This window comes from Musca autumnalis, unplaced genomic scaffold (assembly GCF_047663935.1).
Source record: "Musca autumnalis isolate F117 unplaced genomic scaffold, ASM4766393v1 scaffold_2, whole genome shotgun sequence".
Lineage (NCBI taxonomy): Eukaryota > Metazoa > Arthropoda > Insecta > Diptera > Muscidae > Musca > Musca autumnalis.
In genome coordinates this window covers 227887398-227959486 of record NW_027411755.1, presented here as the reverse complement: position 1 = coordinate 227959486, position 72089 = coordinate 227887398, and the positions used below count along the sequence as shown (strand labels likewise).

The window sequence follows — 72089 nt, the reverse complement described above, 5'->3', positions numbered from 1 at the left end:
GGTGTCGACGCGCAATGCGTCCATTGAGATCGGACCAAACTGTTGAAGTTGGTTCCTATAAGTTTGAGGTAGTAAAAGCCTTCGTATACCTCAGCACCGCCGTAAGCACAACAAACGACATCAGTTGTGAAATAAAAAGAAGAATTGTATTGACCAACAGATGCTACTTTGGCTTAAGTAATCACTTCAAAAACAAAGTCACAATTCGTCAAATAAAAATAACGCTTTACAAAACACTGATACTACCCGTGCTGATGTATGGTTCCGAAGCCTGGGTACTTGCGCAAGCAGATAAGGCAGTGCTTGGCGTGTTTGAGAGAAAAATTCTTCGAAAGATCTACAGACCAATCTCCTCGGTTGACAGTGAATATCGACGTCGTATAAACCACGAGCTGTATCTGCTATACAACGACATCAATATAGTTAAACGTATCGAGATGCAGCGATTGTGTTGGCTAGGCCATATAATAAGAATGAGCGATGATGAACCCGCTAAAAAGGCGTATAAATTCGGGCCACATGGTGCACGCATAATTGGCAGGCCAAAGAATAGATGGCGCAAACAAGTGGATGAAGAAATGACAAGGCGCGGTATTCCAGAAAGTGAAGCACTAAACGGAGAGAGATGGAGATCTTTTCTTAGTTCGGTCTATGGAACAAATGTTCTGTAATGGGCCAGCTAAGTAAGTAAGTATGTAACTTCTCTGATCGTGTTAAAATGTTAATAGCGGATAGACATTAGGGAACCTCACTGTTATCGTATAGTATCCATCCAGATACAATTTTTGGCTGCTAAAATACTCGGAAAATTGAAGCTAATATTACCCAGAGGAGTTCGATAGTCTTTAACCAATTATAAAGTTGCACGTATTAACAACGACTCTCTGCGTGCTGAATCGGATTTGCAACTTATTCATCTTAATAAAATATCCACTCTCACCTGTATAGAGCAGCGGTTCAATGCCGCGATAAAGATAACACTGGCGGAATGCCCGAGAACATCGTGTTACAGCCAAGACGGGACATCTTGGATGATATTTTGCCACCAGTTGAGCCGAACGTCCCGAAGTGGTTAAAACAATAATTGCCGAAGCCTTGGTTTTATTAGCTGCATTCACGGCGGATATTGCCACTGTGTTAACAGGATCCAGTGTTAAAGGTATATCTTTCAATTGATTTCCATGATCCAAAGCCAATTCAAATTCACGAACTACGGCATCCATTATGGCCAACGATTCGAGGGGATATTTTCCAATTGCAGTTTCAGCGGAAAGCATAATACAATCGGCACCATCTAATACGGCATTTCCCAAATCAGCCACCTCAGCTGGAGTGGGAGTGGATCTTTTGCACATAGAAGTCAGTAGCTGGGAAGCAATAATAATGGGTTTACCCAAACGATTACAACGTTCGGCAATGGCTTTTTGGGCTAGAAATATTTTCGCCGTTGGAATTTCAATTGACAAATCGGCACGATCAAAGAGCACACCATCCGCCGCCGGTAATATTTCATCAATATTTTGTAGCCCCAGATGGCTATCGATTTTGGCTATGACTTTGATTTCCTTGCCCTTTGGTCCGAGTGCGGTACGTATTTCCATGATGGCATCAGCACTACGTATTGCCGAGGCGAAAATCATATCAAAATTATGTTTCACCGCAAATTTCAAATCATTACGATCTTTTTCCGATACAGCTGGCAGGTCCACAGCAATGCCGGGCAAATTGACTTTTTTGCGTGAACCCAACATGCCACCACGACGTATCTGACACATGACACAATCCACGCCCAATTCTTTTACCACCAATTCTAAGGCTCCATCATTTATATACACCAAATTGCCCGGCAAGAGGACATCAATAATCCGCTCATAGTCGACATAAATAAAGTCGCGGTTCCCTTTATCCATTAAATCGCGATTTATCGATAAGCGGAAACTGTCGTTGGGCTTCAATTCTATTTCAGCATTTGGACCAGCTTCCAAAAATCCCGTTCTTATCTCTGGACCTTTGGTATCCAAAGCCAATGCAACTTGTACATTGCGCCCAAGTTCCTCGGAACATTTCGCACAGGCTTCGTGAATTAATTGTATGGATCGCTCGTGGAATTTTTGTGTATCATGAGAGAAATTTAATCGGACAATATTCATACCAGCCCCAATCATTTGTTTCAATAGCTGTGGGTCTTGAGATGCTTTGGATATTGAGGCAATTATACTAGTGCGACGATATTGAGATGCTGGTTCATTGAATATTAAGCAACAATTGTGTTCCAGTGGGCTATTTGAGGTCATTTTTTTGTATTTTTTTTTTTTTTTTTTTTTTCTTAAAACAGAGAATTTAGAAATTTTTTTTTTGTTTTTATTTTGATATGAAGTTGAAGTTTATTGAGACTTGTATAACAATTAAAGAATTCGAAACGTTACAATGAAGAACTTAAAACTATTAAGTATTATTTTAATAACAATAAATGGTTATCCCAGCCAGCATTTTTTTTAAATTTTAATCAAATTCGAGTCTTTTTTGATCCGACTGCACGATTAAAAAGCTGGAATATGAGCTCATTTTCTGATCATAAATGACTCCTTTGTCGGTGGGAAAACATAACCTCAGGCGACTCGTCTAAGCAAATCACAAATGAGTCTTCCACTGCATTAGTTTCGAGTCATTTTTGCCCATTTTCTGATAGTATATAAAGTCTTTTTCGAGTCATATTTCAATCATTTATTGGTGATTTGTTGATTGCTTTGGGACTCTTTTTCGAGTCTTTTTTGGTTCATGTTTATAATCGTTTATGAGTCTTTACATGGTATAAGTAAAGAGGTAGATTTAAATGAAAAAAATCTATAGAACCCTTGTTTTTCCTGAATTCCTAAAACTTCAAAATTAAGCAACAAGTGGGTTTGTTTACAACACCAATTTTGAGCATTTTATAAAAATCGCGAAAAATGAATGAAGGACCAATGTTTCTCCGCATAATCAAGTTGTGGATATGATAAAATGTTTGTTTCAATGATAACCTGACGAATTATTTCCCTAAAAATGTTCCAAAAATAATTTTAAAAATCATTGAATTCGATTGTTTTTAAAATTGTTTGGCATTTTATTCAAACACCACACACACATACACAGTTTGTGTATATTGTTTTGAAGTTTTAAGAATACTCGAATGAAAAAAATTAAATTGACATAAAGCTTTGGCTAACCTTTCTTATTAAACCATGAGTCTTTAGGAAGTCATTTATTAGACGAAATAAATTAAAAGAAATTTCTTTTTATTCTTTTTTGTTCCTTTCCTTTGTTTTGTTGTCTTTTCTGCTTTGTTATGTCTTTTAATTATTCTTTATGTTGCGCGGTGAGTATACTGCTTCTTCATTTCACTTGGCAAAACCTGAACATGTGTTGTGTTTCTCTACGCACTTAATATTATACATTACATTTATATCAAAGTTTTTTAGAAAGTGTATATGAGAATTATTTACAACCAAACAAAAATGAAACAAAACAATCAGTTTTTAATCACCTAACTGTTCAAAATATGATCAGAATATACATAATTATAATCACTTTTCAAACACCTGCATGACCCTTTTTTGATTAAGCATTTTTCAATCTTCCAGATGATCAAAATGTGACAATAAATAACAAAAAATTGTCACATTTTAAACACCTCAATGATTTATTTGTGATTGCTACACATTTGTTGTTGTATTTTAAATTGAACTCTTTTTAATCATTACAGGGAGTCACTTTCGAGTCCCTTTCTGATCACACAAGCGACTTAATCAATTGTTGATCACCAAAAGGACTCTAAAAAGACTCCTCAATGTGATTTTTGACAAAACAGTCTTCTAAATGCTATCTGGGTATCAACTCGTGTTTTTCACATAAAATGTATACGAAAGTATGTATGTGTTAGGTTAAAGAAGACACGCTTGCTCCCGGCGTTAACATATCATGGAGAGTTATTCTCCAAAAAATTTTATCTTAAAAACTAAAACTTACAAACTAAAACTTATATCTACATTAAAAAAAAAAAATAAATAAATAAAAAACACACAGGGGTGCCCGCCAGAGTCTTAGTGTAAAAATGTGGAATAAATGAAAGGGAATTTGCATCTAATTCATTTTCGTTGAAACCGAGTGGTGAGATATAGTACGTGTTTGACCAATTAAAGGAGGATTGACTTAATAGAGCCTCTGTAACTAGGGGATTAGGCGATAGAGATAAACGCGAAACGAATGCAGCTACTCTTTTCATAGCATAAGAGGCCAGAGGAACAATGTTCGCTTTGTCGTAAATGTAACGATTGGAATACCGCTTGTTAACAGATTGAAAATTACGATCGATACACAAACGAAGTATTTTCCTCTCAAACACTGAAAACTCGTTCATAACTGTAGGAGAAATGCCAAACCAAATCGGAAAAGCATACTATAACAAAGGACGAATGCTTACTTAACTTAGAAACTTATTATTAAATAGACATGCAAAAGCAGCTTTAACTCCACAGGCTTTCCCGAGAACAAGTCGAGCGTGTTGGTTAAACTTCATCAATTTTGAAAAGTTAATACCCAAATACTAAAAACTATCTGTGAATGGAATATCCTGACCATTCAAGGATAAATGAAGGTTCTTACTTTGAGGAACTACATAGTACTTGCACTTTCCGGATGCATTCCTTAGACAAATTGCCTGACATTTCGAAACATTTATAGTGATACCCCAATTGGACAAAAAATTGTGAACTTTTTCTAAATATAGAGAAATAGCAGTCAAGGCTTTGTTAGGTGACTCATCATGTGTATAAAGTAAGGCATCATCTGCATATAGAATGCCCTGACATTCGCGGAATTGATGAGGAAAATCGCTCATATAAATATTGTAGAAGTGCGGCGCCAAAATTGAACCCTGAGGAACACCACAATTTACTTCTGCCATATGAGATTCACTGCCATCTAAATACACAAAGAATTTTCTATGATTAAAAAAACTAGCACAAAGTTTTATGATATTAGGTTTGAACCCGATATCTGCCATTTTGTGAATAATGCCAATGTGATTAGCTTTATCAAAAGCTTTCTCAACATCTAATGCAACAGCAATAGTACACTTTTTTTCTCTTAAATTGCAAACGACGTCATTTTGAAACTTAAGAAGGGCATGTTCCGTTGAGTGGCCTCTCTTAAAACCAAACTGATAATGTGGAATATAATCAGGAGGGACTCCATTATCTAATTTTAACCTTATCACATTCTCAAACAACTTCCCCACATTTGACAACAAAGAAATAGGTCGTAAGTTATTTACATCCGTTGCATTTGCTTTTTTGGGGATTGGAACAATTTTTGCCACTTTCCAAATGTCCGGGAAATAATTATTATTAAGGCAATTGTTATAAGTTATGACCAAAAATTCAATTGCTTTACTTGGAAGCCTCTTAATCAAAAAGTTGGAAATCCCATCTGCGCCAAAAGAAGTTTTACCATTAAGATACTTTATAATTTTCTTCAAATCGCTTGTAGAAATGAAGTCTGGGGAATTATTTTCATTTAATGCCGTGTTATTATTATCAAAAGCCGTAATATATGGCGGAATACTGCTAATGACTGATTCTACGGTAGATTCTATTTCAGTTATGGAACTTAAGGGCGATGACCCGCTATAAACATTTGCAAAATGCTGCCTCAAAACTTCTAATTTCTCCGACTTGTCATTGACCACTGATCCATTGACCGTTATTTCTTTGCAGGAGGACCGTTTTTTCCCCATAGCATTATAAATATCTTTATAAGCCCTAGAACCTGGTCTGATATTCTGCATTTTTGTGTTAAATATCTGGGCTTGTTCTATAGCCACCTTTTCTTTTATCAACACCTTGATCAACTGAATCTGTTTCGACAATAAAGCATACTCGGGACGAGATCTATCTGTTTTCGCCCTATATAATCTTTTTAGTTGTTTCTGCCATTCATACTTAATTTTAAAGAGTCTTTTGATGTCATCGGAAACAGTGAACTTCCAATTTGTTAATACCACTTTTTCAGCGTGAATACTCGATAAAAATTTAATAGATGTGGTGAATTCTTCCACATAGTAATCTATTTCTTGGTTACTCAAGTTGCGATTGATTGGAGGATAAAAATTTAGAATGTCACAACTAACATCGTAGCGGAAACTATTCCAATTTGTATTTTTATACGACGTGAATGAATTTTGTTGATTCAAGATGACATTAAAATTAGGATTTTGAATTGTGAGCTTAAGGGGAAAATGATCCGAGAACGATGCCAGACTAGAAATATTGTAGTTTGGTGTTGAAGTATCTACTAAATTACTTGAAACAAGAAAGTGGTCAAGAAAAGAAGAACCATTTGAGTAGGAAGGATATGAATTACAAATCCGAGTAAATGAGAGAGAATTAAGCTGCAACCAATTATAAAGATTGACACCATTAAAATTATTATATGCATCACCCCATGAGACGTGTTTCGCGTTTAGATCGCCGCCAATGAATGAACCATCAAACCTTGCACAAAATTGCTCGATTTTCAACATACTCGAATGAAAATCCTGAGTATTGCAGTTAGTAGGAATATAGATAAATCCAAATAAAAATTTTTTCTCCACATTATCCACCAATACATTGATTTGTATAAAAACGTTCGGAATTGTTACACCCGATATATTTACTCTATTGAAATTGTAAGTAGATCTTAAAACAATAGCAACTCCCAGGTCACTATCATCACTCACAATACAATAATTTTGAAACGAGACTTTCTGACTTTTCTTTAATCTTGTTTCCTGAACGAAAGCAATATCTATTTTATTAAATTCTAAGGTATTTAAAAGGTCAAGGCGCCTACTAGCATCAACTAATGACCTTACATTAAAAGTTAGGAGGTTAAATAACCTACGGACCATAACACTGAACAACATCATTTAACAAGCTAAGACATTCACGTTTAGCCTGTTCCTTAGTCAAACTTTTGAAGTTTCTGATGAATCGCTCAACTTTATTTTCCAGTGTTTCCTGCCCACATAATTCTTTTGCAATTGTCAAAAATTCTTGTATCAAGGGTGGTTTTTCTGTTTTTCCTAAACTTGGATGAGTTTTCAGCGTATCAGCAAATGATGATTCCTGGCGAACAAAATTAGAACGTGTGGCCATAACAACACTAGCAGAAGCAATATTTTTTATTTTCCTATCGGAGTTCATTTTAATTTCTTTATAACTCTTAAAAGCAGAGCAACCTCTCCAGTTTGCAGTATGACCGTCCTCATTACAGTTCGCACAGTGCGGTTTACAACCAGCTTCAAGCGGGCAATCTTTGGGTTGATGTTCATTACCGCATTTCAAACACACTAATGACCGATTACAGTTATTCGACATATGGCCCCATTTCTGACAACGCCAACATTGTACCTCTTTTTGTTTTTTATTTGGTTTTTCCCAGAATACATCCTGATATTCTATGCGTTTAATACCTCGCACTTCATTAACATTTGCACCTGTGCTGAGAGTAGCTAAATAAAGGCTTGTATTTTTGCCATTCTTCCTTGAAAACACAGTTTCAAACTTAGTTACTGATTCGACAGAATCGGGAACGAAATAATTAATTTCTGACTTAATAAGGTCTATATCCATATTAGGATGTAGTCCTCGAATAACAAGAGTTTTCCTCCTTAGATCTCTAGGAGTGTATGAATATGAGTCAATTTTTTTGTTTCTAAGAAGAGTCATCATCTCCGAATGTACCCTCGAATCCTCTAAATACAGTTTACTCTTGTATTTAGACATATTAATGATTTTGAAAACAACATTCTTTGCTTTTAATTGACCAATTAAAGCACCCATATCCTTTATATTAAACAGAAAAATCGGAGGACAATAAGAGGGCTCCTTAGATGCAAGTTTCCTTTTTTCATTCCTTACAGAATGTTCATCAAATTGGTTGTGTTCAGCTGTGTTACATGAGCCTCTCTCAATATCAATATCTCCTAAGATAGCAAACCTATTCTGACTTAGGCACCATAGTAAAAGAGTTGGAACTTACTTGATCCTTGCTATTTGGCAAACTAGTTAGGGACCCAACATTTCTTTGAATACGAGAATTATCACCAGTGATTTCAAAATTCGAGTTCGTCTTTGCAGTTTCGCTTTTATGCGGATTAAAATCGACGTCATGACAGTCCATTGATCTGTTCAGAATTCCATTAGTATCATCATTACATGCTTCATTTTGAAAATTTGTCGAAACTTCATTTCCATGCGACAATGTTTCCTTGTTCCAGTCTTCCAAGGACTTATCAGGCGGTTTTTTCGGATTCATAGATACGTAAGGGCTGGTCATCAGTTCCTAGACCGATACAATCCACCAGAACATAAGCTTAGAAGCAGATTTAAAAAAATTCAAGGAAAATAATTTTTTCCACAGAAAAAAGTTTGTTGAAAAATATTTTTTTATTTTCTTGACAAGAAAAACACGTCCGTAACGTTTCAACTCTAAAAGTCGAATGAAGATAAACACAATTACAATACAACAATTTTCAATTGAAATGTCACATTTTCCGGCCTGTAAACGTAGATTTTTAAATATACAAATTTCAAGACAATATTCAAGCCCAAATTGTACTCCATAATCGTGGATTTTTAAAGAAATTTTCAAGCCCAAACTGTGCTCCATAAACGTGGATTTTTAAAGACAATTTTCAAGGCCAAACTGTGCTCCATAAACGTGAATTTTTAAAGACAATTTTCAGACACAAACTGTGCTCCATCAACGTGGATTTTTAAAGACAATTTTCAGGCCCAAACTGTGCTCCATAAACGTGGATTTTTAAAGACAATTTTCAAGGCCAAACTGTGCTCCATAAACGTGAATTTTTAAAGACAATTTTCAGACACAAACTGTGCTCCATCAACGTGGATTTTTAAAGACAATTTTCAAGCCCAAAATGTGCTCCACAAACGTGGATTTTTAAAGACAATTTTCAGGCCCATACTGTGCTCCATAAACGTGGATTTTTAAAGACAATTTTCAGGCCCATACTGTGCTCCATAAACGTGGATTTTTAAAGACAATTTTCAGGCCCAAACTGTGCTCCATAAACGTGGATTTTTAAAGACAATTTTCAGGCCCAAACTGTGCTTCATAAACGTGGATTTTTAAAGACAATTTTCAAACCAAACTGTGCTTCATAAAAGTGGATTTTTAAAGACAATTTTCAAGCCCAAACGGTGCTCCTTAAACGTGGATTTTTAAAGACAATTTTCAAGCCCAAACTGTGCTTCATAAACGTGGATTTTTAAAGACAATTTTCAAGCCCAAACTGTGCTCCATAAACGTGGATTTTTAAAGCCAATTTTCAAGCCCTAACTGTGCTTCATAAACGTGGATTTTTAAAGACAATTTTCAAGCCCAAACTGTGCTTCATAAACGTGGATTTTTAAAGACAATTTTCAGGCCCAAACTGTGCTTCATAAACGTGGATTTTTAAAGACAATTTTCAGGCCCAAACTGTGCTCCATAAACGTGGATTTTTAAAGACAATTTTCAGGCCCAAACTGTGCTCCATAAACGTGGATTTTTAAAGACAATTTTCAGGCCCAAACTGTGCTCCATAAACGTGGATTTTTAAAGACAATTTTCAGGCCCAAACTGTGCTCCATAGACAACTTTCAAAGCCATACTCTGATTTTTTTATAACTTTTATTGAATTATTTTTTTGTTAATAGGATACATTTATATGAAATGCAGTGTGAACCAGGTATAAGAACATGTACACAAAAATGGTTATAACTATTCAGGAACTATATATTACTTAGTTATATCCATTAAAATTATATTGTGTGTTTTTTTTAATTGCAAAATATGTTCATTATAACACTTTTTGTTTTTTTGTTTTGTTTTGTTTTTATATCCTTTTTTCTTCTAAAGTAAATCTGCATTCCTTATGTCATTATTTAAATTTGAAATCATTTGTTTTAAATAAGTCTTGATGATCCCGTATTCCGGTTATAAGCAACTTTGTGTCCATATTCATTTCGATAGTTGCCTGCACGTTTAACTCTGACAACAGCATACATTTTCGGCGATGTGCTCGGATATAACATATCCCAAGCTGAGAGAGGACAATCTAAAATGTGGACATTTGGTTGACGACGATGTGTTGGTTTTTTATTGGTATTAATTCGGCCGTTGCTGTTGCTGCCTCCACTACGCATATCAATTTGATAGGGACCATTAACCGTGTATCGTACAGTCTTGGAAACCCCCGCTGATTGTATACGATTATATCCCGAACATCCTGGCATATAATGTTTCAATTTAGAGGATAAACGTTCCACTTCGTTGGTCATCCAGTTTTGTATTGTTTTATTAACCATGTTGTGGGTATAGATGGTATAGAAATATCTGTTTCTAGTTTTTATTTTATTTTTTTAATTATCTTTTGCCAACACCGCAAAACGACGTTTAAATGCAAACTGAAATATTTAAAATATTCAATAGTGGAAGTTTAGTGCATTCCGTTGCATTACATTTCACATAGAGGTGTTATCATAAAGGGAAAAACATAATCACTTGTTCAACATGGAAGGTTGCCTCAAAGTGCCTTCAATTGTGAAGAATAAAAGCTGTATAAGATGCTTATGTTGTTATCATGTTATTATTGTTTTCGACCCTAAAACTTACATATGTATGTACGCATGTCGCCAAAGCGATTATTATTATTATTAACGCTATTCAAATTCACCGGTCATTTGTTAAATACAAAATGGCAACGGGATACTACTGCTAAAATGAAAGACAATTTTCAAGCCCATACTCTGCTCTAAAAACGTGGATTTTTAAAGACAATATTCAAGCCCATACTCTGGTCTATAAACGTCGATATGGGCTAGCCAACGCAATCGCTGCATCTCGATACGTTTAACAATATTGATGTCGTTGTATAGCAGATACAGCTCGTGGTTCATGCGACGTCGATATTCACCGTCAACGCAGATTGGTCCGTAGATCTTTCGAAGAATTTTTCTCTCAAACACACCAAGCACTGCCATGTCTGCTTGCGCAAGTACCCAGGCTTCGGAGCCATACATCAGCACGGGTAGTATCAGTGTTTTGTAGAGCGTTATTTTTGTTTGACGAGATGTGGTTTTGTTTTTAAACTACTTACTTAAACCAAAGTAGCATCTGTTGGCCAATACAATTCTTCTTTTTATTTCACAACTGATGCCGTTTGTTGTGTTTACGGCGGTGCCGAGGTGTGCGAAGTCTTTTACTACCTCAAAATTATAGGAACCAACTTCAACAGTTGGTCCGAGCTCAATGGACGCATTGCGCGTCGACACCATCAACTTGGTCTTCCCATCGTTTACCGCCAGACCCACTTTAGCAGATTCTCCTTCGACCTTTATAAAGGTATCAGTTACTTCTTTTACTGATCGGCCCATGATGTCTATATCATCAGCATAAGAAAGTAACAGGTGGCTATTGGTGTAGATTGTGCCACTTCTTTTGACTTTTGCCTCTCGTATAACCTTTTCTAGTAGGATGTTGACCTCTTCACACGAAAGGCTGTCTCCTTGTCTGAAACCTCTTTTAGTACCAAACTCTTAGGAGAGGTTCTTTCCTATTTTAACTGAGGACCTCGTGTCAGTTAAAGTCATTTTACAAAGCCGGATGAGCTTTGCGGGGATACCAAATGCAGACATGGCTTGGAATACCTTTGAACGCAGCGGGCTGTCGAAGGCTGCTTTATAATCGACAAAAAGGTGGTAGGTGTCGATCTGCATCTCTTGGGTCTTCTCCAGGATTTGCCGCAGGGTAAATATCTGGTCAATGGTGGACTTGCCAGGTCTAAAGCCGCATTGGTATGGTCCACAATATCCCTGACACGATCTTGTAGGCGATAGGGAGAAGACTTATGCCCCTATAGTTGAAGCATAAAGTCTTATCTTATTTCTTATCGACGGGGCACAGGATACTCAGGTTCCAATCGTCGGGTACTCGTTCTTCCTGCCAGATGGTGCTAACTAGCTGATGAATACACCTTATCAGCGTGTCGCCTCCGGTTTTGAACAGCTCGGCTGGTAAGCCATCGGCCCCTGCTGCCTTATTATTCTTCAGCCGATTTATTGCTGTCTTTACCTCATCTTGGCTGGGCGGTATACATTCAATACCATCTTCTGGGATTGGGACTGTAATATCTTCGTTGTCTTCGCTGCTATTGGATACCAACAGATTTGAAAAATGTTCTTTCCATATCCTGAGTACACTATCTGTATCAGTTACCAAATTACCTTGCTGGTCTCTACAGGAGGATGTGCCTGTACCAAAGCCATCAGTTTGATGCTTGACTCTTTGGTAGAATTTTCGGACTTCATTCTGGCTCCTGTACATCTTGATTTTTTCACACTCCCGCTTTTCCATCTCTCTCTTTTTCCTGCGGAAAAGACGTTTCTCCTCTCTCCTTTTCTCCCTGTATCTCTCTCGTGCGCTACGCGTTTCTACGGATTGTCAAGTAGCCCTATATGCCGCATTTTTCTCTTCGGTGGCAGCACGACACTCCTGATCATACCATGGATTCCTTTGTGGAGGTCTCTGGTATCCAAGTATGGATTTTGCGGCTGTTTGCATGGAGTGGGCAATGCTTTGCCATTGCGCTGATATGTTATCGGGATGAGGAGTGCTTTGATTAAGCAATTGGGCTAGTTGAGTGGAATATGCTGTGGCTATCAGTTGTGATTGTAACTTACCGATGTCCAACTTCCGTGTTGTGTCTGTTCGTGCTTTGTTTGCTACGTCTAAGCGGGTGCGTACCTTTGCTGCAACAAGGTAGTGGTCCGAATCAATGTTTGCGCCTCGGAACGATCGTACATCCAACACGCTCGATGAATGTCTTCCATCTATCACAACATGATCAATTTGGTTTCTTGTTTTCTGATCTGGAGACAGCCAGGTGCCCTTATGAATATCGAGATGATTAAATCTGGTACTGCTAACTACCATGTTTTTTGCAGCTGCAAAGTCTATCAGCCTCATACCATTGTCAGATGTTTCACTGTGGAGACTGAATTTCCCGACTGTTGGGCCAAAGATATTATCCTTTCCAATTTTGGCATTAAAATCGCCTAGAATGATTTTAATGTCATGGGCAGGGCAACGGTCATATGTTTCTATATATATCTTTGGTCTGTTCGTCCGTGTCTTCAGTGGGAGCATGAACGCAAATAAAGCTGATGTTGAAGAATTTTGCTTTTAATCGAATTGCAGCGAGTCTTTCATTCACTGGGGTGAAGCTGGATACCAGATGTTTTAGTCTCCGACTAACTACGAATCCGCAACCAAACTCATGCTTTACGTCATGGCAGCTATAATACAGTGCGTCACCTTTAGGTGTTGTTGTGACGCCTTTCCCAATCCATCGTATTTCCTGTATGGCAGTAATATCGGTCTTGTACTTTTCAAGTACTTCTGCCAATGCGAAGACTGCACCTTCTCTATAAAGAGTGCGAACATTCCAGGTGCAGATTCGCAGATCATGGTCCTTAAAACGTTTGCGGGGTTCGTCAACTTTAGAGGGGTTTGTTTTCATTCTTTCGTTTTTTTTTTAACGTGAATTTTTTAAGACAATTTCCAAGCCTATGCTCTGCTCTATAAAGAAATATATTAATTCACATGGATTTTTTAAGATTGTTATGGGGACCTAATAATAAATTTTCTTCTTTTTGTGATGCTATAAATACAACTATAACAACTATGTTAGTTAGTACGTACCTTGATTTGATATCTGAATCAGCGAGTTACTTTAAATCTTGAACGGGATATATCTGGACTTGTAATTTTGCAAATATTTCATGACTTTTTTCTGCAATGATACTTATTCTTCTGCCGGGTATTTATGATTCCAAAAAAGGCATCATATTATTTTTTGTAAAATTCACACATTATGTTTATATTTTTCAAAAAAAAGTAGTCACATGTCATGTATAGCATAATATTTAACTTATATACATATAATATAAATCTTGTGCATTTTGTTATATAAATTCTTTCGAGTACATTGTTTAGACATTTTTTGACATTCATATAGTCTATAATTGAGTAATAATATGAAAGGAACTATATTTCTATAAAAAAATAAAATTAAAATTTAATTTGAAAAAATAGAACACTAAAAATAAATAAAAAAATAAAACAAGAGAGCACTTTTGTCATGTAAAGCTAAACTAAAAACGCATTGCAATACATTTCATGGAAAAAGATTCCATAAATTAAAACAAAAAAAAACAAAATAGATGAGCTATATAGGCAAATAAATTGCTTCTAACATAATAATGGCAACAATTAGTCATGGGGGGAAAGGAGGAAGAGATTTCTAAATAACAAAATTCCATAAATAACAATGTCAGAAAATTAAGAAACTTTGCATGTTTCATCGTGCAAATGATCGCCGCTAAAATCATCATCTTGAGTTTGAAAGGCACCGCCTTGTAAGACTTTATTAACAGCAGCTCTGGCCAAATAGCCAGTGGTTACATTATAGGCCAATGAATAGAATGGTGTCATATCATTGTTGTGGTCTTGGATATTATTATCCTAAAATAAATTTTCAAAAAAAAGAGATTAATTTAAAATACTCTATAAAAATTTGAAATTCTTAAAACATACCTTGCAATACATTAAGAAAGCTTCCATTAGTATTTCATCCAAATCCAATGGATGATTGAAAAGTAATTCAGGATTTCTAATGTATAAGAAGATTACAAGTTAATTCCCGTTCACAATTTAAGAAGATGTTACAACATGTCTTACCTATTTAGAATGGTTGCAATAATACACAATAATTCCACTGTAATTTGTCGTCTTTCAGGTTTCTCAATGCATATCAAGGTCTCTTCAACCAATAGTGAAAAATTCAATTCACCTCGACTCATATTGATTAAGGTTGGTGTGGCAGGCAACATATGGCCCTGTGTTCTTATACCCAATGGTGTTCGCATTAAAATCTCCCATATTTTATTGTAGAAATGTTTGGGCACACGACACAAACAACCTTCCAGTTGTCTACGTTGAAGTGTTGTAAGTCTGGTGGTTGTAGAAGAGATATAACAATTAGCAAGTGTTTTTCAAATGACAACAAATAGGCAATTAAAAAAATATATGACGGGTGAGTGTATGACAAAAAAAGAAAACATGTTTTATGTAAGGAAATGTATTTAGTTATGAAATGCTATTTTGACGACAAAAACAACACATATTAGCCATGTATTTCTTTACCTCTCTTCAGCAGCCCATTCACTAACAGTCAAAACCTTCTGCAATAGTATACGCACTTGGAAGGGTGATAAATTCTCCAAATCAATTGATTCCTGGCCAGACATTTGCAGATACAGGCGCATGGCTTCCAAAACCCAGCCGATTCTGATCTGTATTCAAAGATAAAAAATAAATTAAATTAAATCTACACATTTAATTAATTTCTCGTTGGAATCGAACTTAATGACCGTTTATTTTTTTTATTAAGCTCGATTCCAACAAGAAATTAATTAAAATTAATATTAAAAATTATCTTCGCCCAAATAGGCAACATTTTCAAACAAATAAAATCTATACATAATTCCATAAATTACAATTTACTTCCCCGCACTTACCTTCAATATACCCCTAAACATCGTCGGATTTGTTGCAATCAAACGACCACAATACAATACCACCTCCTGTTGCAATACCGCCTGCACCACATTATAGGGTTGTACGGTGTTATACATAACATCTTGAATTTCGGCTGGAGTCATGGGTTTATCGAAGACAGTTTCTTTTTGTCCAATAACACCAACCGTGAGCTCTTTACCATTAACAAGTACGGTAGTGATGAAAGGACTAATGGAATCAACAATGTGATGTAGAAGTGATGAACAATAACGTACAGCACGCCAATAACGTAGAGAACCAGCACGATGATATAGTTGTTGTAAAGCTGTTATGACCGACAAACCATTAACTTCGAAATGTGGCCCTTCGCGATTTAAAATAATACCCCATAGCTGACAGAGGCAGTAAACGGATTCAGTGCTACGCAGAGCATCAATGATTTCATGGGTGGGTTTGTGATTGTAATGCTGAAAAGAAACAGATAAAAGAGAAAAGTTGGGAAGCGATTTTAATACCCATTCTTTTAAAAAGGCATAAATATTAGTAGTATTAAATTCGTTTCCCCACTGACCGTAGACAGAAGCAAATACAAAACAGAAGGTCCTCACAAGGGGTACTCTTCTATAGAAAGAAGCGCATATAAAGGGGCTCTCTAAAGCTGAGGTGGTCTTCAATATATAGAAGTCATCTAAAGTGGTCTTCAATATATAGAATTTGCTCTAAAGTGGTCTTCTTCTCACGAGGTCTTCTATAGAGAGAAGGCCCCTCTAACGGGGTTTCTATAAAGAGAAACCCTCCAACGTGGTATTCTATAGAGAAAAGGCCCTATAACGAGGTCTTCAATAAAGGGAAGCCTTCTAAAGGGGTCTTCGCTAAAGAGAAGCTCCTCTAAAGTGGCCTTCTATAAAAAGTAGGCCTTCTTAAGGGGTCTTTTATAGAGAGAAGCCTCTCTAAAGTTGTCATCTACAGAGGGAAGCATCTCTAAGGGCGTCTTTTAAATAGAGAAGTCCCTATAAAAGTTATTCAATATATAGATTCCTCTCTAAAAGTGTCTTCTATAGAGAAAAGCCCCTCTATCGGGGTAATCTATACAGAGAAGCCCCATCTAAAGGAGTCTTCTATAGATACAAGTCACTCTCAAGGGGTCTTCTATAGAACAAATTCCATCTACCGGGGTTTTCTATAGAGAGGAGTCCCTCTAAAGGGGTCGTCTATTGAAAGCCCGTCGAAAGGGGTCTTCTGTAGAGAAAAGACCCTCTAACAGTGTCTTCTATAAAGAGAAGACCTTCTTAAGGGGACTTGTACAGAGATATGCCCCTTTAACGGGCTCTTCTATAACAAGAAGCCCCTCTAAAGGGGTCTGCAATATATAGAAGTCTCTCTAAAAGTATCTTCTATAGAAAGGGGCCCCTCTAACGAGGTCTTCTATAGAGAGAAGCGCCTTAAAAGGGTACTTCTATAGAGAGAAGTCCCTTAAAAGGGGGTCTTCCATAGTGAGAAGTATTTTCTATAGAGATAAGCCTCTCTAAAAGGTATTCAATATATAGATTCTTCTCTAAATATGTCTTCTATAGAGAAAATCCAATCTAACGTGATAATCTATACAGATAAGCCCCCTCTAAAGGAGTCTGATATAGATATAACTCACTCTCAAGGGGTCACTCTCAAGAGGAGCCCCTCTAAAGGGGTCTTCTATTGAAAGAAGTCTCTCTAAACGGGTCTTCTATTGAAAGAAGACTCTCTAAAGGGATCTTCTATAGAGAGAACAACCTCTAACAGGGTCTTCTGTAAAGAAAAGGCCTTCTTAATGAGTCTTCTATTGAAAGAAGCCCTCTAAAGGGATCTTCTATAGAGAAAAGACCCTCCAACAGTGTCTTTTATAAAGAGAATACCTTCTTAAGGGGTCTTATTTAACAATAAGCCCTCTAAAGGGGTCTGCAATATATAGAAGTCCCTCTAAAGGGGTCTGTAATATATAGAAATCTCTCTAAAAGTATTATTTATAGAGAGAGGCCCCTCTAACGAGGTATTCTATAGAGAAGCCCCCTCCAAAGGAGTCTTCTATAGATACAAGACACTCTCAAGGGGTCTTCTATAGAACGAATTCCATCTACCGGGGTATTCTATAGAGAGGAGCCCCTCTCAAGGGGTCTTCTATTGAAAGAAGCCCCGCTAAAGATGTCTTCTATAGAGAAAAGACCCTCTAAAAATGTGTTCTATAAAGAGAAAACCTTCTTAAGGGGTCTTGTATAGAGAGAAGCCCCTCTAACGGGGTCTTCTTTAACAAGAAGCCAATCTAAAGGAGTCTGCAATATATATGTCTCTCTAAAAGTATCTTCTATAGAGAGGGGTCCCTCTAACGAGGTCTTCTATAGAGAGAAGCCTCTCTAAAAGGTATTCAATATATAGATTCTTCTCTAATCGTGTATTCTATAGATAAAAGCCAATCTAACGAGGTAATCTATACAGAGAAGCCCCCTCTAAAGGAGTCCGATAACGATATAACTCACTATCAAGGGGTCTTTTTTATAGAGGAGCCCCTCTAAAGGGGTCTGCTATTGAAAGAGGCTCTCTAAAGGGGTCTTCTATAGAGAGTAGAACATCTAACAGGGTCTTCTATAAAGAGAAGGCATTCTTAAGGGGTCTTCTATTGAAAGAAGCCCATATAAAGGAGAGAGGCCCCTCTAACGAGGTTTTCTATAGAGAGAAGCCCTTTCTAAAGAAGTCTTCAATAGATATAAGAGAGAAGAAGATAGATGCCACTCAAAGTTCCTCCAAAGGCGTCTTCTATAGGTAGAAGGCCTAAAAGGTTTAGAAACCTATCTAAATGGTTCTGTTATAGATTGAATCCCTTCTCCTATAGATAGAAGCTCCTCTAATGTAGTCTTCTATAAATAGAAGCCTGCTTCCTAAAGATAGGAGGTCTCTAAAGGCGTCTTATATTAACCGAACTTTCTTCATACCATCACATGTCCTTACCTCCACAGATATTTTTTCTTCAACATATGTTTGGGCTTTTGGCACATCTGTCAATGATTGGTAGCCAATATATTCATGGTTTATTTGGGCAAAAGCATTCTCCTTTTCCGACAAATCACTTTGATTGATGAAATCCAAATGTTCTAATAAAAATTTGAAAAAATATATATTAATATTCCGTATAATAATTTGTAACAACCACAGTCTTACCCATACATGAGCTGCTGATTAAATTCTGCAAACGACCAATACGAACTTTCATACCATCACAATAGCCCTTCTTAAGCATAGCCAATAGGTCAAGCATTTCCTTAAATTGTGGATCACGCATATGTTCCTCACGTATCAGCAAACAAACGGTGGGTCTTCCCGATAAACGCCAATATTTACCAACAAATTGTAGCTCAGTTTTAATGTCATCAATTAGCAAAGCCATATCACGATAAAGATAAAAATCAGATACTTCAAAGATCAAGGGATAGCAAAGTACCGTCATGCCACAGATGCGATACACTTTACTGGTACCCAAAGAACCCACAGGTCTTGGGGGACGGCCAGAGAGGCCTACCTTTTTATTAACTCCCAAGTGTTGGTAGACCTTAATTAGCTCGGTGGAAGACCAAATTTGAACAGGTTCAACCTAGAAAGGAAAAACGGAGAATAATAAATGAAATAACATAGGGTTGTTTTCTACTTTGTTTTCAATGACTTACCTCGTGAGGAGTTTGAGTTTGTATGCCATATGTGGCCATCATGGCCTGAAGACGCATGGATTCAGCAATTAATACAATTTGGACTACTAGATCTGTAGCAGTACCCTGAATTTAAAATAAATTGAAATTATTTTAAAGATGGTTTTCTAAAAAATATTTCTCATTAACAAGTAACAAATGCAAATCGAAACACAATAAATAAGTATGTTCATAAATACACATAAAAAGAGTTTAGCACAATTTCAGATACATACATATATCTGAAATACATATAGAAATATTTAAATACAGATGGAAACATGCAACATTTGATAGATATCAAATACATTCCATACAAAAATTTGCCAAACAAATAACTCAAAAAATATTTAGAAAAATGCCAAAGAAATACAATAAAACACGGTTATAACGAATACCAAATTTTACCAATAGAGACTTAAGTTATTAGTTTTGCTAGTCTCATGATATGCGAAATTCAGGCTAATCCTTTAAAGCCAACATAAAGTTCATTATAACCGTGATCCACTGTACATTTAAAAAGAATATATCAAATAAATAAACCAAAACATTCAAAGTTAATTTTTTTGCACAAATTTTGTTATTTTAAAAATTTACCTCGTTGTTATTATTATCCCCTATATAGGGAACTCTACTGGTCTAAATAAATCATTTCATTTAGTTTTAATAAGTAAATAGGAAAAATGTGATTGATTAAAATTTAGTCAAGTATATAATTTAGTATAAGTAGTGTACGAAGCAAATGGTGAGAACTAATATTGGCTTTGGGGTTTTTTTTATCGGATTTACCAAAACCTACTAACATTTGGGAATTACATTGAAATGAAGCAAAGCAATATTGTAAGATAACTGGGTATATATGTACCATTCAATAATGGGTATATACTAAATTAGATATTCACTCTTTTGGATCAATGGAATTTTTTCACACAAAAAATGGTATCAACATTTGGGAGGAATTGTAAAATTATGAAATTACCTTCAAGGAGAGGTTACAGTTCATATGCCATTAAAGAGTTCATATGGGAAAATATTTAGTAGACATAAGCCAAAGGAAATTTTGAGAAATAAAAAAATTAATTATAAAATATAGAAGGAAAATTACGAAAAAATAATCAAAGGGTTTTGCCGACATCTGAATACCTTCAGTATATGACTGTACAAAAAAGAACAATAACAGGAGTGAGGAACGTAAAACTCATTTTAAAAGTCCCTTTTATAGATAAAAGCCCATCTAATGCGTTCTTCTATAGATAGAAGCCTCTATAAAGTGGTCTACTGTACATAGAAGCCTCTCTAAAGTTGTCTTCTTTCATAGAAGACCCTCTAAAGAGGTTTTCTTTAAAGAGAAGCCTATCTAAAGTGTTCTTTTATACATAGAAAAATCACCTCCAAAGAGGTCTTCTATAGATAGAAGCCACTCTAAAGGGGTCTTCTATAGATTGAAGCCCCTCCAAAGGCGTCTTCTATAGATAGAAACCCCTCCAAAGAGGTCTTCTATAGATAGAAGCCCCTCCAAAGAGGTCTTCTATAGATAGAAGCCCCTCTAAAGAGGTCTTCTATAGATAGGAGCCCCTCCAGAGGGGTCTACTATAGATAGAAGACCCTTCAAAGATGTCTTCTATATATAGAAGTCCCTCCAAAGGGGTCTTCTATAGATATAAGTCCTCCAAAGGGGTCTTCTATAGATAGAAGACCCTTCAAAGATGTCTTCTATAGATAGGAGCCCCTCCAATGGAGTCATCTATAGATAGAAACCCTTCTAAAGCGGTCTTTCATAAATATAAGCCGAAAGGGATCTTCTATACATAGAATCCCCTCTAAAATGTATTTTGTAAATAAAAGCCTTTATAGGTTAGGTTGGGGGATGTGCAGCCACTAACTTGTGACTGCGTCACTCGGAGACCTTCCGGTCCATTGTGATCATCCAGTAGAAAAAAGCTGCAAGAAAAGAGGAGATGGAAAAGAGAGGATAAGGGAAAGAAATAAAAAGAGGAAGTTGTTAGAAAAGTAAAGAACCAATAAATTACAAGAAAGTTAAAGAGGGGAGGTATAGTTTTCGAGGAGGAAAAAAGATTTATTTGTAATGGTAGGCAGAATTTACGCGTTCAGGTTGCGCTGTCCCAGCCACTTCAGATTTTTGATGATGTTTTAGATCACAGCAGGTTCCACAGTTGAGTAGAAAGTTAGACACGGTGGAAAGTGAACACCTACTAACCTATGCCGTCTACGAGCCGAGGCTGGACAACGACACATGATGTGATTGATCGTCTCTAACTCCTCCTCATCCTCACAGAGTCTGCAGTAGTCAGTTCAGTAACATCCTCATCCCATTTGTTGGTATGGGCCCTGATATAGCAGTATCCAGTAATGACTCCCGTCGTTACTCTAACTTCAACTTTACTCAGGTTCAACAGAGACTTCGTTCTTTTGACTGACAGAGACGGCCATATGGATCTTGCCACAATGCACCTAGGTTCATTATGCCACAATTCACTGGCTCTTTCGTCAGAGAACGTTTCAATTTTATGAAAGAAATGACAAATGGGTGGTTTGATAGAGTCAGCGATAGCTAGATCTGTAGACTGCGATCCTCGTCTAGCTAATTCGTCTGCTCTTTCATTACCCAAATAGTCGCGGTGTCCTGGTACCCAGCATAGCCGGAAGCCGTTAGTTAGCGTTTCCAAGGCTGATCTACACTTAAGGACGACACCGGATTTGATGTTGCAGGATTTGATGGCTTTAAGAGCCGCTTGACTATCCACAAAGATAGTCACCGGTTCAAAGATTTATGCATCCACACTTGTTATCAATTCCGCTGCCTTCCAAATTGCGAAGATTTCAGCCTGGAAAACACTACAGTTGCTGTCTAGCCTGTAGGTGTACTCAAGAGATAGCCTTTCACAGTAGGCGCCAGCCCCGGTACCTTCCTCCATCTTGGAACCTGTATCTGTATAAAAAGCCAGACCCTCCAGAGGGGGGTTACTGCGGTTCCAGTCGTCTCTACTAGGTATAACGACGTCTATATCGTCAAATCTCAGGACTGGTGATATATAGTCGCTCAGTTTTCAGCGTTGGTTCACATTTATGCCTGATTCGTTCAGGATACATCCATGCCCATAGGTACAACCGCGCCAGAGATCCTGTTCATGCAGCCGTAGGGTACTGCAAGTTGCCTGACACTTAATGCTGAGACTCAGTGGTTTTAAGTTCAGCATTGCGTTGAGAGCAGCCTGTGGTGTGCTCCTGGTGGCTCCAGTTATAAGAATCGAGGCAGCTCTTTGTACCTTGTCAAGCATACCGGATGTCGATTTTTGGCGCAGTGAGTGCCACCAAACAAGAGAACCATAGGATAAGATGGGTCTAACCACGGTGTTTTACAACCAGTGTATAATCGATGGGTTTAGACCCCAACTTTTCCCAGTAGAATTCTTACATGAATAAAGTGCAATCAATCCTCTCTTCGCCCTTTCCTCAGCATTCCTGTTCCATCTGTCTTGGTTGGGTTTACTCCAAGGCCATTGGCCTTAGCCCAGCGCGACAGCGTCGATAATGCTCCTTGTATAAGCTCCGAAATGGTTGACGGAAACTTACCGGAAATCAGTAGTACAACGTTGTCCGCATAGGCAACAACTTTTATACCTTGATTGTCCAGATCAGTCAAAATATTGTTAATATTTATAAATATGGATAGAAGGCCCATCTTTAGTGATCTTCCATAAATATAACCCTTAAAAGTGTTCTTCTATAGATAAAAAGCCCCTCTGAAGTGGTCTTCAATAGATAGAAGTCCCTCTAAAGTCGTCTTTTACAGGTATAATTAACCCTAAAGGGAGAGACATTTGGTCAGCGATTCTTTGGGCTTTCTGACCATTATATAATTGTTCCACAAACATCCCTGAAGGGACAAGGGAGACTTCTCTCATATCAATGAGTGCACCCCGATTCATATTATCTCAATGATATGGGACCTACTGTTTATTGCCGAGTCCGAACGGCGTGTCTTAAGACACCACTTGTGGAGAGGTTTTTTCAAGGCTGAAATACTCAGGAAATGTCGCCAACATTAGTGAGGGGTATTTTGCCACCTTTGAAAAATGTTTGATGTTGTCTGGCTGGGGAATCGAACCCCCGACCTTCTGCGTGCAAGGCGGGCGTGCATACCATTGCACCACGGTGGCACCAATGACCATTATCGAGGGAAATATGGAGATTTAAATTACAGCATTGTAATAAGATCACAAAGACTACTAAATAATGAGACATTTAGGAACCCATATCTCAAGAAGTGGACGAGCCACCTAGGAACTGGATCTAATTTTGGAAGTCATTCCATCCGATAGTTATAGCTTTATTTCATTATAAATTAGTTCACTGCACTAAGCGGAAATTGAAACATTTCTGTAAGAGGTGCCAATATCTCAGAAAGGAGTACATGAAGAAATTAACCGGCCATCTAGGAACTAGAACCTGGAAGTCATTCCTTTCGATAGTTATCGTTCCGGCCAACCATTTTAGTTGGTCACTGTAGGATTCTTTAGAGACTTGCGAAAATTTTCAAAACGATCCTTGAATAGTCCCGAAGGTGTTTCCGATATAGAACTTCCCGAAACTTGATGAACGCTCTGTGGGATTCTTTAGAGACTTGCGAAAATTTTCAAAACAATCCTTGAAAAGTCCCGAAGGTGTTTCCGATATAGAACTTCTCGAAATTTGATGAACGCTTGCAAGAAATTTTACGATGTGAAAAGTTTCGGCCAAATCGGTTACTCTATTCGAAAGTTATTCCTTTAAATTGGTTCGGGCAGGATGTTTTAGAACTTTGGGCCATTATCTCAGGAAGTATGGCATTACTCACGGAAAAATTGAACTATCGTAATAGTGGTAGCAAGCACAAACACGTGTAAACAAATTTCAAAATATTCAATACCTGAACCATGTGGGGAAAAATAAAAAATGCCCAAACGATGTGGGAGCTTACGAAGAGATTTTTGTATTTTCGCTTTAAATCAGCCCATATATAAAGAATACAATAAGTTATAAAGAAGAATTCTGGAAGATGAAAGATGGGTAAGAAAGTAACTCTCCCAAAACTTACGATTTACTTACAAAACTTTATTGGAATAACTTACTATTACTGTTTTATAAATGTCAAAACTATGTTAAAAAGGTCACAATGTTAATAACTATTAATTTTTCTAACAAAGAATTTTACTTATTTTGAGAATTTTAAAGCAAACGAAATTAAAGTAAACAGCAACTACAACACTTTACCCATAACATTTAAAATTGTTCAAAGATGTTTATTTCGCAACACAAAAAAAAATCGTACATATAAAACCAAAATAATATTTTTTTGTCAGAAAAAAACGTTTAAAACAAATAAAACTAAACAAACAATAACTACAAAAAAATTAATTCATTTGAACGAAAGAAAGATATACTGCCCAACATCTACTACTTACAGTGCCAGGTTTTGCCTATTTTAAAGGAAAAAAATAGATATACAGAAATTTAAAATTTAATAGAATTTTACTTGAAACTAAAAATAAAAATTACAAAAAACACCAAATATATTTTAAAGTTAGGGGGAATTTTGAGGTTAAACCAAAAACTACTTTTAGAAAAAAAAAACAAATATTTTTGTTAACAAATTTTGAAAACCATAATTTTGAATTTAGCAAAAACAATTATTTAGAAAGAACACAGTGGGATTTTAAGGGAACCGTTATTTTTAAATTGTTTTAAAGTTGTGTGAAGTGTGTAAATAATTTTGCTTAGGTATATGCCAATTTGCCTTTTAAAGGATTTTGATTATAGTATCAGTGTATAGTGTGTAAATTCATCAATATGCTTCTATATCATATGTGTATAATGCATGCTATTTGTTACTAACTACTAAATATCAATTGTGCTACTTATTATGCGGGTTGTGTTGTGTATACATACATAAATATACATATGTATGTACATATGTACATGATTATAATTGTGTAAAATTTTGTGAGTTGTTAGCTATTTAATTGCAATTCATTAAACATTCATATGTTGGATATATTTTCTAATTATTGTATACGAAAATAAACTTACGGGATGTTTATCATCGAAGGCTTTTCCCTGGGTTAAAGGTTAATTGTATTTTGTTTACAATTTTGTTTGTGTTGTTGTTACCAATTTTTCGTTTTTTATGTAAATACGTTTTTTTTTTTTGTTTATAATTTTACGTGGACAATTGGAGAGGACAACAAATAAGGTAGTCGTAGATGATAGAGAGGTTATGGTAATAATTATTGAGAGAGGGGAAAAACAAAAACACATGGACAAAAACATCAATTATACTGGGAATTATCCATCATTATATCAAAGCCAATTCAATAGACAAACAAAAGTATATTGTAAATAATTCAAAAACAAAATAATCTCAAATCTCTATACCCAATTGCTTCATTGTGTCATTATCAATCATTTCATCGTCAACAGAGTACATCAGTTACCATTTTGTTTCGGATGAAAATGGGTTTTCCAACTTACCTGGAAAGCCGAATAGCGACCAGCTCGACGAGGTCTGTTGTAGCTTGGCAAATAACGTCTGATGGGATCCAATTCATTAATATGCAATAGACCACCGGTTAATAGTTGAGCTATGATGAACATTGATTGACCCCACAAAAAGAGAGATTGTGAGGGAGCTTTCATATAAGAGCCTTCACCGTCTGGTGCATAATACATGGTGACCACAGGATCACCATGGGCGTCAACGTAGAGGCAGGGTCTCAACTCATTTTGATATTCTTCAATCTGCTCCGTATTGTTTTTGAAAACACCATCAATTATCATCGATATGAAAAACATGGGCCATTCACATTCCATTCCCTCAAATTCCTTGATTTCGCCAGTATTGTAATATCTAAAAGAAAATCAATATTTAAAAGTGATATAACAAGGGAAACAGTGTCACTCGGATTTGCCGGCAACTATGTCTGCAAAAAGAAAAACATACCTCCTTGTTTTGTCTTCATTTCTGCTTAAGAAACCATCCCGAGAGAATCTCTTAAAACCCCGTTTGCCACGCAAACGACTTACAACATTATTCTTTGTCTGTTCCACCAGACGTTCTTCGTGTGAGGCAAAAGCGGGGAAGGACAAAGTCAATAGCAAAGAAGTATCAACACCCTAAAACAGAAAAATATTAAAAAAATATTCATAAACAGAATGAAGTGTTTTACTTTACCTTACTGCTCGATTCTCTTGGCAGCATAGTTTCAAAGATGCTACGATTACGATTATGGGCATCAATGTCAACATAAACAACACTCCAAGAAGCCCCCTTCTCACCAAACAAATTGCAACCATTTATGGCTTCCAATGCCGACTTGGCCATACCAATGGATGAGGCATGGATTTCTGGTGTCCCATTGTTGTATTTAGAACCACGCTCCCACATGCCAAAATCTGGGGTGCGATAAGCACGTTCAACATAATACACCAAATTTTGGACAAAAGCCACTTCATCCTGTAAAACAAAACAATACTGATTAATTGTTCTTTTTTTAAGTCAAAACATTCTCAGTACCTGCGTATAAATAATTTGCAGCCCTGATGTTATCATTTGCACCAAAAATATCAAATACAATGAAACCACATCAATTTGCAAGTGATTGTATAAATCATCGGAATATATGATTTCTCCTGTATGCAAATGAAATTTACTGTGGAGGGCATGTTGATTCGATTGTCGTTGTTTGAATAGTTCTACACGTGATGCCTGTTTTACCCAACATTCCAATATACCACGCATACATTTTACTGTTGATTGTCCCAATTCATAGGATTTACCACGATCATCATCAATACGCCGATATGCTTGGTATAAACTCCATACTGCAGCAGCACAATAAACACTATCGCGTACACTTCCAACCTCTTGATCGATGCTCATAACCGGAAATAGACCGGTAATGGGACTTTGATAGCGCAACAATTGTCGTTTGACTAAAAGAAAAAATAATAAATTAGGAACATTTTAAAATTGTTTTAATAAAGTATGGGAAAGGATGTCAATGTAGTATAGATTATGAAAATGTTAGATTTTGCGAAAATGGCGTATTTCACTAACTCGATTCGAATGCAAATTCGCTCGAACTACTACCAATTTCAATTTCCAATTTTCAATTTATTTTCATAAATGGGAACCTAGCCCATAGGGCCAAGAGCGGTTTTAATATTTCATTCATTTTTATTTTCAATCAAACAAAAAAATTCTAAAATAGGAGTTTGATCGTTATTCGAACGAATTTGATTTCGAATTGTCTTAGAGAAACAGGTAATTAATTAAAAGAATAGTTTTAATAATGAAGGCAATAATTTTAAAGAAGCTCATAGTGACTTGAACTCTTCTTAACTTCTCCTAAATGTATGAATTTTATTTTTAGGATTTGAATTTTCTTGCCGATTGTATTTATCGGAAAAATAAGTTGCATCTATATTTTTAATGTTAATTAAAAATGATTGCAAGTGGCAAAGTCGGTACGATAGATAAATTGACTACGTCACTTTTATTAAAAGAGCATCATATTATTTTCAAAAAGACAAGATGTTTTTAAAGGCCAAACAGTTCAATAAAAATCAAGATATTAAATCCCTTACTTATCATATGTTAATAAATTGTATATTAACATTTTCAACTTATGCAGTTTTTGCATCAGATCGGCTTTTTGTACAATAAACAATACTTGTGGCATATAAAATATATGTACTACGTACATCTGTCAAGACGCCAATTCGATATAATTTTGCATGCATATGTTCTCCCAAGACACAAAAGGGGAATACATCATATTATATAATTTAATTATAGTTAAGAGATGCTGTTGCTTTATACAGAAAACTTACCAATTCCATAATAAATGTCCAATTGTTTGCTATGGGAAGGATATAGATAGAAATTATTAATTTCTGCCAATTAAAAACCATCCACTTTTATACATTACATACACAGTATCTTCATAATTCGATGTCTTTAAAAATGAATCTAAATTAATATCTTCCAAGCTATTGTGCCTTCCTGAGGTAGATGGTGCTCCCGAATTAAGTCCACTATCAGGTGCATTAAAAGTAATGCCCAAACTGGAAGGGAAAATACGGTTTAAAAATATACTTTTTTATGTATTTTAACTTACGTTTTGGGTGGATCTCTCATGTTGTTGCTTTTAAATAGAAGAAATTACTTCTTTTTCAGCTGTTTTCTTAATTTTTTGTTTTGTTTCCTCGATTTTGTTTGATATTTGCTTACTGCTGTAATAAAATAAATAAAAATACCCTTGTAAAAGTCAAATATGACTTTTAATTGACATATGCGACATATGCCATAACGGCGTCGGTGTATTACTAAAAATAACGGCGTTATCTGCGTCTTCAATGACTCTGCAAATAGAGATATTGTGCTCTCGACGATAGACAACGAAAGTTTGGAGAGAAACCACAGCAACTAGAAATAAAAACAATTATATCAATTAAATTACTATTAGTAAACTGTTTATTATTATATTTATAAATAATAACCTTAAAAAATCGAAAACACCGTTAGGAGGGTTGGCGTTTTTTATTTGGGATGACGACTTCTATTTTTTTTTTTTTTTTTCAAAATAGTCAGGCTTAATTCCATAGTCGTTGTTTTACAGCCTGTTTCCGTATGTCGACAGAAGAATGTGTGCGAATGAAACACGCCCAAACTTTAGTTTTCGAAATAATTTTACCTTTGCTTTTGCTTCAAAACAAAACAAATTGAAAAACACACAAGAGTTTGGACGTGTTTCGTTCGCACATATTCTTCTTTCGACATACAGAAACTGGCTGTTAATATTTTATTAAAACAACTTTAATTTATTAGTGGGAAAAAGTTGACAATGTTTACAAAGGGGTAAGGCAGGGAAGACTATAGTTTCAGATCTCGCCACAGATCTTCATCAGTTCCCTTGTTTCTTGTTTTTTAACAAGAAACTTTTTATACCCAAGTGTCAATTGCTAGATCAAATAGATACGTGCGCAAAAAAACACTCTGATCAAGAATTTATTTGACACTACCTAAACTCGAGCAACTTCACTTGCAAACAAAACCAAATCTTTCCCACTGCTATGCGTTCGTCGATTCTCAACGAAAAAACACATAACTAATTTGGGTATAAAAAGTTTCTGGTTGAAAAACAAGTGAACTTGGTAAACATTGCCAATTTTTTCCCACTAATAAATTAAAGTTGTTTTAATAAAATATTAAAACAACGACTCATGTTAGAATGATAAAAGGTAATCTCATCTATGAAATTAATATTTATGCAACTCTGTTTGTCTGTACAGGACCGTGTCAAATAAAGAACTATAAATATTTGACATGACATTTCGTAATAAAAATAAAAACAAACTACATTTGTTTCCGATTATATTTTCGTTCTTCAAAAAAATTCATTGAAAATTTTAGTAAATCCGCTGGCTGGTAAGGCTCCCTTATAAAATCCACTTTTGACACCACCGAATTTCAATATCCCGCCATTATAGATACTATGGAACAACGAAATCTGCAGGCAACAATACCAAAGGTATTTACCAAAAATGAGTGCCTTTGCTAAAGTCATTGATGACATTAATTTTAGAACAGCGTTACGCAATCGAAGAATATTCAAACCTGCCAGAATGCAGCTCCGACTGCAATGATACCAGTGGACCATCTTGTTAAGGAGACCAAGATTTCACCAGTACATAAACAAAACAAGATGTTGTCGATGCAGTAACTGCCTGTGTGTTACCTCCTTAAGCATCACTGTCACTATCTATAGAACAGACTACCCCCGCCTCCATCAATCGCAGCAGACGAACGCCAACTGCCCAGACAGTTATAATCCGCACTATGCAGCCTCAATAGACATGGCCTACATGTGGATTGGGACCGCCCCCAATTTATGGACGCAACCAGTCCAGGAAGAATTGAGTCTACACACAGATGAACAGATATTGTTAATTTTAGTTACTTTTTTAATAATAAAAGGTTTTAAACATAACAAATGATGTTTCACTTCTGTTAAATTTATCACAGATATGGTTTAGTTACACACTATTAAAAGAAACACAGCTTCCTTGATGTCATCCAAGGCTTGGGTTTCTACTCCGAAATTCTCGTTGGCAACAATGGAACTGCTGTAAACGGCTTGCATTCCTTACCACTTTTGCCGGTCTGTGCATTCGCCAAATTTCTTTTCGTGGTGAATGACAATTTCTTGAGGTTTAGTCCGTCATAACTCAGCCAGAATTCCCAAAACAGATTGATGTTTGTCCGAATCTTTGCATGCTGGTTGGGTGAAAACCATGACCAACATCAATGAGGGATTTCTTCAAATGTACATAGTTCCTCCAACAGCAGATCAGTGAAGGTTACACCAATAACAGCCTCTTTAAAATACCTAGTTCCCGTTTGCACATTTTGAAGACCAGGAAAACATAATGTTTAAACAAAAATTTTTCATTTCAGTTTATAAAAACAAATCAATATTAAAAGACTGGCACTTGACAAACACACATACATACGTACTGTGTCAAATTCAGAATGACAATGAACGTACTTCAAATTCAAAATTTGAAAAAAATTTAAATCAGTTGATAGTCCCAATTTACATTGGGCGAGTTTACTTGCGGCAATTGTCATTTTGTAGGAGAGAGAGGTGAGGCACATGGTAACCCTTTGCCTCTCAGCACCCTCTCTCACCTACAAACTGACAATTGCCGCAAGTAAACTCGCCTAATGTAAATTGGGACTTACAGCGTGTTTTTGTAAAAAGTTTTTGCCCATTCGTTCGTCGATTTCATGAACGAAGACACAATTTGGTTTTCATAGCGGTTGACGTTTGTATTCGTGTGACAAACAAATGAAAGCTTTTTATTTTCGTAATTTTTTTGGTTTTCGTAACAAAATCAGACGAACGAATACGTCAAAAATAAACGAATGGAAAAGACCCATCGTTTTGAATGAAAATTAAATAATTTGAGTAATAAATGGCACAAAACACACGAAAACTGGAAGGGAATGCAATTTTATTTATTTCCATAGAAGCACGCGCGTATATGTTCATCCGTTTCTTCATATTACAATTATTTTTGGACAAATTTGATTACATTTTTTTCTTATTTTTTGTTTGTCATCTGTTTATCGGGGTTGCCATCAAGTAACACATTTTATGTGCAGATGCCTATGCAAAATTCACAAAATAAGTATCATGGAAACCCTGAAATATAAAAGCTTTTATGAAATAGACGAAAGCTTTCAGATAAAAACGAATGGTTCGTAAAATTTTACAAGAACCAAATTTTGAACGTATACGTTTTAGTACGAACGGTTCGTGTGACAGGCAAGCATTTTTACAAAAACACCCTGTTAGCATGAAACTACCTTTATACTTGTACCATGCAACGACTATGGGATTAACAGGGTGTTTTTGTAAAAATGCTTGCCTGTCACACGAACCGTTCGTACTAAAACGTATACGTTCAAAATTTGGTTCTTGTAAAATTTTACGAACCATTCGTTTTTATCTGAAAGCTTTCGTCTATTTCATAAAAGCTTTTATATTTCAGGGTTTCCATGATACTTATTTTGTGAATTTTGCATAGGCATCTGCACATAAAATGTGTTACTTGATGGCAACCCCGATAAACAGATGACAAACAAAAAATAAGAAAAAAATGTAATCAAATTTGTCCAAAAATAATTGTAATATGAAGAAACGGATGAACATATACGCGCGTGCTTCTATGGAAATAAATAAAATTGCATTCCCTTCCAGTTTTCGTGTGTTTTGTGCCATTTATTACTCAAATTATTTAATTTTCATTCAAAACGATGGGTCTTTTCCATTCGTTTATTTTTGACGTATTCGTTCGTCTGATTTTGTTACGAAAACCAAAAAAATTACGAAAATAAAAAGCTTTCATTTGTTTGTCACACGAATACAAACGTCAACCGCTATGAAAACCAAATTGTGTCTTCGTTCATGAAATCGACGAACGAATGGGCAAAAACTTTTTACAAAAACACGCTGTAAGCCTGACTATTTTGAAAAACATAATAGAAAACACCGTTATTTTAGCATATTATTTGGCTTTTCTCAATGAATCGTTCATTTGAATTGCTTCAATCACGAACTACACAACACTACCTTCATAGAGAAAAGAAATAACAAACAACCAAGCCTCTCAATAATAAACAAAAATGAAAGGCTGCAGAGAGGAGACCGCGCTCCTCTACAAAACACATAAACAAATTACTAACCTGAAGCATATAAAAACTGCCATTAAAACCCATTAAACACCAAGCAAATGGCAAAAGTATCTTTCCAAAAACAACAATAGCAACAGGTACGGCTTAAACAAGAAGGGAATGAGCAAAAACCCCAAACAATACAAAATGAAATATTTAAAGCAGCAAGACACTACCACCATTATCATCACCATCAGCCAGCAGAACAGATGAAAAACCAGATTTTTTTGTACGGCACACAAACGCTATCAGTCAGTGGAGGTTGGTGGAATATTGTTAAGCGCATCATCATAACAAGCAAGAACGGCTAACAGCAGCGCTTGTTGGAAGTAGAAGAAGCTAACTATACTTTGATTGATTGACTACAACGCTAATGTGTAAAAAGCCGGTACCTTAAATATTCATAATTTGGTCGAGCAGAGCATTGTGTAAACAAATAATAATTACAGAATAGCATCAACGGAGAGTAAACCAAGACTATTGAAATCTGAAAATTCAAGTGTGAGGTCATCGTCAAAATAAAATAACCTCCACCTAGCGCAGCTGCTCGGTGAAGGTATCTTTTGTTATACGATAAACTTTGTTTGCTCCCAGACTACATCGTGCAACCATTCCAAGGCCAAGTTAGTAGAGTAGTTGTGGTGGTGCGGTGTGGCTTACGAAAAAAAAAAACAAAAATAAGCGGCAACTGGGAATGTGAGTAGTGTTAAACATTTCTCAGAAAACCACATTACCTATTGTTGTCTGCTTAAGGTGGTGTTGCGCTTGTGGTATATGGAATACAAGAAAAAGAAATTCTATTCCAAATTGGAGAAATCTGCAATTAAAAAACAGAAACACCTCTTGGCCTTTATATGAACAATGGAGAAATTTCTATTACTCAGCATAACGGCAGTGGGTATTGTTTTGTGGCCGCTTTGTTTGTGCGAGTGTGATATAGAGCAAAGCCTATCTCTACCGGACTTACCATTGGAGCATTTAAAGCGCTACATCAACACGTTCGATAAAGTAAAGCAACAGTATCAAAACAAAACGGAACTGCTGCAGAAAATAGTACAAAAAGACAATAAAGGTTGTTGGGGTCATGAACCGGATTGTACAAAAGAAAATCGTTTTCAAACACCCATTTGTCCCGGCTCACATACGGGATGGGTGCGAAACAAAGAGTCTCAGGTAGAGACATTCTATGAACAGGCTGATTTTGGCTATATTAAACATCAAATTAAGGAAATGAAATTGATGTGTGAACCAAAACTTATAACCGACTCCTCGTTGGAATGTACTGAGTACATGAGATTTTGTCGTGGACGTTATCTCATGTTGGATTTTCGTGATTTGTCCAAGCGGCATGAACGTATACGTTATCACATGGATGTGTTAAAGGAAGGCCAGATACAAGGCTATTGTCGTTTGAATGAAACCAGACTTAAATCCCAACTAGATCACATGGGTGCACTGCAATCATGGTCACCAGAATTACGAAATTTCATCGAAGCCAAAGAACCAATTAGTGAAAGCAACGACCAATGTGATATGTTCATAAATACGCCCACATTTCTAATGAAAATCGATGCCACCTACAATATGTATCATCATTTTTGTGATTTCTTCAATTTGTATGCTACTCTGTTTGTAAATCAAACACATAGTTCAGTGTTCGATAGAAACACCCAAGTGATTGTATGGGAAACCTATCCATATGATTCACCATTTAGGGAGACATTTAAAGCATTTAGTACAAATCCAGTTTGGACATTGGATCAGGTGAAGGGTAAACGTGTATGTTTTAGAAATGTTGTGTTCCCGCTGCTACCACGGATGATATTTGGCTTGTACTATAATACACCCATAGTAAGTGTGATATGAAAACGATTTTATTTGAATGATATTGATTTTTCTCAAATTTTTTGTCTTTTTAGATACAAGGCTGTGAAAAGAGTGGCCTATTTAGAGCATTTTCCGAATTTATTCTTCATCGTTTGAAGGTACCATTTGAACCGCCGAAAAGTGATAAAATACGCATAACATTTTTGTCAAGGCGTACAAAGTATAGGCGTGTCAAAAATGAAGACGAATTATTGCAAGAAATCGGAAAAAATAGTGAATATGAAATTCGCAAAATTTCCTATGAAAGGTGAGTTGATGATGCTGGTACCGATTTTCGGAAAAAGTCGATAAAACAATTGGTCTTAATATTTAGAAAATAATGATACGTTGGTACTAAAGGGGTTTTTTTAAGCCCGATAGAACTTGAAATTGTAAAAAATAACACAAAAAATTAAATTGTAATCAAAATTTTTTTTATTCGAAAGATCAATACGTGACATTAACATTTGAAAATGATTTCGGGCATATGGGCACCGCGGCTGTTCTTGACGAAGTGCATTCTGGACGTCCAATTTTTGGCCACTTTTTCGAGCACTGCTGGCCGTATGTCACGAATAACACGAACAATGCTGTCCTCCAAGGCATCAATTGTTGCTGGTTTATCAGCATAAACCAGTGACTTCACGTAGCCCCACAGGAAATAATCGAGAGGTGTCAAATCGCACGACCTTGGAGGCCAATTGACAGGTCCACTTCTCGAAATCAACTTATCGCCAAATTTTGATTTCAATAAGTCGATGGTTGCGTTCGCCGTATGGCACGTAGCGCCAGCCTGTTGAAACCACATCTCTTCCGGATCAATGTCATCCATATTTTCAAACAAAAAATCATTGATCATGGTGCGGTAACGATCTCCATTGACCGTAACGCGAGCTCCGGCCTCATTTTTGAAGAAATAAGGTCCGATGATGCCACCAGCGTGAAAACCGCACCATACGGTGCATTTTTCTGGATGTAATGGAGTCTGTAGGGTCTCTTGTGGATTGGTCTCACTCCATATGCGGTAATTTTGCTTATTAACAAACCCGTTAAGCCAAAAATGTCATCGCTGAACGCCATACAAATGACGAAGTCGTCTAAAGTTGCGCGAATCGACGACTGATTTTCAAAGTAAATTTGGATAATTTCGTAGCGTTGTTCAAGCGTGAGTCTATTCATGATGATTTGTCAGAGTATACTGAAACAAATAAAAAAAAAAGTTTCATCAAAATTTAATTTTTTGTGTTACTTTTTACAATTTAAAGTTCTATCAAGTAAAAAAAAACACCCTATATATTTGAAGACATATTGCCACCTATGATACGAATTTATGGTCTTCTATGAAAATACCTGTTGGTTTTATATCGCCAACTGATCTCAAGGCAGGCCAACAGGTTTTACCATGAGAAGACATGTTGGCCTTCTATTAGAACCTGTTGGCCTTATAGTAGATGGCCTGTGATCTTATATTAGATGACTTGTCAAAGATTATTGTATCTTGAGAGCACATAATGGTCTGTCCTGTCGGTTTTCTATGAGAAGACTAGTTAGTCGTCTATAAGACGACTTATGATCTACGAATATCTGTTTGATTTCCAGCAGAAGATCTCTGTTTCCAACAAGACCAACAGGTCTTACGATGATAAGATCGGTTGGCCTTCCATGAGAAGACATGTTGGACTTTTATTAAAACCTGTTGGCGACGACATGATGGTCTTCTATTGGCTTTCTATTAAAAGACATGAGAAGACCTTTTAGGGATATATAAGACAACTTGATGATCTATGAAAATACCTGTTGGTCTTGTAGCAGAAGATCTCTTGGTTTTCTATGAGAAGACCTATTGGTCTTCTGGAATTTTCGTTGCACTTTTTTCTCGTAGCCCTTTTAACTTGACTTGTTTCGTATGTTGTTTATTGTCTAATGTTTTTTTCTTTTGTACTCTTTTCAGAGAACTAACATTCCTTCAACAGCTGGAAGTCACACGCAATACTGACATTCTCATCGGTATGCATGGTGCCGGTTTAACACATTTACTTTTCCTACCCGAATGGGCAACCCTCTTTGAATTGTACAATTGTGAAGATCCAAATTGTTATAAAGATTTGGCAAGATTACGGGGTGTCAATTATATAACATGGGAGCAACGAGAACTAGTATATCCCGAAGATGAAGGTCATCATCCAGAGGGCGGAGCTCATGCTAAATTTACAAATTATGCCTTTGATGTGCCAGAATTTGCACGTTTGGTGGATAAGGCAGCTGTGCATGTACGAAATCATGAAGATTTCCAAAAATATAAACAAGAGGCTTTAATGACGAAAGATGAGCTATAAAGTGTGGTTATGGTTTTTATTTAGTACTCACATTTATATATAAATTCTTATTATACATATGTATAAATACTGTTGATGAGATTATTGTACTTAAGTTTTTTCTGTGTGCGCGTGTGTGGTATTTGTAAGTTAGAATTTTATTTAAAATAAAATTTAAAAAGACAAAGTATTTTATATAACCAAAATAATTTATAATTGTTTATTTGATATAAGGTCTGTACGATAACTCAAAAGTTTGTACAAACTTTTACAAAATGCTGTTCGATAACAAACTTGTTCAATAAAAGTGAAGTGAGAAGTACTTGCAAGATCTTGCAAATACTTTTTACTTGCGAAGTTATCGAACAGGCAAATTATTTAAATGTGGGAAATTTGTGAATTTTAAGATATAAAGTGCAGCAAATATTGCAACCACAAAGGCTAAGTTATGTTGTGTTTGATTGAACAACTCAAGACAGTGCGTAGCACCAAACCAAATGTTTACTTTTCCTGCTATGAACCGCCAAACCCCATTTATTATTTCTAAGTGTTTTAAAGTGGCAAATTTAAAAACAAATAAAAATACAATTCCTTTTGCAAAATCAAAAGTGGTTTCATTCCGAAAAATTCTTCGTCTTTCGTTTTCTGAAGAAGCTAAATACGTTTTCTGTGACATGCCTGATAATTTTTGGAATATAAATGTGCTCTTTTATGTATGTCCCTTGTTATCCAAAATCTAAAAAATCACCCATCTTTTATACGAATACTAAGAGTTTCTAATATCTACTTACGTACTCACCTCGTAATCTTCATTAAGAAGTTTATAATGGTCTTGTGTAAAAACAGCAATGAACTGACATATGGTCTGTTCCTGCTCCCATATGAATTGTATGGTGGTTGCAGTAAAGAAACGCTTTTCGAGTAAAAAGTGGTAAAACTTGAAGATTCTTGAACGTAAAGGAACAGAGCTATAGCAAATTGACTTGGTTAATACAATGGCATCGGTTATATCATTATAAGACCTATTGGAGAACATATATAAGTTGAGTTTACCAACTAAGCTCGGATCGGAGTGAAATGTCTTTTCGCATATACATAGATCTCACAAATATATACAACATTTGTTGCGGAAGTATATACTTCCCGAGATATGGGCCTCCGAAGTTGCGAAAATTCCCCTGTTAAAGGCCGGCTACTTAGAGAAAAATGTTAATTTAAAAGAAAATTGAGTTCCCGTGCCCGAGATAGGCTCCTGTCCATAGGAGAAAGTCTTAAATCCCCGTCCGAAGGCCGGCTATTTAAGAAATATTAACAGTTTTAAAGACAATTTTGTTCCCATAGTTGGTAAACTCAACTTGTTTTTATAAACAGTTTCTCCCCTTCAAGAATAATAAGAATAATTACTACATTTTTAATTGAAATTTTACATTTTCTTTGAATAAAACTTTTCTTCAGAAATCTGGCAATACTTCACAATTTATCTCTCTCTTCGACCGTACAGTGTCAATTGAACACAGCCCAGACCGAAAACATCTGATTGCATTTGCTTGACAATTTTCGTACTTTTAAAACCCTGTATATGTTCGTTTTTCCCACCTATAAATCCCTGGAGAATTCGTTTTTCGATTTCTAAAGCCCTGGAGACGTTTATATTTCAATCTATTGATCCCTGGAATGTTTTGTTTTATTCGCTATGTTTTTCTTTCTTCATACCGGTTAATTGGACGGTCAACGGTCAACAGTCACACATCCTTCAGTTTCATTCCCTGAAAATGATTGGAATCATTAATGGAGTATAACCAAACAACAAACGCCAGAAAGTGCAAAAAGCAAACAAATCCAAACAACGTTTACTGCAGAAGTTTGCTAGTTGTCTTATCCACTTGTTTTGTTGTCATTCCTTGGGAGGAGAGGAATGGAAGTGTAATTCAACTTTACAATAACTAAACGTCACTAAATATTGTTGCAGCATTCCCCATTGCTTGTCCAGTTATCAGCAATTAGAAATACACTTATAATAATACTAATAATTGCATTTACCGGAACGGAAAAACACTTAAGATAAACTACTACTCCACACCATTCCACAAGTGGTCCTAATCTTATCATGAAGGAAAATACTTCATTAGACCCCACAAACGATTGTGGAAATAAATACTACAACTGTCAGAGCCATGATGAGCACTATTGCAATGCTGAGGCAACAGCCTATGATTGTCTATCATTGGCCCAAGAATTATTGGCATGTCGTCGTTTTCATGATCAGCAGCAGCAATCAATGCAATCAGTTTGTGGTGGGCCAACATCTACAATGGTGGGCAATGAACAAAACGATACATCCCATCGAATGGATATTTACGAAAAGCACTCGGAAGAAACCCTAGTACGAATATGGCACATACAAAGTACTATTATTGTTACGTTAATAGCCATCGTTCTGGCTCGTGTGGTGGTACGTCATACATTAGTGGCAAGGCATCATATTAATGGCGGAGGAGGTGGTGGCGGTATATCAGCATGGTTCAAAGTGTATATATTAGAATTCATAGTGATCTCATTGCCAGCTATTGTAAGTGTAAACATTCTAAACAAATGGGTTGAACATATTTTGGCAATAGCCATAATTGTTGTGATTGCAATTGTATGGCAATCGAGGTGTACAGAAAGGGCCAAGGAAAGATTGTATGAATTTGGTCGACGACCCATCACTTTCACCCTGCTGCGATCCACCATAAGCCTCTTGACTGCATTGTGTATATTGGCCATTGATTTTGAAAGTTTTCCAAAGAAATTTCGTAAAACTAGACGATATGGTGTTGGGCTTATGGATGTTGGTATTGGACTGTTTGTTTTCTCCATGGCCTTAGTCTCGCCAAGATCAAAGCGTTTAATGGATTTACGGAAAATGTTCTTCACTGTCGCCTGCATGTTAGTGCTGGGTTTGGCGCGTACTATTGTCATTACGAGCATTGATTATCATCAGGATGAACATGAATATGGTATGCATTTAAATGCATTCTTTACATTGGGCTTAACAAAATTGTTTGCAACGTTGTTGGGATTTATGGCCAGAAATGATAAACATCTGTTACCAATGGGTGTGGGTAAGTAAAAAATAGAAACAAATGCCTATTTCTAAAATTAAGTTTTGCGATCATTTTTAGAGATGTTTGATAAGAACAATCAATTCAATTGATTACGAACATGTTTTCTATAAGTTGATTGACCATGATTTATATTAGTTAGAAACTTTGATATTTGTACATTAATAGTAAGATAGGGAGTAGCGAAATTATGATTAGGTGATATATTTTTAAATGGCTACTTTTTGTTTTGTGTAATAAATTAGAATGGATGACTTAGGGAATGGATGGGCATCTGCTTTAACATTCCTTTAAGTTAGTATGGTATTTTGGCATCTTAGTATATTGGTCCCTATTTGGTCTTTAACCCCGGGTGGGACAAATCCATCCAACCTACCCTACAAGGAAACACCTTACTTTAAAAATATCGAAAATATAGAACGAACCTCCCCAATATTGTTTACCCCAGCAAACGTTAAATGAACCATAAGACCAATAGGTTTTCCCATAGAATAGGATGTGTTTTTTCAAAACCAAAATTTGTCGAGCACACTGAGAGGGAAACATCTTCCTGTCAAGGAGGTACCACTACAAATTGTGATTTTGCAAGTGTCACACGAAACGAAAGCGTCACGCAAAGTGTCGTATCCTGAAGGAATTTTCTTTGCAAATTCTGCCCGGCTAATTGTCGCTATTTTTATTTGGATTCTTCTTATAATTTGATGACTTTCTGAACTTTTCCTCATGTTCATATTAAAATCGATCACGAATGCAAATTAAAGTAAACTATAAAACCAAGCACATATGGTCCGTTAAAATACGAATAAATTAAAATTTATTTGCTTTACTCTTCTGGGTATTGTTATTATTATAATCATCCTAACTTGCGAGCGATATCGTTAACTATGTCAGATATTATTTGATAAGTTTTGTTTTTTGATTGGACAGCTATCTAGTGGCATATTTGCACTATTTGAAAATTTTGACGTATCTGTGCCTTGAAAGCCATAAATTAGAAGGTAGTTGTGGTGGGGTAGCAGAAAAGTACACCATTTCCAATTGAATTTTTCGACACCATGCATTTTGATAAAACTATTCTGAACACACTGAAAAGCATGAGGGGAAATTCTTTCATAACAATGGTGGATAACTTTTAGGGTTTGATAACCAAGCCAGACAAAATTAAATTTTTCAGCGGTGGAAAAACCCCTCAGCGTAATGTTGGGGACATTTCTGAGTTTTTCAGTCATGTACAATTTCTTAAACTTATGGCTTTGGTACAGCCATATCTCCTGTAGGGGGATCAATCAGCAAGGTAATTTGGTAATTAATGCAGATAGTGTGCTCAGGGAAGTAATGAATATTCTTCCAAACAGTAGATGATATTGAATGTGTACTGAAGAATAATAAGGCAACAGGAGTCGATGGCTTACTAGCCAGGCAGCTGGGCTTTTCAAAACCGGAGGCGACACGCCGATGAGGTGTATGCATCAGTTAGTTAGCACAATCTGGCAGGAAGAACGCGTACACGACGTTTATGTCATCATGGCTCTCATCCACAAGAAAGGAGCTCAAACTATAGGGACATAAGTCTGCACTCCATTGCATATAAGGTAGCGTCTCGGATATTGTGCGAACTACCAAAGCATATGACCAATGAAATAATAGCGCCATACAGCTCGTGGTTCATACGACGTCAATATTCACCGTCAACGCAGATTGGTCCGTAGATCTTTCGAAGAATTTTTCTCTCGAACACGCCAAGCACTGCCTTATCTGCTTGCGCAAGTACCCAGGCTACATCAGCACGGGTAGTATCAGTGTTTTGTAGAGCGTTATTTTTGTTTGACGAGATGTGGCTTTGTTTTTAAACTGCTTACTTAAACCATAGCAGCATCTGCTGGCCAATACAATTCTTCTTTTTATTTCACAATTAATGACGTTTATTGTGTTTACGGAGGTGCCGAGTTAGACGAAGTCTTTTACTACCTTAAAAATTATATTAACCTACTTCCACAGTTGGTCCGAGCTCAATGGACGCATTGCGCGTCGACACCATTAACCCAATCACTGCGAAGGTTTTGTGAAAAAAATCATATTTTTTCACGTTATCCTTCTTTTAGGGAAGAATTGGAACCCGAATGACCGAAATATAGAAGGCAAATAGACAGCTGTAATGCTTTACTGTTAGAAAATACTAAAATTAATATAAATATGTTCAATATATGGATTTTTTCTTCCAAATAGTAAAATAACACAAGTGGTTCCGTATGGAAACACCGTAGTGATTGGGCTAACTTGGTCTTTTCACCGTTTACCGCCAGACCCACTTTAGCAGATTCTGCTTCGACAGCATAAGCAAGTAACATGTGGCTATTGGTGTATATTGTGCCACTTCTTTTGACGTTTGCCTCTCTTTGACCTTTTCCAGCATGATGTTGAAGAGATCACACGAAAGGCTGTCTCCTTGTCTGAAACCTATTTTGGTAAAAAACTCTTCGAAGAGGTTCTTTCCTATTTTAACTGAGGATCTCGTGTCAGTTAAAGTCATTTTACAAAGCCGGATGAGCTTTGCGGGGATACCAGATTCAGACATGGCTTGGAATACCTTTGAACGCAGCGGGCTATCGAAGGCGGCTTTATAATGGACAAAAAGGTGGTAGGTGTCGATCTGCATCTCTTGGGTCTTCTCCAGGATTTGCCGCAGGGTAAATATCTGGTCAATGTTGGACTTGCCAGGTCTAAAGCCGCATTGGTATGGCCCAATTATCTCGTTGACCATAGGCTTTAGTCGTTCCTGACACGATCTGGTAGGCAATAGGGAGAAGACTTATGCCACTATAGTTAGAGCATACAGTCTTATATCCTTTCTTGTGGACGGGCCACAGGATACTCAGGTTCTAATCGTCGGGTACTCGTTCTTCCTGCCAGATGGTGCTAACTAGCTGATGAATACACCTTATCAGCGTGTCGCTTCGGTTTTGAACAGCTCGGCTGGTAAGCCAACGGCTCCTGCTGCCTTATTATTTTTCAGGCGATTTATTTCTGTCTTTACCTCATCTTGGATGGGCGGTATACATCCAATACCTTCTGGGATTGGGTCCGTGGTATCTTCGTCGTTTTCGCTGCTATTGGATACCAACAGTTTTGGAAAATGTTCTTTCCATATCCTGGGCACACTATCTGTATCAGTTACCAAATTACCTTGCTGGTCTCTACAGGAGGATGTGCCTGTACCAAAGTCATCAGTTTGATGTTTGACTCTTTGGTAGAATTTTCGGACTTCATTGTGGTTTCTGTACATCTGGATTTTTTCACACTCCCGCTTTTCCATCTCCCTCTTTTTCCTGCGGAAAAACGTTTCTCCTCTCTCCTTTTCTCACGATATCTCTCTCGTGCGCTACGCGTTGCTACGGATTGTAAAGTACCCCTATATGCCGCATTTTTCTCTTCGGTAGCAGCACGACACTCCTGGTCATACCATGTATTCCTTGGTGGAGGTCTCTGGTATCCAAGTATGGATTTTGCGGCTGTTTGCATGGAGTGGACAATATTTTGCCAGTGTGTTGTTATGTGATCGGAACAAGGAGTGCTCTCATTAAGCAATTGGGCTAGTTGAGTGGAATATGCTGTGGCTATCTGTTTGTAATTGCAGCTTACCGATGTCTAACTTTCGTGTTGTGTCTGTTCGAGCTTTATTTGCAAAGTTCGAGCTTTGCTGCAACAAGGTAGTGGTCCGAATCAATGTTTGCGCCTCGGAACGATCGTACATTCAATCTATCACAACATGATCAATTTGATTACTTGTTCTTTGATCTGGAGACAGCCAGGTGCCCTTATGAATATCGAGATGATTAAATCTGGTACTGCTAACTACCATGTTTTTGCAGCTGCAAAGTCTATCAGCCTCATACCATGGGCAGGACAACGAAGTTGTAATCAGCTCCTTGCTGTCATTTGATTCACCATTTTATTAGCTTTATAATGATATGCATATACGGTCAATCGGTTACTTAAAATCGGTTTCAATGTCAGAATATCCGGTTCAAAAATTTAGGTAACCGGATCTATCCTCCAATCAAATTTGTTATTAACGTGTCCGTCATTACTAGAGCTATTTATGGTTATTATTTCAGAAGCACCACAGACCAATAACGAATACGCATAAAAACAACGCATAGTTTTCTGAACAAAAACCAGGTAAATGTCAAAAAAGACCATGAAATCGGGGAAATATCGATAGGTCATCAATGAGAACGGTACCTAAAATCTTCTGAACAACATTTTTGTAGAATATTTGGATGCTGTAAAATCTCGTCTTGTGGTACTTTCACTACGGTTCAAGAAATAAAGGACGAAAAGGACGTGAAAGGAATTGAATTAGAGGGATGAAATATTCTACAAAAAGATTCACCATCCAATTTGACTGAAGATATGTAATGTCAAAATGAAGCTACAATAACGCTTTAGAGAGATATAAAGCTATTTTCTCACATATTAAGGGGCCAAAATTGAACCATTAATCACGCAATATCTCGGAAACTTGACCTATGGTGAAAATTTCCTTTTGGGTTCTTAGTACACTCACCAAGGACTTTCATCTCCAAAAAGAAATTTCCATCCACTGACTTTGAGTCCCATTTTGTAGCACAGTGTCATTTATCGATATTTTCCGAAAAATTTGCACCTTCCTGAAGGAGCGTTCCAATGCTTTTGCGATGTACTAGAGAGTTCTTACTTATTGTCTTGGCTACAATTGTTGTCTTTGTGTTGAATCGAAAATCTCAGTGGTTTGGTTGTTATATGCCAAAATATGCAAAAATCCTTGAAAAAAAACTTCAAGTCAAAATCCGGGGGCTCGATTTTCACCGTAGACATATGGTCTAGTTGACTTTTTTGCTCAGTACAATCCCAAGAATCAGAAACTCCAGGCGCCCGATAACACTTTTTTCCTTCCATACAAATCGCCCCGGCCTAGTGTCCATCCAGTCCACTAGATATTGCTATAGGAGTCATAAACGCTAGCAAGATTTTTATAATATCGTAACAACAGAATTTAACCTAATTTATTGAAAATTAATGTTTTCCTATTTTTATACATATTTCTATGTCGTTGGTACTGATTCATTGTATAGTCATACACTGATTCTGTTCTGCTATTTTAATACTAGCTTTCACCAAGACTGAAGCAGATTTTTTGTTCCTCTACAGTTCCCCTATTACAACATATCTTCAGAATATATGTACCTGTTGGACTGATGGTTAGTAGGCCTAGAAAGGAATTATTCCAACATTTTGTTTTTATTATTAAATTCTGTATTATTTTCTCTTGTTAATCCACTTTCAATTGTGGAAATGGTGTAATGGTGTTTAGCGATATCCCGCGTAATCTTATCGAATATTCCCATAAATCGATCCACCATCACAGAAGAAGCAGAATGGAAGCATACATACCTACTACAGAGTCAGCCACAACAACAATGACGACAGGTTCACTTACCAGCTGCCGTCATTTGAAATTAGACTGGTCAACGATTTTCAATGCGGTGAACGTAGATTTTGGGGTGCGGGTGAAAGAATACATTACGCGAATGTCCAAATACGAAATTTATTCGCATGCCACATTAAAACGCCTATGGCCAATACAATGTACAATATTAGTGGCGTTAATAGCCATAACATTGGCTCGTGTTGCACGTCAGAAATGTTGTTCGGCTCCAAGTAGTAAATCGTCGTCGTGGTCATGGTGTTTTGTTTATTTCCTCGAATTTGTAGTGATCTCAATGCCAACGGTTTTAAGTGTAAATTTTCTAAATAAATATGTGGAATATATTTTGTTAATAGCCTCTCTCGTATTGGCCGTAATCATGTGGCGCACAAAATGTTTACAAAAAGCGACAAGACGTGAATTTGAATTTGGACAACGGCCGGTACTTTTCACGTTGCTAAGATCAAATGTTTATTTGCTTACCGTTTTGTGTATATTAGCTGTGGATTTTACAAATTTCCCTCGTGTCCTCCGCAAACATAGAACATATGGTGCCGGTCTCATGGATGTTGGGATTGGCCTATTTGTTTTCTCCATGGCCCTTGTTACATCCAAGCCTAAGCGTTTTACCGATTTACGTAAAATGTTAATTACTGTCGGTTGTATGCTGATATTGGGATTGGGAAGAACTGTTGTTATATCCCTAATTGGTTATGGCCAAGATGAACATGAATATGGCAAACATCTGAATGCTTTCTTTACGCTGGGTTTTACGAAATTATTTGCAACGCTATTGGGCTTCTTGGCAAGATCTACAAAACAATTGTTGCCATTGGGATTGGGTAAGTGAAGAGAAAATCGAATATTTCATTTCAATTGCGGAGTCAAAGGTCTCCAAGGTCACATTAAAAAAAAAAAAGAAATCCCGTGAAGAAGTTTTAAATTGCTGAAAGGAGAGACCTCAGCGTTATTTAAAAAAATATACAAATCGGTTGACTTTTCTGTAGAAGATCAGTTGATCTTCCCATAAAAGATCATAGAAGATCAGTTGAACATCTCATAGAAGATCTGTAGACCTTCCCGTAGAAAAGCAGCTGATCTTCCCGTAGAAGTTCTTCCCCTAGAAAATCTGTTAATCTTCCCAGAGAAAGTCGGTCGATCTTCCCATAGAAGATCAGTTGATATTCCCACAAGAGATCAGATAATTTTTCTGTTGATCATTCCATTGAGGATGAGTTTATCTTCTAATAGAAGATCAAGTGAAAATTGCAGAAGATCAGTTGATCTTGCCATAGAATTTAAATTGATCTTCCCATACCCACAGAAGATCAGTTGATCTTCCTAAAGAAGATCAGTTAATCTTCAATAAAAGATTGGTTTATTTTTCCGTAAAAAATCAGTTGATCTTCCCATAAAAAATCAGTGGATCTTCCCACAGAAGATCCGTTGATCTTCCCACAGAAATTCAGTTGATCTTCCCACAGAAGATTGGTTGATCTTCTCGTAGAAGATCAGTTGATCGACCCATAGAAGATCAGTTGATTGACCTATAGAAGATCATTTCATCTTCCCATAAAAGATCAGCTTATTTTCCATGGAAAATCGGTTGATATTTCCACAGAAAATCGGTTTATTTTCCTGTGGAAGAACAGTTGATTTTTCTAAAAAGATCAGTTGATCTTCCCACAGTAGATCTTCAGTGAGATCATGTTCTTCCACTGGAAAATCGTACGATCCTCTTTGGGATATCAACAGATTTTCGATCACTTGATCTTCCCACAGAAGATCCGTTGATCTTCCCAAAAAAAATTATTTGATCTTCCCAAAAAAAATTATTTGATCTTCCCAAAAAAAAATATTTGACTTTCCCACAGAAGATCAGTTGATTTTCTTAAGAGGATCCGTAGATATTCACACAGAAGATCCGTTGATCTTCCCACAGAAGATCTGTTGATCTTCCCAAAGCAATTCAGTTGATCTTCCCACAGAAGATTAGTGATCTTCTCACAGAAGAGCAGTTGATTGACCCATAGAAGATCAGTTGATCGATCCATAGATCATTTGATCTTTCCATAAAAGATCAGCTTATTTTCCCATAGAAAATCAGTTGATCTTTCCACAGAAAATCGGTTTTTTTTCCTGTGGAAGAACAGTTGATTTTTCTAAGACGATCCGTTGATCTTCCCACAGTATATCTTCAGTGAGATCATGTTCTTCCATTGGAAAATCATACGATCCTCTTTGAGAGATCAACAGATTTTCGATGGGAAGATAAACTGATCTTCTGTGGGAAGATCAACTTATCTTCTATGGGTCGATCAATTGCTCTTCTGTGATGATCTTCCCATCTGATGTTCTATGAGAAGATCAAATGGCCTTCTGTGGGACGATCAAAGGATCTTCTCTAGGAAAGTCAACTTTTCTTCCGCAGGAAAATTAACCGATCTTCTGTGGGAAGATCGACTGATCTTCTATGGAAAGGCCAACTTATCTTCTATGTGAAGATCAACTGATCTTCTATGAGAAGTTCAACTGATCTTCTGTTGGAACATGAACGGATCTTCTATGCGAAGTCAACTGATCCTCTGTGGGAAGATCAAGGGACCTTCGGTGAGAATATCAACGGGTCTTCTGTGAGAAGATCAACGGATCTTCTGTGAGAAGATCAACGGATCTTCTGTGAGAAGATCAACGGAACTTCTGTGGGATGATCACCGGATCTTCTGTGAGGAGATCAACGGATCTTCCCACAGAAAATTAGTTGATCTTCTCATTGAAGATCATTTGAAAGATCAGTTGAACTTCTTAGAGTAGATCAGTTGATATTCACATAAAAGATCGGTTGATTTTCCTGTGGAAAAACAGTTGACTTTCCTAGAGAGGATCAGTTAATCTTACCACAAAAGGCCATATGATCTTCTCATAGAAGATCACACAAAATATGGGATGATTTCGTTGTGAAAGAACATTTGATTTTCCTAAAGATGGACCGTTGATTGTCCCACAGAAGATCAGTTGATGTTCACATAGAGGATAAGTCGATGGTCCAATAGAAGATCAATTTATCTTCTCATAGAAGATCAGTTAATCTTCCCATAGTAGATCAGTTGATCTTCTTGAAAATTATCAATTAATCTTCCCTTAGAAGGTAAGTTGATATTCCTATAGAAGACCACAGTAGATAATCCTATAGAATATCAGTTAGTTTTTCTATAGAAAATCAGTTAATCTTCCCATTGAAGATATTTTGGTCATCCTTTAGAAGATCATTGGTGGGTGGCGTATACGTTTGTTATGCCATTGATGTAACTCATACGACCTAGCCCAAAATTACATTATCATCTCTTCTCTATTGTTTGCTCTATAATAACAAAGTTATCTTCTTCTTCCTCTCTCTTTACAGTTATACTAGTCCTTCACGAGGTAGGCTTACAGTGTGGCATCTCCTCCTATGTAATGGATCCAGATTTGGAGCGGACAAATTTCTTGGCAGCCAATCGTGAGGGTATTTGTTCATTACCCGGTTTCATAGCTCTCTATTTGCTATCCCAATACATTGGACAATGGATCAAATCAAAGGACATATTAAATTATCAAGAAATCAAACAAAAATTAATTCATCTAACCAGCTTTGGTGTTGTCCTATGGCTAATAGTTATTGGTAGTGTTATGTTAATTGGTATTGCTAGAGTTACCTGTAATTTAGGTTATGTTACATGGATGCTGGCCATAGCTGTAACAATGTGTGCCCTGTATTTATTTGTATTTGATATAGTATTAGATACCCTGTTGCCGGTTAATAAGGACCCAATACTGGAAACACCATCTGAAAAGAGTGTGCTGCCATTTGCATCAAATACCAAAATTCCCACCATAATAGAAGCCATTAATTATAATGGTTTAGTATATTTCTTATTGGGAAATGTTTTGACAGGTGGTGTAAATATTTTTCTCAACACTGATGAACGTAGCGATACGGAAAGTGTGGTGATATTAATGGGTTATATGTTCTTAACCAGTTTGGTGGTTAGTTTATTGTATCGTTATAAAATAAGAATAGCATAAGTTTGTAATTCCTAATACATAATTATAATAGAACCGAAAATAAAAAAAACAACCTATTGTGATTCACCTATTCTGACTATTACTAGGCTATAATAGATTTTGTAAATTCCCTACCACCTAGTTTTGTTTATTTATGTTTATCGTTATGATAAGATTACATGACCGAATTTTGTGGTCTATAAATGATGTTTGTGATTGTTTTTAATAAATCGTTAACGACACTTGTTTTTGTTCTTGTTCATTTTTACAATAAGTTGATTATTGTTGGTATTCGATTATTGTCAATTCAATGTCAACAATATTTATTTTTAATTGCGCTTTATTTGGCGTTTATATTTTTTAATATGTATGTACATATCATAAATCATTTTTATTTGTTTTAGAATTTGGTTTCGATATATAAATATTTAGGTGCGGCAATTGGCATTTTACTAGAATTGGGTAATCTAGTTCCTTGTACTAGTTCCAAAACGTATGAGAAACATCATGAAATATAACATGTGGTATTAGTATACGCAGTTTCTTCAAAGAAAAAATGTGGGCCATTGGAACTGCGAAGTGAACTATATAGTTCCATATATCTAGTTCCTTTGGCACAACTCTACATGTCACACCAATATCTGTGACTCTGAAAATATACAGAAAACCATGGTACCCTCAAAAGCGAATGCTTTCCATGTGTCATAAAATCCCCTGTGGATATAAAATTACATAGGATACGGCGTGATAAAACATACAAAGATATACAATAGTAAATATCGGACATAATACATAATGCAGTTTGATTTCACTATTAAACCATAGATGGCGTTTGTGTAACAGAGCACAACAGAAACAAAAGCGTGCACAAATGTGAACTATGTTAAATAGAAAATAATTTCATGTCACAATATTATAACATAACATTATTTTAGACCCCCCAGCGCCATCTGTTGACGTATAGTAGCAATGAAAATGTCCCATCTAATTATATGTCATTGAAATATATTTCCAAAGAAGATCGGTAGATCAGCCTATATAAGATCGGTAGATTTCCCAGTCGAAGATCAATTGATCCTTCTAAAGAATATCGGCTGTTCTTCCTATAGAATAGCAATTGAGTTTCAGTAGATTTCCCCATTGAAGGTCAGAAGATCTCCCCATATAGAAGATCATTTGATCTCTCTATTGAAGATCTTTTAATGTTCCCTTAGAACATAATTGGTGGCGTATACGTTTTCTTTGCCGTTGAATGAAACTCATACGACCTTAATTAACCTTACTTTGTGAACTCTTCTTTCGTGTGCTCTACGATTATAATAAAATACATTCTTCTCTTATTCCTCTCTTTCAAGTTATACTAGTTATTCACACAGTTAGCTTAAAGCATGGCATTATCACCTATGTATAAGAGTGAGGACATCGACAAGACATTGAGGCCAAGTTACTCGTTACCGATATCTTGACTTGTAAATATGATCCTTTATATTACAGTCCACGAAAAACGATTATGTCGCTGTAAACTGGACAACAATAACTGTAGTTCTTGCCCACGTAAAACATATCTCTGTAAACAGAACCACCAAGACTATGTTCGGTTTGAAAAAAAAAATCCTCAAACAAACCATAAGGCCTCGGTGCATAAAAGGCATGTCATTCTTGTTTAATTTCTGACAAAGGCAAGGCTGATTTCATAAACGCAGTTTTTACATTGCAGATATTGACATAGTCGTAAAAAGACGAATCAAATATGATTGGCAACACCGACAAAAAAAAAGACATGTCATTTTGCTGCATTTATGAACGCACACATTGCTTTACTTTGTTTACTTTTTCGGTTTTAACCATGGTTTAATATGAAAGGTTAGCCAAAGCTTTATGTCAATTTAAATTTTTTTCATTCGAGTATGCCTAAAACTTCAAAACAATATAAACAAACTGTGTATGTGTGTGTGGTGTTTGAATAATATGCCAAACAATTTTAAAAACAATCGAATTCAATGATTTTTAAAATTGTTTTTAGACCATTTGTATGGAAGAAATTGGTGAGATTTGTATTGAAACAATCGGTTTATCATATTCACAACTCGATTATGTGGAGGAAACTTACCTCTTCATTCATTTTTCGCGTTTTTTATAAAATGCTCAAGAAATGCATCGTAAACAAACCCACTTGTTGCTTTTATTTTGAAGTTTTAGGAATTCAAGAAAAACAAGGGTTCTATAGATTTTTTCATTTAAATCTACCTCTTTACAAAGACGTATAGGCAATAAAGACCCGAACAAATGCATTTTCCAAAAACATATGCTAATAGTTCCACTTTTTGGTTACAGATTGCTACACAACACACTGGAATTGATAACAGCAATGCCAATCGTTTTTGATTCCCATTTCTCGCGGCAGAAAACATTAACGTCGTGTTTTGTGGCTGAAATGTATTTCTTCACTATTTCTTATTTTTTATTTAATAAAAAAAAACAAAAGTCAACGCCGTAAAATTTGAGTTTTAATGTTTTTCTTGTGAATATTCCAATGAATAACAGTTTTCGTTTAACAGAATGTTGCTATGATGTCGTAGCAACAGAGGTTAACTCCCTCTACAGTTAATTTTTCACAATTGACTTTTCCTATCTTATAATATTGACATCTTTGCTCTTTACTTATACCATGGTTTTAACAATGAATGAAATATTTGGGTTATTATTGAATACAGGGTTTCGGAGTCGAGCCATTTTTCCTTCGACTCCGACTCCAGGCCAGTTTTTTTCACGACTCCGACTCCGGAGTCGACTCCGAGGGTAATTTCCTATACCACTAAAAATTAATAAAATTTGCTAAATTTTTCAACTTTTCCTAAACTAGGACCCTATATGCTTATCTGTTCTTTTCTCTAAGACAATTTGTAATGCAATGCGATGTAAAATTGATGTTCCGTATTGAATCTGCTGTATCTTATATCAAAAAGAACAACAACAGCAGAAAGAATTTAGAAAGTTTCGGTAGATTTTGCCGAAATATATGTACGAGTATATCCTCAGATTATCAATTTAAAACAAAAACAAGTAAAAAAGTGTCAGTCGGCTTTGCCGACAGAGATATACCCTCAGCCTGTATATATTGAAATAATTTTTCCCAAAAAACGTATGTAAATCTGTACTTACAGCGTGTTTTTGTAAAAAGTTTGTGCCCATTCGTTCGTCGATTTCATGAACGAAGACACAATCTGGTTTTCATAGCGGTTGACGTTTGTATTCGTGTGACAAACAAATGAAAGCTTTTTATTTTCGTATTTTTTTGGTTTTTGTAACAAAATCAGACGAACGAATACGTCAAAAATAAACGAATGGAAAAGACCCATCGTTTTGAATGAAAATTAAATAATTTGAGTAATAAATGGCACAAAACACACGAAAACTGGAAGGGAATTCAATTTTATTTATTTCCATAGAAGCACACGCGTATATGTACATCCGTTTCTCCATATTATCACAATTATTTTAGGACAAATTTGATTACATTTTTTTTCTTATTTTTTGTTTATCATCTGTTTATCGGGGTTGCCATCAAGTAACACATTTTACGTGCAGATGCCTATGCAAAATTCACAAAATAAGTATCATGGAAACCCTGAAATATAAAAGCTTTTATGAAATAGACGAAAGCTTTCAGATAAAAAACGAATAGTTCGTAAAATTTTACAAGAACCAAATTTTGAACGTATACGTTTTAGTACGAACGGTTCGTGTGACAGGCAAGCATTTTTACAAAAACACCCTGTTAGTTCGGCTTATGTAATCAAAGGTTCTATTTAGAATAATATCCATCTAAGTAAGAAATGAGAGTTTTAAGTAACCATCATTCATTGTAAGTTTGATTTGTACATATTTAAACTTCCATGAGAAACAATGTCACATTCCAATGAGAATAAATATACATACATATTCATTGTCAGCATTTAGTAATTCAAATATTATAGCATTTTTCTAAGTTGTTCTAATTCAGTATTAATGTGTTAAGACAAGGCATTCAAAACGTACTTCAATGTAAGCAATTATCACAAAACAAGTAAAAAAGTATCAGTCGGCTTTGCCGACAGAGATATATCATCAGCCTGTGTATATTGAAAAATTTTTTTTTTCCAAAATAATTATTTAGGGGTTTTAAAAATATTGGGAATTTGAATCGACAAAAATGTTCATTAGGATTAGAGATCAAAAGTTTTGCGGGGGAGATACTAAAAGGAATGGATCTACATTGACCATTATGGAAGTGGATTTCCAGCCACTACATATGGTGCCATAGGGGGCTTTTACACCCTTCGGGATGTTTGCTCAAGAAGTATGGACTTGCTTCTGAAAAACGTTTACGATCGTAATTGAGGCAGCGAATGCAAGTTGCTTCAACAAAAATCAAAGTGTTTCGATAGCAGGTCTTAAAGTGAACTTATCCGAAATTTTGTGTGGGAGGTACCCGAAGGAGTGGACCGATTGAGTCAATTTTAACTTCCTTCAAGTCGGTAACTTCCTTCAAGAGTTATCGTGCGCAGAAATTTTCCGAACATTTTCGAACTTTTGTGGGGGAGGTACCGGAAGGAGTGGACCGATATAGCCCATCTTCGAACTTAAACTAAGTTTCGACAAAATATTACGAAAGACAAATTTTGGATCGAATCGGTTGATCCGTTCGAGAGTTATCGTGCGCTCCAGCCAGCCAGACAGACAGACGGACGGACATTGCTGAATCGACTCCAAACTGTCTGAAACACATTTGGTCCAAACATACTTGGGGTCTAAAACCATTATTTCGATGAGGCACATTTTGCCCGTATGAAAGTGTATATACCCTCGTTAGAATAAATGCTGAGGGTATAACAAGTAGAACTGACGAGTTTGATTAATTTTTTTTTGTACGTCACCGTCACATATCTTTTTCGTTTTATTTTGTCGAAATATGAAGATGGGTATGCCAACAGTAATTTGTTACTTACAGATTTTACGAAAGCGAAAATTTTTTGCTGACTCATTTTAAAGTACTTGTAGAATAGAATGTGTCGAACGGATAAAAATTAGCTGAGATATGAGCGTTAGAAAGAGAAAATTCATTGTGATTTGTATGTAACATCGAAGTTTGAAACACGGTTTTCTCAAAATAGCATTTTGGGATTATTATACGTATAAAAAGATTGTACTTAAGCAAGAGAATTTTTAAAAAAAATTTTGACGGATTTATGGCGAAAAAACTCTCAACTTTTTTAGGTAATATTGAAATTTTGACTTCTACAGTTCACATTTTTTTTAAATGCATATTTTATAATTCGTTTCGCTTAAGTACACGATTATTATGTTCTTAATGATCCCACAAAAACATATGCTGATCGGTTTATTCGTTTTCGAGCTACAGTGGTCACCGCAAACTGCTTTAGTAAAAACAGTGTTTCGTAGGTGGCCATTTGTCAGAAAACTGTGCAATATTTTTCAACAAAAAAAAATCTGAAAGTAGCTCAAGGTATTATAAATCAGATGAAAACAATATCTTTTGGAAAAAAATGGTAGATTACTTGTAAAAATTCATGAAAAATTTCATTTTTCGTGCACAATAAGTGACCAAAACCCCTTTAATTGTGGACAAAATAAACTTATAATACTTTTTCCACATTACATTGTGAAGTATAAATAGGTGAGATCTAAAACTAGTATTCCAGAGTGTATATAAGTTTTGTCATAAATGTGATGGTATATTAAGAAATCGATTCATATTGAAAGATGCAATTATAATTCTATTGTCATGGAACATTACTGAATATAATAAATCCTTTGCTTACAAGTTTACTCATAGATTTCCTATAAAATGAATAAACGATTTATCAAAATTTTAATAAAGTTAATCTCTCTATCATAAAAAATAAAAACTCTTTTGATAAATGTAGAAAAAACATTTTGCCCGGAGTCGGAGTCGAGCTTTTTTTCACGACTCCAGACTCCGACTCCAGCAAAATTTGCTAGACTCCGACTCCAGACTCCGAAGCCCTGATTGAATAGCACTTTCGAATTGAGTGCAAATAATCTTGATTCAAATCGTACATTTGTAAACAATTATATTAGCAATCGCTCTATAATCTCCGAGAAGGAAATTACCCAAAACCATGAATTTTTGTGATATTGTTGGCTACGAAATCTGAATCATGTCTCAAACGAACTTTCAACATTAACTTTCTTCTTTCGTGACTCCATCTTTTATCACTATGTAGATCATATATAAAAATAACATATAAAAATTTATAAAATTTTTGAAAATACTTTTATTATATTAAATAATTACCACAAATCCGTCATTTCTAATTGTTTGTTATGTATTTTACTTGTTTTCTTCGCAAATATCAGTTGACATAACAGTACTAAACCAATGTCAATTGTTGTGCAGTCCAAGTGGGAATGCTGCACAAATTTCACAATTACTGCGCAATGTGACGTGTCGCGCGACTTTTATGAAGTCGCGACGATGACAATAAAAAACGTGCTGCATTTATGTAGTCGCGACGATGTCATTTGACGCATCACACTGCATTTATGGAGTCAGCCAAAATAATGGCAGAGCCAAATTCGAACTAGGTTGCCATGTGCGTTTTAGTATTTTACTAGGACTGACTTATGCAAGAATGCCGGCATTTAATCTGCACCCGAAGGGGTTGACCGATGTGGAGCATTTTCGTTCTAAGTTTGGACAAAATATTACGAGGTGCAATGTTTGGACCAAAACGGTTGATTTGTTCGTGAGTAATCATGAGCACCAGCAAGACAGACGGGCGGATATGGCTAAATCGACTAAAAATTGTCTAAAACGGGTTTCCTCTAAACATACTTGTCCAAACCAAAACCAGTATATCCATGAGGCACATATAAAATAAAATATAAAATACAAAACACAAAATATAAAATACATATGTATAAAATGTTAAATAAACAAGTAAAAAAGTATCAGTCGGCTTTGCCGACAGAGATATACCCTCAGCCTGTGTATATTGAAACAATATTTTCCCAAAATACGTATGTATTTAGGGGATTTTAAAAATGTTGGGCGTTTGAACCGACAAAAATGTTGATTAGGATTAAATATCAAAAGTTTTGCGGAGGAGATACTAAAAGGAATGGATCGACATTGACCGTTATGGGCTGTTTGCTCAAGAAGTATGGACTTGCCCTTAAAAAACTTTTACCATCGTAATTGAGGCAACGAATGCAAGTTGTTTCAACAAAAATTAAAGTGATTCGATATTAGGTCTTAAAGTGAACTTATCCGAAATTTTGTGTGGGAGGTATCGGATGGAGTGGACAAATATAGTCCATATTTGAACCTGATATATATCTGGTAGATATATTAGGATGTGTAAAGTATAGACCAAGTCGGCCACTCGCTTCAAGAGTTGCCGCACGAACCCTTTTTTCCGAACATTTTTGAACTTTTGTGGGGGAGGTACCTGAAGGAGTGGACCGATATGACTTATCTTCAAACTTAAACTATGTTTGGACAAAATATTACTAAGGCCATATTTTGGACCAAATCGGCAGATCCGTTCGAGAGTTATCTTGCGCTCCAACCACTCACACGGTGTCATAGGGGTTTTTTGCAACTTTCATGATATTTTCCCAGGAAGTATGGACTTGCCCCTTATGAAACTTGTACCGTCGTATGGAGGGCAGGGAATACAAGTTGCTAAAACAAAAATCAAAGCGATTTGAGAAATGGCCATAAACTGAACTTTTCCGAAATTTTGTGTGGGAGGTACCCGAAGGAGTGGACCTATTTGGACCATATTGGAACCTTATATTACTCTGGTAGAAAGTTTACGCTATACAAAGTATGGACCAAATCGGTCAATCCCTTCAAGAGTTATCGTGCACACAAACTTTCCGAAAATTTTTGAACTTTTGTGGGGGAACTTAAACTAAGTTTAGGCAAAAGCCAAAATTTGAACCGAATCGGTTCATCCGTTCGAGAGTTATCGTGCGCTCCAGACAGCAGGACAGACAGACGGCGGACATGGCTAGATCGATTCCAAATTGTCTGAAACACATTTCGTCCAAACATACTTGGGGTCTAAAACCATTATCATTTTCATCGTATCAAAGTGTATATACCCATGGTATAAATAGAAAGGTACAACAGAGCTCACATCTGATTTCAATTTTTTTTCTAAGTGTGACCGACTTTTGTCAATGTGAAGTTTATATTTTGTGTGTGTATGTGCTTGTTTTGGAAAATATTAAAAATGTTTTCAAAATAGATTCAAAATGAATTGCAATGAAATCGTTAATTACAGAGCCGTTGTAGAATATATTTATCAAACTTAATTTGAAAATAAGTTTTTGCCGTGTTTCGATGTATATGTGAAAACAAATATTTATGTTTCATTCATTTTCGCGCTGTTTGAACGAATTGGATAAAATGGCAAAAATTATCAAACAAACAAAGGCAACCTGTTGCATATGCCATTATAACAATTCTGACAGGAAGCGGGCATACCTGTAGGGCTGAATATCTTTCGTTTTTTCGAACCTGTTCTACCTTCCTTATTGTACCATGTATATACCGTCCTTAGCCTAAAGGCTGAGGGTATAAAAATACCTATAAACAAAGACATAAAATATAACAAGATGGGACATTTACATTGCTACTATACATCGGCAGATGGCGCTGGAGATCTAACATAATGTTATGTTCCAATATGGTGACATAAAATTATGTTATACTTGTTTTTGTTGCCGTCGTGTTCTGTTCTGTTACACCCTCTATGGTTTAATAGTAGAATTGAACTGCATTATGCACTATGTCCAATCTTTACAGTTCTATGTCTTTGCTATAAATAATACAATAAACAACAATGTATCAGTCAGTTGTACTGACGGAGATATAAACTCAGCCACTGACAAAAAAAAACAATAGAACCAAACCAAACACAGTAATGATGTATTGATTTTGTATCACGAGTTTGCTTTTAAATCTGTAGGTACCATAATGCGGGGCTGTACCAAATCATTGACATATACCAAACATTTTTAGTAACCAGACTTCTTAATAAAGGACTCGAAATATTAAGTTACGTTAAACAAAATTTGGGAGAAATTTTTGAAAAAGTTTTAGAAATATCTTGCACTAAAGCCATTTTAGTATGTGCTGGCAGGTTGTTGGAGCTCAAGAAGTATTGACTTACTCTGGAAGAAAATTGTACCGTTATAAATGAGGCAGCTGGAACAACCTATTGAAAAAAGAATCAAAACGATGCGAGAGGAGCTCTTAAAGTTCACTTTTTCCTAATTTTGTGTGGGAAGTACCCGAAGCAGTGGGCAGATATAGTACATACTCCAACTTGATACATGACTGGATGCAGTAATATGATATGCAAACTCGGCACCAATCAGAAACTCTTGCGGAATGGCCATTTTGATTGGTGACGTCGGGGTTTCTTAGAGCTTTTAGGACAATAGCTAAAGATGTATGGATTTGCGCAAGAATAAAAAAATTTTACCCTCGTAAAGGGAGCCGCAAGGAAAACGTACTGAAAATTTCAAAACGATCCGAGAGGAGCTCTTAAACTTTACTTTATCTGAATTTTGTGTGGGAGATACCCGAAGGAGAGGACTGATATAGTCCATATTCGAACCCGAGCTATATCTGGAAGAAATAATACGATGTGCAAAGTTTGGACCAAATCGATTCCTCCATTCGAGAGTTATCTTTCATACCATTTTACAGAAAAATTTTGAACTTTTGTGGGGGAGGTACCCGAAGGAGTGGGCCGATATGGCCTATCTTCGAACTTAAAGTAAGTTTGGAATATTAAGATACCGTTGGAGAGTTATCGTGCGCATCAACTAGACAGGCGGACGGACGTGGCTAAATCGACTCGAAATTGTCTGAAAGAATTTCGTCCAAACATACTTGGGGTCAAAAACCGTTATTGCGATGAGGCACATTTTGGTTAAAATTTTGTATGTGGAGTTTAGGTCTGAGAATAGGTCGTAAGCTATTTTTTTATATGGCTAAGAGTAGTGACCAGTGTTTTAACAGACTTGAGTAGGGGAAAATGTTAAAAATAATTGATTTCTTTGTGAATTTCAGCTTAAAGCATCATTCCGAAAATGTTCATTTGTTCTAGAAAGTTGATTATTGAAATCTTAGGTAGTTGACTGTATTCTTAAATACTGGATGGTTTGGTATCTATGGACCAGAATCGGAGCAAAAAGTATACAAATCGAATATTTTCTAAAGTGTTTTGCTATTTTGACCATTACCCTGCGTTTACACATGACAGGACAGTTGCATTCATGTATTGATTGTCAAAATCCCACAACTTGCCTGTGTGACGTAGGCGTCCAGACAACTGCGAAGACAGTTGTAAAATTATGAATGAAAATCACCGATTTCTTTTTGTTTTCCGTCCACATATTTTGTTTCGTACACATTATTTTGTTTTCAGCACATTTGAATTATGATCTCAATTCTTTTTCACAAAAATTTCAAAAATTTGTCAACCCGGCTGTCTGTGAAAAACTGATGGACAGCTGAGAGACAAACGACAAATGTATGCATGTGTTAGTAAATCAGAGTTGTATTTGAAGACAAACTGTCTGGTGTAAACGCCTAGTTAAGAACATTTAACAGACAGTTCATATGTTTCAGAAAGTTGTTTACTGATATCTTTGCTACATTATTGTAGTTGATTGTTCTCTTGAATATTAAACGGTTTAGTTTTTGTGGACCAGAACCAGAGAAAACAGGATACAAATACTATTTGCTTTGCTATTTTGACCTTTAAGAACCGTTTATACGGAGTTCGTATGTTCTAAAAAGTTGTTAATTGAGATCTAAGGTACATTTTTGTAGTTGGTTGTTTGCTTCAAATTTGATCGGTTTGATATCTGTAGATCAGACCCCGAGAAAGAATGTAATAAGAAATTACATCTTGACGATTATGACCTAGAAGATGAAGTTTGATGCAGTTTACGTGTTCAAAGTGTTGGTTCTTTTTGAGAAGTGCTACAACTTTGCCTCTGAGAGTAAATCAAATATCTTAACTTATTGGAAGATATGATCTTGACAAAATGATCCTTTTGACATCAAAGCCTCAAACCTTTGGAGGCCTATAACCGCGAAAGTTAATGAGATAGGAAAAAACGGCGAGACATGTGTCTTCTCTTTATGGGACTTCTATCACGCTGCGGTGACAGCATTTGATGGAAATCGGTTTTTGCAGAAAAAGATTAAATTAAAAAAATTAAAATTTTCTTTCCACAAAAACCTAAGGTCATGTTTATATTATACTATGTTTACATTTACGAAATCCACTCAATTTCAGCTGTCAATTCCTTTGCGTATACGTCAAATGAAAACTCATCTGAAATCGATTGGATTTCATTTGACGTTTGAGCAATGGAATTGACACTTGAAATCGAGTGGATTTCGTAAATGTAAACATAGTATAATATAAACATGACCTTAGGTTTTTGTGGAAAGAAAATTTTTGTTTCCATTTGTTCGGCTTACCCAACCTTTACACATGCCAGTGACAGTTCGAAAAAACCAATACATACACAATATTTTACTACCACAATTACATTTTTTGAATTGTCGACTCCACTGGCACTAGATTTTTCATGCCAGCAAAATTTTGAGCTGGCTGCCAATGATATGTCGAAAATGAAAAAAGAGTTGCCGAGACTATTTTTTAATCCATGTACATTTTTGTTTCTTTTAAGAATGCAAAGATTTAATGCATATTTTCAAAAAGATTAGGAAACACAAATAATACGTCTTGGCAGCTGCAATATATTAGTGGTTAGTAAAGACATAATTTTGATGTTTTTCATGCAAATATAGGTTGATAAATAATTTCCCCTCTGGGATTATACAATATTGAAAAGGCGGCAATACAAGATTCATTATGTTTATGACTGAAAACAATCTTTTTAAAACGAAATAAAATAAAAATATTAAAATATGTTGTGAATTGTGTTTTAAATCTGAAATATAATGCAATTTTGTGTGTTATATGCGGCTTAAAATAATTTTGGAATTGAACTTGAACTGACATGTGTAAACACACAAGAAAACTGCATGCCAGTCGAACACTTTTTCGGCATTTTCGAGTATAATACATGTACTCAATTGGCACCAATTTACTGGTATGTGTAACGGAAGTGTTAAGGTCAGAAAATTAAAAACAGAAATTTTTTCGGTTTTTAGTTTATGTTTTATTTCCGATCTTTCGACTATCTTCGATAGTCATCATCAGGGATTTATTTGCTTTAAAAGAAACAATTATCATTTGTTTATATATAAACATAAATAAAACAATCATATAACAATATTTACTTTATTTTTGTATTATTTGTTGTTAAACTGCAACCGCTTTGTTATCCTCTTTTGCTGACATTAACTTTCCAACTAAAGTTCTTTGGTGTTTTTCAATTGTATTCCTATAAATATAAAGTAATTGTTTCCCTGCGCTAGGATATCTACGTCTTTAAAATTTGGCGTGTGTCCTTCTTTGATGCAATGGTCTTTAGTTTTGTTTTTGTTGTTCCAACATATGTCTGTTTACATATATTGGATCCGTCACCATTGCATTTGATTTTATACACCACATTTGACTTCTCTTCCTTTGGTACTTTTGACTTTGTTTGACTAAAGAAGTTGTTGTTGGTATTGGAGCTTTTGAAAGCTAATTGGTTTTTTTCATTATTAAATAAATTGGAATGTGAAAATCGTTCAGAAAAGCCTGGAATGTATGTTGACCTTTTGTATATTTTTTCGACTCTTTGTATGTTTCGATCGTTTTTGCTCTTTTCTACGTGTTTAATTAAGCCATTAATAGTTTTAGTGGGAAAATCATTCATTTTTAGAATGGTTCTTATTTTCATATTGTTTTTGTTGTGAAACTTCTTGTCACTTATATTCAGTACCCTGTTGATAAAATTTGTCGCAGTATTGATTTTCATTCTACGAGGGTGTTTTGAATGATAGTTTATGAGTCTGCCGGAGGCAGTTGGTTTTTTGGTTTTTTAACTTAGCTATTAATACGATAAAAGAAAACTGGACAATTATCAAAGACCACACACACATCCCAATGAACCTTTTCATTGAAATTTTATCTACCTGTATTAAGGAAGCAAGATATTTTTTATATAAGGACAAGGTATATAAAACATTGAGCATTCTAAATACATTCCACAAACAGTTACGTTTCACCATGGAAGGCGAAACTAATAATCAATTGCCATACCTTGATTCCATAATACATAGGCAGAATAATATATTGGTATTGGACTGGTATCAAAAACCAACTGCCTCCGGCAGACTCATAAACTATCATTCAAAACACCCTCGTAGAATGAAAATCAATACTGCGACAAATTTTATCAACAGGGTACTGAATATAAGTGACAAGAAGTTTCACAACAAAAACAAAATGAAAATAAGAACCATTCTAAAAATGAATGATTTTCCCACTAAAACTATTAATGGCTTAATTAAACACGTAGAAAAGAACAAAAACGATCGAAACATACAAAGAGTCGAAAAAATATACAAAAGGTCAACATACATTCCAGGCTTTTCTGAACGATTTTCACATTCCAATTTATTTAATAATGAAAAATACCAATTAGCTTTCAAAAGCTCCAATACCAACAACAACTTCTTTAGTCAAACAAAGTCAAAAGTACCAAATGAAGAGAAGTCTATAAAATCAAATGCAATGGTGACGGATCCAATATATGTAAACAGACATACATATGTTGGAACAACAAAAACAAAACTAAAGACCAGGCTCAGTTCCCATAAATCTGATCAAAAGGCTAAAAACAAGCCACTGGAGCAAAAAACAGCTCTTGCAGCCCATTGCATCAAAGAAGGACACACGCCAAATTTTAAAGACGTAGATATCCTAGCGCAGGAAAACAATTACAAACGCAGATTCATACTAGAAATGTTGCATATTGTGAACGTACCTGCTGAAAACAGAATGAATTATAAGTCTGACACAGAACACTGTGCGCAGATTTATAGGAATACAATTGAAAAACACCAAAGAACTTTAGTTGGAAAGTTAATGTCAGCAAAAGAGGATGACAAAGCGGTTGCAGTTTAACAACAAATAATACTAAAATAAAGTAAATATTGTTATATGATTGTTTTATTTATGTTTATATATAAACAAATGATAATTGTTTCTTTTAAAGCAAATAAATTCCTGATGATGACTATCGAAGATAGTCGAAGGATCGGAAATAAAACATAAACTAAAAACCGAAAAATTTTCTGTTTTTAATTTTCTGACCTTAAGCCGAACAAATGGAAACAAAAATTACCGATCAAAGGTCAACAATATCTATATACAAAAGAAAGAAAATTTTAATTTAATTTTTTCCTGCAAAAACCGATTTCCATCAAATTTGCAGCAAAAGCTCAATGTTTGCCGTTGTTATGTATATTTTATGAATTTCGCGTTTCTTTTAAACGCTATATGTATAATCCAACTTTATGATTATATCAGTTTCAGCATAAATTTTGGGAGGAAATAGGGTTGTGTGTACCCTAGGTACACTTTTTATACCCTCAGCATTTATGCTAACGAGGGTATATGAGGAAAAGTCAAAATTTTTTAGTTTCCATGAAGCCAAGGTTTGCACTATTATAATACGCGAACTATTGTAGTTTACCAGTAGCTATGAATATTGCTGGATTAATTTAGATGTTTTTGTACAAAGCTCAAAAATATAGCAAAAAATTTAATTTACGTGGTAGTTACGACCGCGGAAAGGAAAAAACATAGGTAAAAACACGTTGAAGCTCAACAGGTTTTTTACATTGCTATTCGATTTCTGATTAAACCATTCAAATGACGGACATCTGTCCAAAGTAAAAGTAGGAGAATACAAAATGAAGATTACACTTCTAATGTATCACTTTCCAAAATTTCCACTGCATCCACCTTTTATGGATGCTGACATTTTGAAGCCGGATTTCAGGTTTTTTTGTATTTTTTATGTAACTGGGACGCGCATCCGGGTATTTCGAAAAACCAATTATAGGATTAAAGAACTCGCGATTTCGCATAATCTGATATGTATATTGAGTATGTAGCCCACACAGCAGCAGAGTAATCTACTGCCAAAGGGCAACATTTAGTGCGATATTTTTTGTAAAAAACATATTTTTTGGGTACAGTATTTACAATATCCTTTTGAGTGTGCTGGTACCCCGCGATATTTTAGTTTTTCGGCGATCCGGTTCATATAAATCATAGATCGTAAACATCCATCTACTAGAACGGCGGAAATGGTGGCTACTGCAAAAATTGAAAAATTTGCGAAAAATGTTTTTCAAAATATCGCTGACTAATTCGCGTTTTATGTGGATCGTTTCCACTTCCACTTCCACTGAAGAAAGTGAGTCATCACTCGCGTTTGAAAAATTTAGTGGCATGGGAGCTGTATCCGATTTATCCAAAAAATACTGTGTGATGCTACATCCACGGTTCTTGATGGATTTTATTGAAATATGTTTAGATCGATGTATTCTTTCACGGTTGATAGTGAAATCGGATGCGCATAAAAAGTGTATGCACTTTGTGCAAATTATAAGCATTATACAGTTTTTTGCACACTAAAATGTAGACGAAGCTACATCGTAGCCGCCAAAATAAATCTTGTTAAATGTATTCAAAGGAAAAGAAAACAATTCGTTGTATCGGGAAACTGCATGCGCATCACCTGATATTGAGGATTTCGCGATTTACATGCATTTCAAAATGAACAATACCCGATACAATTTTATTTCAAGATTATACCCCATTTAAAGGAACCCAACATTTATTTGAAAGATATCCATATCTTCTGCTAGATGTTAGCGTGTTTTCGAGAAGTGATTAGAATAAAAAATGTGATTTATTGCGTGAAATTTAACTAAAATACAAGAAAAACTCGGACCTATTTTTATTTTTTGTTTTTTGCTATAATATGCAAACCGCTAAACGGATTTGTATAGTTTTGGTTTCATTTGAATCTTCGCGATGTTTAGATTACGTACATATATATTTTTCAGATGCATAAACAGCTTGAATTTTATTAGAACAAGTTGTAAACTACCAATTGTTTTGAATGCTTTCCTAATTTCAGCGGAAATTTACAACTTTTTCACTAAAGTTATGTAGGGAGCCCCTAATTACGAGAGTTTATCAATATAATGATTAGAGTCTTTTAAAGATTTTTTTTCTTTTTATCAGAATTGAAACCGCCATAACTTTTGCGCACAACAACCAAAATTAAGAATGGGATTTTTTCCCAATCTATGTACCAAAAATCTTTCATGTAGCTTATATATATATATATATATATAATTCTCCTTCAAGGTGTTTTAATTTGACGGAATTTTGTATGTGGAGTTTAGGTTTGAGAATAGGTCGTAAGCTATTTTTTATACGGCTAAGTGTAGTGACCAGTGTTTTTAACAGACCTGAGTAGGGGAAAATGTTAAAAATAATTGATTTCTTTGTGAATTTCAGCTTAAAGCATCATTCCGAGAATGTTCATTTGTTTTAGAAAGTTGCTTATTGAAATCTTATGTACATTTTTGTAGCTGACTATATTCTTAAAAACTGGATTGTTTGGTATCTATTTTGACCTTTAAGAACCTTTCACAGACATTCATATGTTTCAGAAAGTTGTGTACTGATATCTTTGCTACATTATTGTAGTTGATTGTTCTCTTGAATTTTGAACGGTTTAGTTTCTGTGGACCAGAACCAGAGAAAACAGGATACAAATACTATTTGCTTTGCTATTTTGACCTTTAAGAACCGTTTATACGGAGTTCGTATGTTCTAAAAAGTTGTTAATTGAGATCTAAGGTACATTTTTGTAGTTGGTTGCTTGCTTCAAATTTGATCGGTTTGATATCTGTAGATCAGAGCCCGAGAAAGAATGTAATAAGAAATTACATCTTGACGATTATGACCTAGAAGATGAAGTTTGATGCAGTTTACGTGTTCAAAGTGTTGGTTCTTTTTGAGAAGTGCTACAACTTTGCCTCTGAGAGAAAATCAAATTTCTTAACTGATTGGAAGATATGATCTTGACAAAATGATCCCTTTTGACATCAAAGCCTCAAACCTTTGGAGGCCTATAACCGCGAAAGTTAATGAGATAGGAAAAAACGGCGAGACATGTGTCTTCTCTTTATGGGTCTTCTATCACGCTGCGGTGTCAGCATATGGTTAATAATTTTCGTGTTGCACAGTATAATATAAACATGACCCTAGGTTTTTGTGGAAAGAAAATTTTAATTTTTTTAATTTAATTTTTTCTGCAAAAACCGATTTCCATCAAATTTGCAGCAAAAGCTCAATGTTTGCCGTTGTTATGCATATTTTATGAATTTCGGAGGAGATGGGGTACCTTCCCCACGCCTTTCTTTTAAACGCTATATGTATAAGCCAACATTATGATTATATCAGTTTCAGCATAAATTTTGGGAGGAAATAGGGTTGTGTGTACCCTAGGTACATATTTGGAGCCAAAATACCGGACCACGCCCACTTTTTATACCCTCAGCATTTATGCTAACGAGGGTATATACACTTTCACACGGGCAAAATGTGCCTCATCGAAATAATGGTTTTAGACCCCAAGTTTGGACGAAATGTGTTTCAGATAATTTGGAGTCGATTGAGTAATGTCCGTCCGTCTGTCTGTCTGGCTGGAGCGCACGATAACTTTCGAACGGACCGATTCGGTTCAAATTTTGGCTCTCGTAATATTTTGTTCAAACTTAGTTTAAGTTCGAAGATGAGCTATATCGGTCCACCTTCCCCACAAAAGTTCTTGAAGGAAGTAACCGATTTGACCCACACTTTGCACATCGTGAAATTTCTACCAGACTTAGATGAGGTTCCAATATGGACTCAATCGGCCCACTCCTTCGGGTACCTCCCACACAAAATTTCGGATAAGTTCAGTTTAGGACCTGTTCTCGAATCGCTTTGGTTTTTGTTGCAACAACTTGTATTCACTTTCCCCATACGACGGTACAAGTTTCATCAGGGGCAAGTCCATACTACCTGAGAAAATGGCCGGAAAGTGCAAAAAGCTCCTATGACACCTTGTGTAGCGCAAGATAACTCTCGAACGGATCAGTCGATTTGGTGAAAATTTTGGCCTTCGTAATATTTTATCAAAACATAGTTTAAATTCGAAGATGGACTATATCGGTCCACTCTTTCAGGTACCTCCCTCACAAAACTTCAAAAATGTTCGGAAAAATTTTGATTCGATTACTCTTGAAGGGAGTGACCGATGTAATCCATACTTTGCACATCCTAATATATCTACCAGATATAGATCAGGTTCGAATATGGAATATATTTGTCTCCTCCTTCTGGTACCTCTCACACAAAATTTCGGATAAGTTCACTTTAAGACCTGCTAAAGAATCACTTTAATTTTTGTTGAAGCTATTTGCATTCGCTACCTCCATTACGATGGTAAAAGTTTTTTCAGGGGCAAGTCCATATTTCTTAGGAAAACAGCCCGAAAGATATAAAAAATCCCTATGTCACCATATGTGGCTGTCAAAGAGCACGATAATTCTCGAACTGTTCAACCGATTTGGTATAACATTTAGTCTTCGTCATATTATATCCAAACTTAGTTTCATGGGGCAATACCGACCCACAACTTCCGGTACTTCTCCCCAATATTTAAAAAATGTCACTAAAATGCTAGGACGATATCACTTGAATGGGGCAACAAATTTGGTCCAAACTTTGGATCTCCTAATATTTTGTCAAAATTTAGTTTAATGTTTAAAATGGCCCATATCGGTCCTCCCTAAGGGTACCTCCCTCACAAATGTTCAACACTTGTGTTTTATTGCAGTTAATTCCTAATCCACATATTTGTCGGCATGTTCAAATGTCCAAAAAGGGCCACAAAATTCTGAAGAGACCTTAAATACATTCGATCTGTCCGTAGGTGAAAGTTTCACTTCACATTGGCTGAGGGTATATATCTGTAGACAAAGCCGACTAACACTGTTTTACTTGTTTAAATTTGAAAACAACGAATATGAGATTAAGCTTGACATACATACAAATAATAAGCATTTTTTTAACTATAATAAATCCTAAACATCATCAATGGCGAAAAATCGACAAAGTGCATAAGAGAAAACAAAGGTTACAGACAAAACATGTTGATACGTTTAAAATCCTTCTCGGTTTGACAATGGACCGAAGAATAGATGTAGAAAAAGACCAACTTTTGAATTGTCAAGCAATAAGTCCATGAAAAGTTGTCATTAAAATTCATTACGACGGGCCAGCAATGCGGACCGGGGTCTGCTAGTAAAAAATATAATACATATAAAAAATATAAGAGATAAAATATAAAATCATGGTATAATTATTACATATTGTTATGCCATGATATAATATACCCTCAGTTTTCTACCAAATAACTACAGCAGATTATAGTATTGATTTCCTTGTTAACTTTAAAAATAGGAAATTTTCCAATAATTTTCAAAATTAAAAGCAAATGTTATTGATACCAACCCATCTACTGCATTAAGAAGATTAATAGGAAACATACGATTCGGGATTTTGATTTCTCCACATATCCTTGATACCATGTCATGATATGTTTCATTGTTTTTGCAGTTTTCTGCAAAAAAAAAACTACCCCTCATACCCTTGTTTGGAAATAAAATTCTAACATTAAATTTTTTACCCCAATTTTGAAACACCACAAAAGTAATGTTTTTTTCTTTTCACATGTCTTCACGCTTCATTGTGTCAATATGTCATCACAGACCGAATCGAAAATCATTTAGTATAGCATCAATAAAGTGTATTAAAAAAGAGGTATGAGGTTATGGACTTCTTTAAAAGAAGTTTGAAATAAAAACTGATTGTGAATGTGAACAAATTAAGCAATAAATTCATGATTTTTTGAAATGGACTACAGGGTTTTTGTTAAGAAGGTATTTACGAAGTTGAGTTGGAAATTTTTCCAGAAGAAATAAATGTATTTGGATGATTTCAAAAAGTTAATCATTAAGAATATTTTTGAGATTTGTACACCCATTATGCTAACAACTTACGTTGCGAACTTTCAAAACTTCTTTAATAGCTCCACCACTTCTGTTATTGTTTTTTGTACAGTCATAGATATGCTGAGGGTATTTAGCTGTTGGTAAAGGCGACTGATTCTTTTTTTAGTTATAAAAATGCTTAAGGATGCAGAGCAAAGAATCCAAATGTATAATTTCCTTTAATTTCTCCTGAAAACAGAACCATGGCAACACCATCCCATTTGACCCATTATTATCGGATATTTAATAGATTATCGTCATTAAGTTTCTCAACGGTTTTTTTCTGTTTCTATTATTTTATTGTGATTTTATTTTAATGCGATTTTCAGCCAATAGATAAAAATTCTATTAAGAAAATGAAGACAACAATACAATGACAAAACTCCAAGAAAAAGAAGTAACCTTAAGCCATAGCTCCTAGCTATTGTCTTGGAAATGAAAATGCCCACTGAGGAAAACGAAACGCAATGAAGAAGCAAAAGGTTAAGATGCTTAACACCGGAAATCATCAGGAAAAAATGAGGAGATTTCATTTATCTTTTACAGGGAAAATAAACAAAAGCTCAGTGGGGGAAGGAGAGGATGATGAGATGAATGTATATTAAGGGAGGTTTATGTTATGTTAAGAGGCCAGAGGGGGATGATGAGGTTAAAAGGTGTGAAAACTACATAGTAATTGTCTTAAGATGTAGTGAAGCAAAAAAAAGTGGAAACTCTCCTCAAAAAAGTGGACATTAAGCACAGATAAGAGGAAGTTAATAGAAAAAGTTAACGTTTCTTTCTTCATTGCTTTCGGAGAAATTTCCTTTTGTAATTAGAGTTAAGATCTATTGACAGATGACAAACAATAGATGATGTGATTAAAAATGGGAAATTAAGGAAATATGTTCCAAAGACAATTGTATGAAGTTGATATAGGAATGGATAGAATATATCGAAGTTGATTTTTACGGTACTTATTTAACTGTAGGGGCAGTGTAATAATAGATCATAATCTCATTGATTTCAACTTCTGCTGATTTGTCCACATTTTTCGAAACCTATCGAGAGGTCAAGACTATTTTGAAATCGTTGGCAAGTCAATGTATCCATTCTCTACTATGATAACTGGTTGCTATCTGTCGGAAATTCTGGCTATGGATAACGAAGCGTTGATGAATACAGTTTAATCGAAATTTTTGATTTGTTTTGGTTCCAGTACTGCAATAATCGAGTAATTTTTACTTCTTTCTTCGATATCTTAAAGGAAAAAAGGTTCTGAGACAGGTTTCAGAGACATATTACGATGGAACAAGTAAAAAAGTATTAATTGACTTTGTCGACAGATATATACCCTCAGCCTATGTGAATTTAAACTTTCGTCCACGGACAGATCGAATGTATTTAGGGTCTTTTGGACATTCGAACTTGCCGACAAAAATGTTGATCAGGATTCAAGTTCAAAAGTGTTGCGAAGGAGGTACTTACAGGAATAGACCAACTTGGTCCATTATGGAAGTGGATCTTATTTTGGTAGTCATATCTTTTCGATAGATATCGCGCCCACTAGTAATTTCAGTGGATTATCGTACAACTTTTGGTCCAGTATGCCAGGAACCGTGGACTTGTCTACGGAAAACATAATATCGTTTTAACCAAGACTACAACGAACAGCATCGGTATACATTTCCAAAGGATCTTCGAACAGACCATAAACTGCACTTGAACTTTTGCAGGGAAGGTACCTCAAGGAGAGGGCCAATATGGGCCATTTGGACACAAAATTGGTAGATCCAAAGTTTGGGTCAAATTGGTCATCTACGGACAGATCGAATGTATTTAGGGTCTTTTGGATATTCGAACTTGCCGACAAAAATGTTGATCAGGATTCAAGTTCAAAAGAGTTGCGGAGGAGGTACTTGAAGGAATGGACCGACATAGTCCATCATGGAAGTGGACCTTACTTTGGGTGTCATATTTATTTGATAGATATTGCGCCCTCTAGTCCATTCAGTGGGTCATCCTATAACATTTGGACCAGCGTGCCATGAAGCATGAACTTGTTCACGGCAAACACAACAACGAACAGTATCGGTATACATTTCCAAATGATTTTCGAACAGACCTTAAACTGCACTTAGACACTGAAGTTGAACTTTCGTGGGGGAGGTACCCTCCATTTTAGAAGTTAAACTAAATTTGAACAAAATATTAGGAGATCCAAAGTTTGGACCAAATTTGTTCAAGAGATATCTAGCATTCCATTTTAGTGACATTTTTTAAATATTTGGGAGAAGTGCCGGAAGTTGCGGTATTGGTATTGACCATTTTCGAACTGAAATTAAGTTTGGACAAAATATGGACCAAATCGGTTGATCAGTTCGAGAGTTATCGTGCTCTCCACCCACTACATATGGTGCCATAGGGGTTTTTGACCCTTTCGGGCTGTATTCTCAAGAAGTATGGACTTGCCCCAATAAAAATGCAGT

At 35.7% G+C, this 72089-nt stretch overlaps 4 protein-coding genes across 8 annotated transcripts in view; 2 read left to right on the top strand and 2 right to left on the bottom strand.

Annotated features, from left to right (window-relative positions):
• The window catches only part of LOC141395321 (pyruvate kinase-like), a 7240-nt gene extending 4840 nt beyond the window's left edge, over positions 1-2400 (bottom strand). The window contains exon 1 of the mRNA XM_073970985.1: positions 941-2400. Within this exon, the coding sequence (XP_073827086.1) occupies positions 941-2294 (1354 nt within the window). The 5' untranslated portion in view covers positions 2295-2400. The remainder of the gene's footprint in view (positions 1-940) is intronic.
• Positions 2401-13900: 11500 nt separating this feature from the next.
• Positions 13901-28774, bottom strand: LOC141395318 (probable phosphorylase b kinase regulatory subunit beta). Of its 4 annotated transcripts, XM_073970977.1 has the most exons (17): positions 28556-28754; positions 28371-28502; positions 28269-28297; positions 26950-27368; positions 26608-26889; positions 26377-26549; positions 25908-26283; positions 25467-25493; positions 19974-20015; positions 19359-19463; positions 18856-19285; positions 18646-18788; positions 15666-16133; positions 15292-15440; positions 14827-15099; positions 14683-14758; positions 13901-14610 (listed from the first exon to the last, which is right to left on the bottom strand). In XM_073970977.1, exons 1-17 carry the CDS (start codon positions 28573-28575, stop codon positions 14428-14430), a joined length of 3327 nt encoding a protein of 1108 aa, XP_073827078.1. In that variant the 5' UTR covers positions 28576-28754; the 3' UTR covers positions 13901-14427. The 4 variants fall into 4 exon arrangements, with proteins under 4 accessions (XP_073827078.1, XP_073827080.1, XP_073827079.1 ...); XM_073970979.1 differs by lacking the exons at positions 19974-20015; positions 25467-25493 and adding an exon at positions 24842-24856 and having other exon boundaries at positions 28556-28736; XM_073970978.1 differs by lacking the exon at positions 19974-20015 and having other exon boundaries at positions 28556-28733.
• Positions 28775-32567: 3793 nt separating this feature from the next.
• Positions 32568-37063, top strand: Eogt (EGF-domain O-GlcNAc transferase). The gene is made up of 3 exons (XM_073970984.1): positions 32568-34527; positions 34596-34810; positions 36494-37063. The coding sequence occupies exons 1-3, from the start codon at positions 33538-33540 to the stop codon at positions 36876-36878; spliced, it is 1590 nt and encodes a 529-aa protein (XP_073827085.1). The 5' UTR covers positions 32568-33537; the 3' UTR covers positions 36879-37063.
• A 1443-nt stretch (positions 37064-38506) lies between these two features.
• Positions 38507-49714, top strand: PIG-Wa (Phosphatidylinositol glycan anchor biosynthesis class W a). 2 transcript variants are annotated; one of them, XM_073970982.1, is made up of 2 exons: positions 38507-39961; positions 48832-49714. In XM_073970982.1, exons 1-2 carry the CDS (start codon positions 38965-38967, stop codon positions 49491-49493), a joined length of 1659 nt encoding a protein of 552 aa, XP_073827083.1. In that variant the 5' UTR covers positions 38507-38964; the 3' UTR covers positions 49494-49714. The 2 variants fall into 2 exon arrangements, with proteins under 2 accessions (XP_073827083.1, XP_073827084.1); XM_073970983.1 differs by lacking the exon at positions 38507-39961 and adding an exon at positions 45203-46270.
• The last annotated feature ends 22375 nt before the right edge of the window (positions 49715-72089 follow it).

Excerpts from the sequence above, each read along its gene's own strand:
- PIG-Wa (XM_073970982.1), top strand. The coding sequence starts at position 38,965 with ATGAAGGAAAATACTTCATTAGACCCCACAAACGATTGTGGAAATAAA. Across the intron at positions 39,962-48,831 it reads TCTGTTACCAATGGGTGTGG|TTATACTAGTCCTTCACGAG; the intron begins GTAAGTAAAAAA and ends CTCTCTTTACAG.
- LOC141395318 (XM_073970977.1), bottom strand. The coding sequence starts at position 28,575 with ATGAGAGATCCACCCAAAAC. Across the intron at positions 19,464-19,973 it reads GGGATAATAATAACAACGAG|GGTACTGCTACAGATCTAGT; the intron begins GTAAATTTTTAA and ends TTTTAAATTCAG. Across the intron at positions 16,134-18,645 it reads AAGAAAAAATATCTGTGGAG|CATTACAATCACAAACCCAC; the intron begins GTAAGGACATGT and ends GTTTCTTTTCAG.
- Eogt (XM_073970984.1), top strand. The coding sequence starts at position 33,538 with ATGGAGAAATTTCTATTACTCAGCATAACGGCAGTGGGTATTGTTTTG. Across the intron at positions 34,528-34,595 it reads TGTACTATAATACACCCATA|ATACAAGGCTGTGAAAAGAG; the intron begins GTAAGTGTGATA and ends TTGTCTTTTTAG. Across the intron at positions 34,811-36,493 it reads CGCAAAATTTCCTATGAAAG|AGAACTAACATTCCTTCAAC; the intron begins GTGAGTTGATGA and ends TACTCTTTTCAG.